Source organism: Castanea sativa, chromosome 1 (genome assembly GCF_040712315.1).
Source record: "Castanea sativa cultivar Marrone di Chiusa Pesio chromosome 1, ASM4071231v1".
NCBI classification, from domain to species: Eukaryota; Viridiplantae; Streptophyta; class Magnoliopsida; order Fagales; family Fagaceae; genus Castanea; species Castanea sativa.
Window position 1 is genome coordinate 65,860,062 of NC_134013.1, and position 72,089 is coordinate 65,932,150.

Genomic DNA, 72,089 nt, shown 5'->3' on the forward strand with positions numbered 1-72,089 from the left:
AATGGGGGCACTTTCGAGTTTAAGGGTCCTTGGTTCACTGGCATGAACACTGTGCTCACTAGCGATCCCATGAACATCCACCACATTTGCAGCAAAAACTTTTCTAACTACCCAAAAGGGTCGGAGTTTCAAGAGATTTTTGATGTTTTGGGAGATGGGATTTTCACTTCTGATCATGACTCGTGGAGATATCAAAGGAAGCTACTTCAGACATTGTTAAAGGACAACAAGTTCAAGTTGTTCTTTGAGGAAGGTGTAAAGGGAAAGGTGGAAAAGGGCCTCATTCCAATTCTTGATTACGTCTCAAGTCTGGGAATTGAGGTTGATTTACAAGACATTTTTCAACGGTTCACCTTTGATAGTGTTTGCTTAACGGTTTTAGGTCACGATCCAAATTGCCTCTCCATTGAATTCCCTAAAGTTGCACATTCAAAAGCGTTTGATGAACTGGAGAAAAGTCTGTTATATCGACACTTTGTACCAGAAAGATGGTGGAAGTTACAAAAAAAGCTTCAGATTGGATCAGAGAAGAAGCTATCAGATGCTTGGAAAGTTTTGGATGAATTTGTAAACGAATGCATCTCAACCAAGCGAGATGAACTGACCCTGAAGAAGGAGGAACTAAAATTCAACTTGTTTACAGCGATAGTTATGGAGGAAAAGGAAGAAGAAATGAACGGTAATATTACAAAATCCAACAAGTTTCTAAGGGACACTGCAACTAATCTCTTGGCAGCAGGGAGAGACACCGTAAGTGCCGGACTCACGTGGCTTTTTGGGCTTCTTGCAGCACACCCATTAGTGGAAGCCAAGATTTTAGAAGAGATCAAGGAGCATTTGTTGGACAACGGAAAGTCCAAGGACTTGAACATAGACGAGCTAAGTAAGCTAGTCTATCTCCATGGAGCGATATGTGAATCCTTACGCCTTTTTCCACCTGTACCTTTCAATCTAAAATATTCAGTTCAATCTGATATTCTTCCTAGCGGTCACTCTATCAGACCAAATACAAGAATGGGTTACTCTTTATACTCAATGGGAAGGATGGAGAGCATATGGGGTCAAGATTGCTTGGACTTCAAGCCAGAGAGATGGATTTCAGAGCGTGGAGGAATAGTGCATGTACCGTCTTTCAAGTTCATAGCATTTAATTCAGGGCCGAGGACTTGTTTAGGTAAGGATATAACCTTCATTCAAATGAAAATAATTGCAAGCACCATTATTTGGAACTATCGTGTTCACACGGTTGAAAGTCATCCTGTTTTGCCGCGTTTCTCCATTATACTTCACATGAAACATGGTTTGAAGGTGAGAATAAGCAAAAGATTTGTTTGACAAAGAAAGGGAACACCTTGTTACGCACACATTTGCATACACCCAAAAATTGCACTAAATTCATGACTTTAAGTCACGATTTCCAACTTGGAAAGAGTGACTTCAAGTCATGTTTTCAGTGCAATATTTATGATGTGTGCGCAAATGTATGTACAAATGTATGTATAACAAGTAGTGTGTAATAAACTACTCAAAAAAAAAAAAAAAGTACTTGCTAAAGTACGTCGGTGGCAAAGTAGTTCTCATTGTCATCCAATAAATATTATTTCCTAATTATTATAGTTGTGTGAGATACTTGGATTGTTTACTTGCAATACTTCGTGTAAGCACTTTGTGTAGGAGCCACACGTTTTGGGCTGGATAGAAATTTCAATAAACTCTTTCACAACATTTCTACATTCTGTCATATAATATGTAAATTGTAGATACTTGGTGTGAAAGTATGACCATTCTAAGAAATGTTCTACCTCCAAGAGGGAGAAACAATAATTACCCAAATGAAAATACTTGCAAGATTAATTACTTAAGACTATCATGTTCAAGTGGTTGAAGTCAAACAACATCCTTTATATTTCATTAGAATTGAAGAGAGTATATTTTAAAATTAAAATTTATTTCATGTAGAAGTCCATACACTTTTTAAATTGTAATATTTAATTTGAAATTATGAAAGATCCCTTTCAAATGGAGTTGATTGATTCCTTTTCAGTAGAAGCAATGCTGTTAATACAATATCGAAGTTGGTTTTGAGTTGATAACTGAAAAAAAATATTTTGATATCGGTGAGTATTAGTATATTGCCAATAATTTAATAAGTATTTGTGATTAGTTTAAAGTTGTTAAGGTCTAAAAGTGATCAATTAATTTTAAGAACTAAAATAGCTCATAAACTATAACTTTGGAATGAACAATGGATTTTGACCTTCAAAATTTTGAAAAGTGAGAATTCAATTTTTTATTTAAATTCATATTAAAATTAATTCTAGCTCAAAATTAGGAAATAATTATTCTTTTACCAAAGTTTAGTACCCTTTCTCTCTCACTCAAATAATTCTGCCTTTAAAAGTGAACCTCACCATGAATATGAGAAAATTGAACACTATTTTCTGCGTTTTGAGAATATCTAAGAATTACTCTATTTCAAGGATCAACGCCCAAGAAATTCAACTCACTATGTCAGAATATTCCTTTTCCAACCAAAACTTTTGTTCTAAAGGAAATATTGACTTCACCAGCAGTGTGAGTAGACAATAATATTGGTGTGATTGAAGCCCTTAGTGACAACACTTTTATAAGTATCAGAAGGGATATGGTTTGTGGGAGCTTAGAGTCTAATAAGATTTATCTAGGGTTGTCAATGAACTAAGCTATTGATGAATAGTTTGATCTTATTTTTTAAAAAATGTTTATTAATATTTTTTTATGGATAAAATTTAACTACAAAATTGGTTATAGCCAATGTTACAACTTTCTTTAATAAAATTAACATTATTACATATTTTGAAAATCTAACTGTTGAATTACAAATTTTTTAAGCTCTTAATACACATCAAATTTTGTGTCAGTCAGATAATATTTACTGTATGATTTATAAGCTTATATTTTATGTATAATTTCAATTACAAAAACTTGCAATTTTTCAAAATTCAACTCGAATAAAAAGAGCATAAAGAAAATTCAACTTCAATAAAAATAAATTGAGTAAGGTTATAACCTTAAGCTACAACCCATTTTGTAATTAAAATTTGTCTTTTATTTATTTATTTAGTAGATATGCAAGCTCAAGCATTGGATTAGAATCGACTATTAGATAAGTCAAGCTCAAACATTTATATATTTATTTATTTTAATGAACAAGCTCTCAAATATGAAGTTTGATGGTGAGTTTTTGAAAAGAAAAAAAAAGAAGAAGATTGCTAGTGTGTGAAAGAGAATTTTAAAATTGGCCTTTCTCCAATGAAATTTAATTTCTCCCAAAGACACTTTGCTTTTCATGGTTCTTCATCTATAAAGCCAAAGACATGTGTTATGTGAGTGAGAAAAAAAAAAATCTGAAGTTAGTGTTATTCACATCGTCCCTGATTTAATTCTCTCATTTATTTTAGGAAATTTGTGATTTTTTTTTTTTGGGTTTGGTTTATTTTTAGTTTGTTTTGATTATTCAAATATTTAAAAACATTGAAAATTTTCGAAAAGACAAATATATATATATATATATATATATATATATATTATTTTCACCTCATGAGTTCAGAAGTAAATTTTGGACTACTAAAAAGCAAAATATTTAGTAAAAAAAATGGTGTGGTTGAAATGAGAATGTTAAAACAGATAAGTGAAAATGCACGGAAAGATTTAATTTAAAATGAGGAAATTCCATAAAGATAGGAGTACTATTTCTTATTGATGGAAGTATGAGAGAGAGTCACTTGAAATGGTTTAGTCATGTTTGGATGAGAGCAATGAATACATCGATGAGAAAAAAATGAGCTGATTCACGTTGAGGGAAGGGAGAAATGATGAGGAAGATAAAAAATAACATTAGTAGAGAATATGGGGTGAAGCATGGAGAGCATATAGGGTCACTCAATCAAGCCAAATACAACAATGATATACTCTTTATACTCAATGGAAAGCATGGAGAGCATATGGGGTGAAGATTGCTTGGACTTCAAGCTAGAGTGATGGGTTTTAGAGCGTGGAGGAATAGTGCATGTACAATCTTTCAAGTTCATTACATTTGACGCAAGACTGAGGACCTGTATAGGTAAGGATATGACTTTCATTCAAATGAAAATAATTGTAAGCGCCATCATTTGGAATTACTATGTTCATGTGGTTGAAGTGTTGGGGTTTATGCCCTAAAATCCAATTTATTGGCATGTCATTAATAATTAAATTGTTTAATTATATGAGACTATTTATAAATGAACTAATGAGACATTATCTTACTCCATGAGATGCATTGTATGTGATTTATGTGATTTAGTCACAGAAGATGTAAATCACAAGTTCCTTGTAAACTCAAAATGTAGTTCGTAGTCGGTAATGACATTGGGCGTTTCATCTGCGAAGACTATAACATATCAACTAAGATTATTTGTCTTGATCATAGAAATAGAGATTTCTAGTTGGTATGTTGATATATTTTAAGAGTTAAGACATATTGAATTGGACCACTGTGAGATTTATTATTCTCCTAATGACTGTCAAATGAATAATAAATCTCACAACTTTTATTTACATGAACTCTTAATCCTGAGAGATAATGGACATGATAATGAGATATAGGTTGATTTGATATATCAGGAGTGAGATCTATTAGTCACGGTCAAAACCTCAGCATGTTGGGCAGCCACATTTAGTGTTGATGGAACATGTATTCTCAAGATCGAATTCATAGTTTCTTAACGGAAATACAAAATGTTCTCTTCAGATAAGTTTAATGGGTTTGGTTATTCAGAGAGTTGGGCTCAACCACTTTAGTAAGGAGTTACTAAAGTATATATTTATGGAATTGGATTTCATAAATATATAATGAATAACTTAAAGGATTAAACCGGATATTCAAGGATTAAGATATAGTAATCTTCAAAGTGGCAGTCTATATTCATGACTTTGTATTACTACAAATATTTTATAAAGGGGTTGCATGTATAATAAAGTCTTGAGATATAATTTATAGATAAGGCCTAGAGTGCAATTATATTTATATAGTGGTATTAAATATAGTTAATGGTAACTTTGGACTTGTCAAGAGTTGACAGAAAAGCCCAAGACCCATTGGAGCTAATGTCTTATTGATCCCTCTTGGTCTAACTCCAAGCCACACACAAGAGCCCAATTGGAATGGCCCGAAAGGTTATCCCAATTAGATAATCATTTATATATAAGAAGAGAAACATATAGAATTTTGGGGGTGGTGTGAGACATCATTCTGAAATGGTGAGTATGTGAGTGTTGGACACTCTCCTATTCTCTCCTTGAAAACTGATTGAGAGACCACACATCTTGGGCATTAAGTGGAATTGGAGTGAAAATTAAAAGTATTCCCAAGTGCTTCTGATCTTCGGTTTTGAATTTCACCGTACCAAGGTACGCTTTCTTGTTCTCTAATTTTGAAACTTACATAGTACATGTTATCAATTGCGAATGAAGTAGATCTATTAATTTTTCTGCTGCGCATGTTTGCATGAGATACAAACAAGTATTTTCCATGCATTTTTCTAACATGAAGGTCATCCTATTTCACCAAGTATCTCGGTTGTACTTCACATGAAGCATGGTTTGAAGGTGAGACTGTGAGAATCTGCAAAAGGTGTCTTTGACATTGGTGGCAAGGAATCTTTCCCCGGCACCCAATAAATATAGTTGAAAGTATTGTTTTAGAATAAATATAGTTATGTGATATGCTTGGATTGTGCACTTGCAATACTAAAGGGCTTTGATTGTTTTAAATTACTTTTTCACAGCATTTTCACATTCTTTTATATTATGTATATATTGTAGGCACTTAGTGTGAAAGTATGAACATTGTGCAAAACGTTTTTCCTACAAAATGGTTAAACAATAATTACCCAAATGAAAATAATTACAAAGCGCAATCACTTAAGATTATCATGTTCAAGTGGTTGAAGTTGAACAAGATCCTCTCTATTTAATTAGAATTGAAGAAAGTATATTTCAGAATTAAGATTTGTTTGATGTAGAAGTTCATACACTTTTAAAATTGTATTATTTAATTTGAAATTATGAAATAAATCCATTCTAATGGATTTGATTATTTTTTCAGTTGAAGCAATGTTGTTAATACCATATCAAAGTTCGTTCTGAATTGATCACTGAAATAAAATATTTGGATATTGGTGAATACAATCGGCATATTACCATTAATTTAGTAAGTATTTCTCCAAGCCAATATAATTTGTTAATAGTGCTTAAAATTGGAAGTCTATGCCTCAACCAAAATGGCAACCTTTAGCCTAAGATACCTATCAATTAACATAGGCTAGAAAAAGGGGAAAAAATAAAATTTAAAGGAGATAAAATTGTGGAAAATTAAGAATATCACACTTAGCCGATTTCCTTTGGAAGATATAATATTTTGGCCTAATATGAATAAAGGCGTTTATACCATTAAGGGTCTGTTTGGATAGAACTTTTTTTGCTGAAACTGAAAACTGAAAACTGAAAACACTGTAACAAAATAATTTTTAAATGTGTGAATAGTATTGTGGGACCCATTTTTAATGAAAAAGTTGATGAAAAGTGAAATTTGTGGGACCCATTTTTAATGAAAAAGTTGATAAAAAGTGAAATTTGTGGGACCCATGAACAGTAATTTTGTGTACTGTTCATAGCTAAAAGTCAATATGTGCGGCTGCTTTAAAAAAAAAAAAAAAAAAAAAAGTCTCCAAAACGTGGACGTGGGCTGGACGTGAATCCAAACGCCCTCTAAGTCCAGCTATTGTTTCCTCACTATGGTAGAAGAGTAGCAACAATCGGGTACAGCAGTAACTAATCCAAATTAAAGCCTGTGAAAAAAAGTTAAACCAAAACCTGTCTCAGAACGTCGCTTTTCCACATTCAGTTGCAGAAATTGAAGCTATGGCAGAAGTTAAAGCTCTTGAGTTCCCTTTAGAGATAGGAATTACTAAGGCTATTATGGAGGGAGATTAATAGTCAATTGTGAATTCTTTGAAAGCAAAGGAGGCCTCCCAGGCCTTGTTTGATCACTTGATTTCGGATGCTATGTTGTTTGCGGATTCAGATCCTCTAGAGTTTTTAGGGTACTCTACCAGTAGAGTTTATTAAATCCTAACCACTCTTTAATGATTTAATGGTTTAGATTCTGCCATGTCAGCATTTCATTAATAATATTCTTGAAATAATAAAATAATGTTGTAAACAAAACAATTAAGATGATTGTTAATAAAATGCTGACATGGCAAAATCTAGACCATTAAACCATTAAATCATTAAAAAGTGGTTAGGATTTAATGAACTCTACTTGGTAGAGTACCCTAGGAACTCTACTTGGTAGAGTACCCTAGGAACTCTAGAGGATCTGAATCCGTTGTTTGCAAATTCCTTTATGATCAGTTTGGATCCCTTAGATTTGGATTTATATTTGGATTTGAGGGGGCTTAAATCCAAATCCTTTGTTTGGGAAGTTTAAAAAATGTCAAGATTTGGATTTGACAAATCCACCAAGAATTTTAAATATTTAAAATGCTTGAATTTGAAATAATTCCTAAAATCAATGGATTTAATTTCAAATCTAAATCCAAGCTCCCAAATGTAACCTTAGGCATATATTCATGTTCAAGGAAATTCTATTGCGAATATCTTGCTAGATATGCTAAACATGTCCTAGGTTTTTCAGTGTTAATGGAAAATGTTTACATCATATCTTAATGCTGTAATCCAAGCCTATATAACATTTCTTTAATTAAATTTTCAGTCTTCTTCTAAACAAAAAACAAAAAACAGAAAAAAATAAATTCAATTAAATAAACGTAATGAAAAATCAAAATCTTTTTCATCCCGGCCTTCATTTTTCTATCATTCCCTAATTTACTAATTTTCTCATATTTTAATCCAATTAAGTACACGTAATGAAGCAAATTCTTTGTCTAAGAATTCTTTTATTATTTTTTTAAAGAATAAGAAAATCAATTCTTTTTCCTAAGTACTATTTTATAGCCAAAAGCCTATGAGCATCTACAGATAAATGTGGGATGAAGTTTTTTAACTATTCCGTTCTCCACTCAGAATTTTTGCCCCAGACAGATACATTTCGCTGAGATCACTATCCTAACCGGTAATCTTACAACGAAATGTCTTCTAGCTAATTATTATCTGATACTAACGTATCTGGAACCTTATCTTGAACTGGATAACAATCAATCTTTTCTATCCTAATTGATAATGGACTTCAAGTTAATGGTACACCATTCTTCCTGGTCCTGCCTTGAGATCAAAACTTCATATAACTTTGAGGAACTAAGAAAACATCATACAACTCCAATGGCCACACTACTTTTGTACCCAGAGATACTTATAGCAATATTTTTATGCTTCCTTTTTCGTTGTCATTTGAGATGGAACAAAAGCCAAACCATCACAGATTTGCCTATTGTCGGAATATCAAGACAATGTACATCAACAGAGTTCATATGCAAAGCTAGCTGATCAGTCAGAACAGAGTGAGCAAGCTTTAGTAGATGCACTTGCAGTTGAAGATCAATCAGACTTGCTAAGAAGAAAGAGCAAGACCAGAAACGGTTGTAGTTTAGTCTTACTGTTGTATTAGTTCTTACAGAAAACGACATGTAGTTTGCTTTATTTCAGTCTTTCTGTTTTTTGTGTTCCCACGTGTCACATGTGCGTGAGGTTGTTAGGAATTTTGTTAGTCGATTTTTTTTTTTTTTTTTTTCCATTTAACTATATTATCAGAAGAATTTTGTTAGTTGACAAGCTGCGAAAGAAATTGGAAAATTAGCATCTCGAGTTTTAAAAACTCGAGTTCCAGAATTCTGAGTCAACTGATGTGGATAAAAATTCCACGTGAAATCCACGTGGAACTCAAGTCTCTAAGACTCGAGTTCTAGTGCGTACTAACTTTGCAAGAACTTTGAGCCAAGAGACCGTTCAAGAAGAGGAAGAGAAGAAGAAGAAGACCTAAACAAAACTATCTGTAACCTCTCAAATCTCATTCAATTTCATCTCTCTTCCATTGCTTTTTCTTTCAAATGATTCACATCTTTATGAGTTGTGTGTAATTTGTTTAGATCGTTTGCTCGGTGATGGAGATCGTGAACTGTACCGTAGATCGACGATTGGGATGTGCTTGATAGAGACTGGGTTTGTGTGTGTCATGGGTCTTCTTCTTTGCTGTGGATCTTCTTCTTTTTTCTTTCTTTCTTCTGGGTTTCCTTCTTTCTTCAAGGTTCTTTCTTCTTTTTCTGGGTTTTCTTTTTCTGAGGTTTGTACTTCTTTCTTTTGGGATCTTTCTTCTTTTTTTGGGTTTGTATTCATCTGTGTTTTTTGAAATCGAGTGTAAAAAACTTGAGATCTATGTGGCATAAATGTGTCTACCTTAGCAAGTAGGAAGCGAGTCTCTAAGGCTTGAGTTTTATATGGAACTCGAGTTTCTAAAACTCGAGATGCGAGTTGGCAAATATCTTTCAAACCCATGTTAACTTACTATATTCTATCCCCTCACTATGCTAGTCTCCAAATATCCCCTCTGTTAGTCTGTTAGTTAGGTTGTTTTGCATTTCTTCTTTTTTGGGTTGAGCCCAATCCTATATATAAAGCCTTGCGCTAATTAATTAATGAAGTAATTTAGTTTCTCTCCCAAATTCTATTTTCTCACACAGAATGCTCCTAGGCCTTCTATGAAATGCGCCCAATGTGCACGAGTATGTTACTTGGGTTCGGAAAAAAAAAACGGAGGCACCTTCGAGTTTGAGGGTCCTTGGTTCACTAACACAAACTTCATGATCACGAGTGATCCCATGAACATCCACCACATGTTGAGCAAAAACTTTTCTAACTACAAAAAAAGGAGGAAGTTCCATGAAATTTTTGATGTTTTGGGAGATGAGATTTTCAATTCCGATCATGACTCGAGGAGATATCAGAGGAAGCTGCTTCAGTTATTGTTAAAGGACAAGTTCAAGTTGTTCTTTGAGGAAGTTGTCAAGGGAAAGGTGGAGAAAGGGCCTCAGTCCAATTCTTGATCACGTCTCAAGTCTTGGAATTGAGGTTGATTTACAAGACGTTTTTCAACGGTTCACCTTTGATAGTGCTTGCTTAACGGTTTTAGGTCAAGATCCAAATTGCCTCTCCATTAAATCCCCTAAAGATGCACATTCAAAGCACTTGATGAAGTCGATGAAAGTATGCTATATCAGCACCTTATGCCAGAAAGATGATGGAAGTTACAAAGAAGGCTTTAAATCATGGTTTTAAAATCCGGACCGGATTGGCCGGTCAGACTACAATAACAGAAAGCCAGTCATCAGTACGGTTCTTTAAAAGTATAAAACCGAAAATTTTAATTTGCAGCGAACCACTTGGACCACAGTCAGACCTCCTGGTTTGCAAGACCGGACACGGTTTACTGGTTGGGTAACAAATACTTTAAACAAAAAATTTGCGGTGGTCTATCTCATTTTTCTTTACCAGAAGCCAGAGCCTGATATCTTGTTTAGCCAAAATACTTCACCGTCACAAGATCTTGCTCTATTATCACTGGTTCTTGCCGTTTATTTTCTATTGAAGGGAGAATAAATCTGTGTTTGTAAAGAGAGACTATGAGGATAGAGAGAATCTAGGGGAGTGAAAGAGAAAAGAAGACGAAAAGGGAAGAGGAGAGAGTGGTAAGTGGGGGTAGGTTGGGTTTGATGTTGTATTAAAGAGAGGGTGATATGACATATGAGTGAGTTGCTTTGGAAATAGTAAATTGTTTTTAATTAAATAAGACAGAGTACATAAGTGGTTGTTGTAGATTTTTTTGTTTGTTTCTCGCTTTGTTTGAAATTTAAAATTTGAATTTGAAGGGGTTATAAAAAGTGACAGTAAGTTCCTGATTTGGGGTAAAGTGTTTTTTCTTTATTAAAAAAAAATAAATAAATAAGACAAGAGATTTGTTGGCTCATGGCATTGTGGCAGTAGGTTTTTCGTTTTTTTCATTCGGTTTGTTACAGTTTTGGGCCTAAAAGTATTAAAATATAAAAGTTGTGAAAACATATTTGAAAGAGATTTACTATTCTATATTTTTTTGAACAAATATTCTATATTTTTAGATCAATATTGTTTATTTTTATAAATTTGTTACATTTTTTATTTTATTTTATTATTAAATTATTTATGACGTCATCAAGGTTCAATTTCGGTTGAACCTTGGTTTGACCTTTAAAACCTTGAACCTCTCTCTTTTATGGTTCATTGAATGGTTCGGGTTTCAAAACCATGCTTCAAATTGGATCGGCGAAGAAGCTATTAGGTGCTCGGAAAGTTTTTAATGAATTTGTATGTGAATGCATCTCAACCAAGCGAGAAGAATTGACCCTGAAGAATGAGGAACTAAAATTCAACTTATTTACAACTGTTACGTATATTAACAACGCGATATGTTATATCATATTGTATATGCTAGAGTAGATGTGGAAGGGAAAGCAACTGAGAACACAAGAATTACGTGGTTTAGTCTTGTCAGCTTACGTACACGGAGGAAACCCTTTAAGCTACATATTTATTATGTAAGAGTGTAGTACAATAACTTGTGTTGTAATGAACTATAACATGAGAATATATAAACGACTAAACGCTAGACTATTAATACAAGTAGGAGTGGATTTGGGCTTATTATATTGGACTAATATGTCTAATATATCTCTAACAATAGCTATAGTCATAGAGGAACAACAAGGAGAAATGAGTAGTAATATTACAAAATCCAGCAAGTTTCTAAGGGACATTTTAACTAATCTCTTAGCAGTAGGGAGAGACACCATAAACGTCAGACTCACATGGCTATTTTGGCTTGTTGCAACACACCCATCAGTGGTAGCTAAGATTTTAGAAGAAACCAAGGAGTATTTGTTGGACAACGGAAAGTCAAAGGATTTGAACATAGATAAGCTAAGTAAGCTAGTTTATCTTCATGGAGCGATATGCGAATCCTTACGCCTTTTTCCACCCTTAACTTTTGAGCACAAATATTCAGTTTAAAATGATATTCTTCCTAGTTGTCACTCTATATGAGGCCAAATACAACAATGTTATACTCTTTATACTCAATGGGAAGGATGGAAAGCATATAGGATGGAGATTGCTTGGACTTTAAGCTAGAGAGATAGATTACAGAGCGTAGAGGAATAGTAGTGCATGTACTATCTTTCAAGTTCATAGCATTTAATGTGGGACTGAGGACTTGTTTTGGTAAGGATATAGCTTTCATTCAAATGAAAATAATTGCAAGTGTCATGCATCATTTGGAAATACCATGTTCATGTGGTTGAAGGTCATCCTGTGTCACCAAGTATTTCCATTATTCTTCATATGAAACATTGTTTGAAGGTGAAGATTAGCAAGAGATATGTTTGAAAAAGAAATTTCAGTACCGGCTAAAGTTGAATTTAGTGATATAATCACTCATGATCCTTCAAATAAACTACAGCTATATATGTATTTCCTTATTTAGTTTTGTTTTTCGTTGTAATTTTTGTAAGTCGAGGTGGTGTAGTAGTCCTAAATTAATGCCAATGCTCATGAGTCGTGACCCTTTCACAATCACAACAATAAAGAATTTTCCAAGAAATTGAATAAAAAAATTGAGATGAAAAAAGGGATTAAATTTAATATGATCCGGTGTTAATGTCTTTATTTTTACATTATTCATTCGGTACTGGTGTGCAATATTAGAGGTTTACAACTCAACTATAGGAAGTATGTATAATCTATTTTTGCTTAAGTGTTCATATCCAATATGTATCCGTAACAGATACTTCTGGGATACCTTCTCATCTGTCCCAACTTCTATTTTTTTTTTTTCTTTTTTCATTTTAAAAGACGATACATCCAAGATATGCTCATGTTATGGCATGAATACAATTGTAACCTAAAGCTCTGATTGCGAGAGATAACTGAAAATTATAATGAGGATTTTTATTTGTATTTTTTTACATATTGGTTTTAATCTTTATTTATTTATTTTTAATACAAAATAGAATTTCTACTATAGCTTAATTTAAGTGTATATGTGTGTGAAACTCCCTCTTGGAGACTTGAACTCCAACCCTTGCCCCCTACACCCCACAAACACTTATACTTGTAGAGTGACGATCGCACCAAAGATGTGTGGTAGTTGGTTTTAATCTTAGACACTTATCTAGTTATCTTTTATTTACTCTTTTGAATCTTAATTTATATTCATTAATGGTAAGGGATTCAATTTATTATTTGTTATAGCTCTTAAATTGATATATGCTTAACAATGTATTAAAAATTAAATGCTAATCACTGTGCACCTTTGGCGTGATGATTACTAACTCTGCAAGTACAAGTTCTTGTGGGATGAGAAGGGCAATGGCCAGGGATCAAGTCTACAGGAAGAAGTTTCTTATATGTACACTTAAATTATGTTAGAGTAAGATTTTTATATCAATAAAAGTTTAACAAAAAAAAAAATTAATAATTAATTTTATACATATTCAAACTATTTTTAAAAAAAATTTCAGTATCATTGTATCTCATACGGTACTGTACACATACCCATGTGTCTTAGTTATTTAATCAATTAAATTCATCAATGAAATTGTTTCTAATTAATTTAACTCAACTAGTAAAGTCTCTTATTGTCGAATAAGAGATTTGAGATTCGAATCCCGCCTATATAATAAACTGATTGGTATATATTTTAGCCTGATGATAAAGAGCAATCATTATGGATATGTCATAGGTTAAAATTCTATCATATATAAAAATTAAAAAAAAACATATATGTTCATAAAAGTCCCTACTAGAAATTCTAATGCACACGAACTAGCTGTGTTTAGATACCTACACTAATCTATGTTTTTATCCATTCAATATCCTATGCTAATTATTTAATCATTTGGAATTTTTTTTAGAAATAGTATCAACTTATGGTATTCACTCCTAGTGATAGTTATTTATTATCAGACTAAGATACCAATTTATTTTTGTTTTTGTTTTTGTTTTTTGTTTTTTGTTTTTTGTTTTATGTGTAGGCAGAGATCGAACCTTAGATATCTATTTAATAACAAAAGACTTTATTAGTTGAGTTAATTAGAACCTACATTTAGGAATTTAAAGAGAAATGAGAAACTTAACTTGGACCAAAAGCACATGTGAATAACGTTTATTTAAAGGAAATAATGAAATAGAGGCAAACTAGAGTTTTATGTAGTTTTAAGGCAGGTGTGATGTAGGAACAGGCTGCATACGTACCTTGGAGGTAGAAACCCTAAATGCCTACTGCCTAAGTATGTTATTACTCTTACTTGAACAATAGCAAGGAAACAAAAGTAAACTATAGGGCAGAACCTAAATTTGAAGTGCTGATAATTCAAGCCAAACTTTTTAACTGAAAAAAAAAAATCTAAATTAGAAATTAGGTGCACATCATTGTAATAAAATTTCTATTGCTGGCTTACCTTCTTTAATTATTCTGAAAATGTCACCAAACTAGGGTTGTTTTAGATTGTCTAGGGGATTCGCTCCAATACTCCAGAGAACCATGGGACTTCAGCTTTGTCCTACATAGCTTCTTACAGTTCCGACTTTGCTTAACCAATATCTCACGGTGATGGTGTACACTACGAGAGTGATACACATGATTTTTATAAACTAAGAACCTCACTCGCTTAAAGAATACACTCAGAGAGAGATATTTTTGCTTCAAGGTAATTATTTACCTTTCTGTTTCTCATACCATTCATTATAGTGAAGTAAAAAAAAATGATATGTCAATCAAGAAAGAAATCAAGAGTATAGCATCAAATTGAATAGAAGGGAGAAAAAGAATACATGCATGTGACAAACCCTAACTAATATGTTGTAGTTTCATAGTCAACTGCAAAATTTTGGTTATAATTAAGGAGGGTATTGTGAAAAAAGGTTGACTTCAAACTTCAAAGGTTTACTTTGAGGGTATAAATGTTTCAGTTTTTAAACTAGGTTTTATACATGGTGTAGGCTATGTATACTCGGTCTTTCACATCCATCCCTATCATGTCTTATTCTATTCTATCATGGCTATCTTCCCTACTTGCCATAAATTAAAAAGAGAGAACTACCTCCCTTGGGAGTATAAATTGTATAATTCTTATGCCATTTATGAGTTCAAATCTGAAACTAAGCCGCAATGACCTTGACTCTATCATCTGATTGATCACCATCACTTCGACCATGCTTTATGGGTTTGTGAAATTCTTTGCTATTTTACCTATTCTTTAGTTTTCTTCTCTGTTTTGGAGACCCGTTTATTGCAATTTAGTTTAGGACTTTGATCAAACTTTTTTTTTCTTTTATCAGAAATACTTTCCCAACCTATGGGTTAGTGCATGTTCGTGTTTACAAAAAAATGAAATAATTGAAATGCCAATTTAATAAGCAGGTTCGGAAAAAGGGAGAGCTGACCGATGGCACTTTCTTCTGAATTGTCGGGGGCAATTCAATAAACAAACCAAAGTAACAAGAATGATCAAAGACATCATCAACTAGAATTTTATTACATTTTGACATGCTATATTGTAACTTTAAAAAAAAAACAAATTGACATTTCTAATTATTTTTATGAATTTGATGAGTTTACAGTGTCTGTTATAAGTTGACATTTAATATTATAAGTCATGCGTTTCTAGTGATCTTCCCTCAAGAAATTTCGGATGTATTCCTCACAAAAGGGATGTATGAACTAGTGACAGAAAGTCAGCAACGCATGCCACCTACCACCATTGTTATATTGTTTCTTTCCAAAACAAACATTAAGATTGCGTCTGGCATTGGCTTAAAAAGCCAATTTTTTTTAAAATTTTTTTTATTACTATTTAACTTATTTTTGCCATTATTCATAGGCCTTATTACACTTTTTAGTACTATTTATGGGTTCTACTGTACTATTTCAACTACCTTTTAGTTTTATCTACAATACTTTCAGCTAAAAATTTTCAGTTTCAGCTAAATATGTTGTTCCCAAATGAACTCTAAATTTGAATTTGATATCTTAGCTTACGTGAATTTAAATCTTCCATCACATTTTTAGTATTTCATTTTATGTTTCTCAATCACAACTAATCATGTCTTCAATTTTTTTTTTTTAATTTCTATTATTTTGGTTATTTTAAAAGAAAAAAAAAATAATGTAGCAAGTTGTGATTAGTAGAGTACAAAACAAACATGGGTTAGAAGATGATTTTTTTTTTTTTGGGTACAAAGGAACAAATGAAAGTACTAGAATTGGACTTCTGATTCATGGTCATTATATTTTTCTAGGGGTATTCAAAATGCTGACCAAACTAATTGAATTGCCCAAAACCAACCCCATGGATTGTGGTGAGTTTGTATGTGACCTGGGCTTAAGGAATATGATCTTTGAAGGTGTTAAATATTAGTATGAATTTACCATGATAAATATGTTGGAATAGATGCGGAAGTGGAAGTATAAAATATAAAACACGAGGATTATGGAGGAAACCCTTATATGCTACATCTTTATTATACAAGAGTATAGCACAAATCTTGTGCTACAATAAACATAACATTAGTATATATAGGAAGTTAAACCCTAAATTTACTAGTACAAGTAAGAGACTTGTCTTGCACAAAAAAAAAAAAAAAGGTTTGGACCTATACTAATGGGCCAATATATCCAATAAAAGGATACCCCAGTTGGCTTACTAACGAACTATGTGCTCAAGGTCTCTCTCTTTCGGCATAGGACCATGTCATTGAGGATATTAAAAAGGACCTTGGCCCATTATGCCTGTACTCGTTGCAGATATTTGGAGAGCCCACCATTTCTGAATTCATGTCAAGTGGCAGATGCGAATAGATTGTAATCCTATAGTTTTCTTGACTTGATTACTTTTACCCGTATTTTTTGGATAAACGTATTCGCATTAAAAAGCTAAAGAGCTAAAAGGGGTTCAGGATAAATTTCGAGGATGTACGTCCACAGGAAGACTATCATAATATGAGAGAGAAAGAGAGGCGATAACTGATAATAACTGAAAAAATAAAAAATTGATAATGCACTTCTTTCATGACCATGGGGACATTTCTATGAATTGATCTTTAATATATGAATTGAAATTCTTTGGTTAAAAAAAAAAAGAAAAAAAAAAGAATTGAAATTCTTGAATGGCCGAAAACCAAAACAACATAAGCCAATGGGCTTGCAGTGGGCCTTTAACACTGGATTCAACCCAACACCCCGAAGGCACCGACTTGAGTTGTTCAACGTCGGAATCATTAAAAGAATCTCTATATAGATATATTTTTTTTACCACTAATAAGGGACCCTACATTAATTTCTCATAGATAGGATTGTAAATGGAATCGGACTTAGCTCGAGTTTGACTCATTAGATGCTCCAATGAGATCTTTTATTAATTGAAAAAAAATCAAAATCGAGCAAAAATTAAAAGCTCTGTTATTTAACGAACCATGCTTAAAAAAAAAAAAAAAAAATCCAAGCTTGGCTTCATTTGTTCTTGGACATTAATGTTGGGTAATATGTTGTAGTTTGAAGAAAACATTTACAATAAAAAAGAATGCACTTTTGCTTAATTTTTAATAAAATTTATTACTATTAAGGTGAAAAATTAATTCATAGTAGATTGAGAGATAGTTTAGCGGCCAATACACATTAACAAATGTCAAAGCATAAGTTTCATAAGTAAAATTTGAATTAGGCTTATGACTTGAATTATACACGAATTATAATTATACACGAATTATGCTTCTACCACACCATGAGATGGTCGCATGTGACATCTCTCTCACAATATGTGAGACTTACATGTGTGGAACTCACACATATTGCAAGGTAGATGTCTTACAAGATAGTCTCATAAGATAACTTTTTTCATATTACTCAAAGTGAAGATATGATACAAATAACTGTGTTGTTGTTAAAGAAGACTAAAAATGCATATTAATAATTTTCAAGAGCTATTTCTGAGATTGTTGTTCCCTCTTGATTTGGGCAACTAATTAGCTCGATAGTTGGTTCTAATTGAGATGCCTGGTCATTTGGACTGGGATCACCATATTCTCTAGGAGGCATTTCTAAAGCTCCCAGGCAAGCGAGGGGGGGGGGTGGGGTCATTGTGGGTTGAATAGCTTGATGGAATTTGTGGGCAGTTAGTATTTGGTAAGGCTTCACTTTCACCAATAACATGAACACTATCAATGCCATTTTCGTCTTGCAATGATCTCTTTTTAAAAGTATGAAAACTGGAGTCTATTCCACCAAAGATTCTTAAGATGTTAGGAATTTTTCTCCATGTTAAGCCTTTTGAATGAAATTCGATCAAGATTTGTTGCCTCTCCTTGTAAAGGAACATAGACATGGAGACAATAAGAGCTAATAAGGAAGCAACCCCAGAAATGAGGAATAGGCCCCAAAAGCTAGCAAGGCTAAGACTCGCAGGAGAAACTTGGTTGTTGGAGTTTGTACAATTGTTTTGATTCCCTAGCCACGCATTCTCAATCTCTTTCATTTTCTTTCCTTCTGTTACATTTAAGACTGCTCTTGACACATCAGATACTAGGGGGGAAACTATTGGGAAGACCTGCAAGTCATAAAAAAAAAAATCAATTTGAGAGAGAGAGAGAGAGAGAGAGAGAGATCTTACAAAGCCAAACCCATTAGTTTTGTATATTGATTCAACCATGGTATACTTGGAGCAATATTGTTCGAGAAAAAGTTTCATGTAAGGAATTTCAAAAATAGCAACAGCTATACCACCATAAAGTTCATCACATTGTTCTGCAGAATCATATGCCCTAAGTTTAGTTTCATCAAACTTCATTTCTTGTAATATTCCCAAAACAAATGATCCTCCTTTGTAGCCGACATACTCTCCATTCTTAATAAGTTGCATTGGTTGATACCAGTAACAGTCGGTAATAGTTGTTGAATTATTCAGAGTGATGTCAAACTTGCAGTGTAACTTTGAGTGAGTATAAGCACCACAAAAACCCATATGATCACCACAAACCTTGCCAAGTTGCTTACCACTGTCTCCCCTGTAAATTAAATTAAAGAGATTTCTAAAAAATAATTTATTTGCATCATAAATAACAAGCTTTTGTAATATTTGAGATATGCAAATCATTCAAATATAATATTTCCTTTTTAAATCATGATGATAGAGATTTCAAGGAATCTTCAGTTTTCCTTTAAATTGGATTGAAAATTCAAACACTACAAAAAACGCGCGCTATAGCCGCGTTTAAAAGAAACGCGGCTTCAGACCCAACCTATAGCTGCGTTTTGTTAAACGCGGCCATAAGTTAGGTCTAAAGCCACGTTTCTAGTGTCTTGAGCTGCGTTTTACGTCCGGACTATAGCCGCGTTTATCAAAACGTGGCTATAGGTCCAGTCAAATAATATATATATTTTAAAAAGATGACTTGTGTATCCAAATAATTTTTTTTTTTTTTTTTTTTTTTTTTTTTTTTTTTATATAAGGGGGGGCTATAGCCGCGTTGAAACGCGGCTATAGGTCCAGTCAAATAATATATATATTTTAAAAAGATTACCTGTGCATCCGAATAAATTTTTTTTTTATAAGGGAGGGGCTATAGCCGCGTTTTAAAAACGCGGCTATAGGTCCAGTGAAATAATATATGTATTTTTTAAAAGGATGAGTTGTACGTGCATCCGAATAAATTGATATTTTAACATAAGGGAGGGGCTATAGCCGCGTTTTCAAAAACGCAGCTATAGATCACACCATTAAAAAGACCCAGAACCCCACTTTCCCACCTACCCCCACTCTTATCTTTTCTTTCTTGGTCATTGTTGTTTGCTTTCTTCAGTTCTTTCTTTCTTTCTTCTCTGCAAGTCACACCCAGCTCTCCTTTCTTTCTCTTTTTTTTTTTTTCTTTTTTTTTTCCTTCTTCACTCCAACACTGCTCTTTTTTTTTTCTTTGTTTCTTTACTGCTGCTTCTTCTTTCTTTTTTTCTCTCGTTCCTTCTTTTTTTCTTTCAACATAACGCACACACCGGTACACTCCACACCACCATATACTTCATTTTTCAAGCAAGGGTCACTGGAAAACTTCATAAGAAAAGCTAAAGGCTCACTCATCTCTATTATTTGAGGTAAAAATTCTCTAATTTTTTTTTATGGGTATTATACTTTTGCTAGAAGTTATTTTTGCTATTGTATTGTTGATATTGTGCTTATGTTTAAATAAGTTTGTGTTCTTGAGCTTTTGTGTTCTTTGAATGGATTTAGTGTTAAATTTGGGTTGGTTTTGTTGAATGAGAGGAGATTCATGGTTTGTATTGTTATATTTTGGAGCATGTTGCATTTGTATTGTCAGTATATTGTGTTTGATTTTGAATTTTATGGGTGTGTTTGATTTTAAAATTTTTGGGTTTGTGTTTGATTTTGAATTTTTTGGGTTTGTGTTTAATTTAAAAATTTTTTTTGTTTGAATTTTGAATTTTTTGGGGAAAAAAAAACCCAGAAATTTTTTTTTGTTTTAAAAAAAAGCTGAATTTTTTGGGGGAAAAAAAACCCCGATAATTTTTTTTTTGTTTTTAAAAAGACCTATAGACGCGGTTTAAACGCAGCTCAAAGCAGGTTTGTAGCCGCGTTTTTTAAAAATGCGGCTATAGGTCGCTGACTATAGCCGCGTTTTCAAAAAACGTGGCTATAGACCTGAAGCCTATAGCCGTGGTTCAAAAACGCGGCTTCAGGTCTGGACTGTAGCCGCGGTTTTAAAAACGCGGCTACAGACCCGCAGGGTCTGTTGCTGCGCCACTTAGGCCGGGGTTGTAAACGCGGCCATAGAAAATGCGGCTTCAGGTCTATAGCCGCGTTTTCGGGGTCTATAGCCGCGTTTTTGAAACGCGGCTATAGACCCCGTATTTTGTAGTGAAATGACCATACAAGATTACTTTAGTAGATAATTTATTAAACTATTTTAACAACTCATATGATTTTTAAATAAATTGTGTAACTCTATGTACACATTTGAGCAGTTTTGTTGGAGTAGCCCTTCTCCTAGTTTGATGGAAAATTCAGACCGTAGTAATATAATTTAGAAGTCGTAATATAACTCCAGTCCATGATACAAAAACTTTGAGGGTTTCTCCATTGGTTTTGGAACTTTACATTAATTAGAAGTGTTAGGTTCTGAAGGTTTAAGATTAAATATATAGAATCATATTTTATTTGTGTTAGCAAACTGAGAACAAAACATGTCTAGTCTATGTATTAGGCAATGTTTAAAGGTGTAGGTTTCAACCTTCAAATTTGAGTAGACTACAAAAAAAGGGAGTCACTTTCTGCCAAGCTCAACCGATCAAGAAATTAGACTCGACTGATCAAGAATCATAGAAATCATATTCTACAGAATGTTTAAACAAGGCTCAAGACTGTGAAAACGTTTAGGGTCTCATTCTAACTTGTTCACATATAAAAGAGAAACCTTAACTATGTTTTTCAGACTTTTGGAAGACTTGTGTGTTACTCTTTGTGAGATCTGAGAGGTTTTGTACCTTCTAACTGCACAAGAATCTATGGTAACAAGATCTACAATCAAACAATGGTAAAATCTAGTTGCTGCTACAAGATCATTACTGATGATAATCTGAAACCTTTGAGTGGGATCTCAAAGTCACAATTAAGGGTGCTTGTGTTGCTGTAAATCCAAGAAGAGAAGGAGCCTGTGGATTCGGAACTTGCATGTGGTCGTGTTATTAAGTTACTACATGAGGTAGCAAAAGATTTAGGGTTAAATCTGATTGTAAAAACTTCAATTTTCTTATAGTGGATTTACTCTACCTTGAGAATAGTTAGGTCAAATCCTCCCCGGGTTTATAACTTGAAACGGTTCATTTCATCGGTTTTCCTGGGTCGTCATATGCTTGTTTAACCTAGATTTGAATAATAAACTTAGTAATCAACTTGGTTAATTAATTAGGTTAAGAGTCCGTTTGGATAGAACTTATTTTGCTGAGACTGAAAACTGAAAACTGAAAACACTGTAGCAAAATAATTTTTAAATGTGTGAATAGTGCTGTGGGACCCATTTTTAATGAAAAAGTTACTGAAAAGTAAAATTTGTGGGACCCATGAACAGTGCATTTGTGCACTGTTCATGGCTGAAAAGTCCAAACTTGCGGCTGGGTTAAAAAAAGAAAAAGAAAAAAAAGAAGCAAAACGCGGACGCAAGAAACTTGGACGCGCTATCCAAACTCCACCTAAACAATCTGGTTTAAGGGGTTTAAACGAACAAACAAGAAGAATAACAAAGAGGTGGAAAATTATTGTTTTTTGTAGTAATATAGATTACATGCTATTGAGTCCAATGCATGATGAGAAAATTTGAAGAGTTTCTCTATTGGTTTGGAATCATATCAATCAGAAGAGCTGCAAAGAAGTGCATTAATATTCCTACAAAAATTTTAGCTAAGCTTTGTGTGTATTGCGATGGTGTTTGTTTATGGGAAATAAGTTTCTAGAGTTATAACAAAAACTTACGTTTTGCAAACACCATGGTTGAGAAAGAGAACCATAAGCTTGTCCCAATTTGATGTAAGGGAGGCCCGCAGAAATCTTCATTTATTCGGTGTTCAAGAACCTAGACTATAAAGCCGATAAAGACGAAGAAACACCCGCTTGTCACCCAAAGGTCCCAACTTAAAGGCTTCAGAAACACCCATGCATTTTTGTTCCCACAATCCTTGATTGGCACTACCAAGGATACTCCAAATTCTGTGTATGACAATGTGAAGTCGACAAAGTTAGACCTATTTGCTATAATGGTTGTATCTCCTACCACAGCATCGAAAATCTATCATGTAAAATATTGATTACTTAGATCATTTTCATTAGTATGATAGCTTTAGTAATAAAGTAAGAGAATTTTCAGTTATTTTCTTATTGAATAGTATAAGCAATCCTACAAATATCAAATGCAATCATAGTTGTTAAAAAATAGCAAGATGAAGGTTTCTATCAACCCCAAGGTAAACTTAGTAGACCAAATCATTATAACTACTAGCGCTTTCACCACTTGAATTTGCAAAGGGAATGAACTCGTAGCTAACAACATATATGGTAATGTTTTTATGACAACTTTGAAGATGTCTATGCAGTATCCTGTTACCTCTGTTCTGTTGGTGCTAGGATCATATGTTACCTTAACAAATTCAGTGAAACCGTCCTTCACTGGAACTCATATTTTCAACCTTTTCCCGTTTGTTGGAATCTCCCAACCTTTGGGAATGGAACTTGAATCACCTGGCCATATAATATCTCCTACATTTGTCTTGGAAGAAAAATATGTGCTTCTGTTCTCAAAATTCAATTTCCTTGTGAGTCCATTTTCTGGAGTCCAAAATGCAACCAATCTTTCTCCATTACCATTCACATTAATTATTTTAAAAGTTGATGATTGTGATTGAAAACAGTATCACAGAAGTTGAACCAAAGGTTGAAGCACGAAAACAGAGTTAACGGTTAGTTCTCCAACGGCTAGTTTTTAAAAGGTTTGAGGAGCGCCCAAAACGACTAAGTTTAGTTAAATAAGATGTGACGTCGTTTTGGGTCTCATTCACGTGTGCTTCAAAACCTGTGCTAAGTGATGTCGTTTTGAGTCAGTCTTCTCCATCCTCGAGCTCTGGACTTACTCTGCTCCACAGCTCCTCTTACTGTAGATATTTAGCTTAGATATTTATAATATATAGCTGTCAATTTCAGTTAGGTGGTTAGAGTTTGTTAGAGTGGAATCTTCTAGAGCAGTTACCAATTTTGTATTGTATATATAGAGTGTGTACAGATGTATTTCAGTTATGCAAGCTTGAATAGAAAATTCTTCTTTGAATCTCTCTCTCTCTTTTTTCTCTCTGTATTCGTAATCCACCATTGTAAAACCTTCAAGCTTGTTTTTCTTTATGGTATCAGAGCCATAATCCATGGCTCCCTCTACTCCTACACTCCTACTCCTACAAGCACTACTCCTACATCATCATCACCACAGTCAATTCCTCAAACACCTTCACCGTTACTACTACTCTCTAACATGTCAAACTTGATGTCAATCAAGCTTGATTATACAAACTACATTCCCTGGAGACACCAGTTAATCACAATACTAGAGGCTTACTCTCTAGTTGAACATATTGATTGGTCAACTTTACAACTTGGTCAGTTTCTTCTTGATACTCAAGGACGTGTGACCATAGATGTGAATCCATAGTTTCGATCTTGAAAAATCAAAGACAAAGCACTTCTTTCTTTGATCAATTCCACTCTCACACCACAAGTTTTCTCTCTCGTTGTTGGAATTACTAATTCTAGAGAGGTGTGGAATACTTTGGAACAGAGGTTCACCTCAACCTCAAGGGCTAACATTCTCAATCTAAAATTGGAGCTTCAGAGCCTCAAGAAAGGATCAGATTTAGTGAATGCCTTCTTGCAAAAGATCAAGATAGCCCATGATAAACTCCTTGCTGTTAGAGTAGTTGTTGACAATGGAGAACTCATCTGTATTGTTCTTCGAGGTTTGCCAAAGGATTTTGCTCATTTTTGCTCAGCAATTCATACTAGGAGTGAACCAATCACCTATGAACAACTTTCAATCATGCTGCAAAGTGAAGAACAGGCCATGACTGAGAATTTTGATAGTCCTTCACATTCTCTGGCTATGTCTGCTTCTGGAAATAAGATTTCCAGTAGTTCTCAACCTCAGTCACACAATCATGGTGGCTCTAATAGAGGTAGGGGAAAGAACAATGGAAACAGAGGCAGTGGTGGAGCAAGGTTCAATACCAATGGTGGCGGAAGTCAACACCAATTCTTCACTCCTTAACCTCAACAAAATTACAATTCTTCTTAGAGTGCTTAATTTGGTTTTGGAGGTCAACACTTCATGAATGATAGGCCTAGCTGTCAGATATGTGGAAAACCAGGTCACTAAGCACTTGACTGTTATCACAAGATGGATTTTGCCTATCAAGGCAAGAATCCACCAACAAAACTAGCTGCAATGGCTTCAGCTTCAAATGCAGCACTGGCTAATTGTCAAGATCCATGGCTGGCTGATTTAGGCACTTCAGACCATCTCACTGCTAATATGAACAATCTTTCTGTTCAGTCACAGTACAAGGGCTCAAAACAGGTCACAGTTGGCAATGGACAATCTCTTCCAATTAATCACATTGGCAATGCTTCCCTTCCTACCAAATATGATAAATTCATACTTAAAGATGTTCTTCATGTTCCTAGAATAGCTATGAACCTTCTATCTATCCAAAAATTTTGCTTACATAAGAACTGCTCTTGCCACTTTGATGCTAACACACTTACCATTCAGGATGTTCCGACGAGAAGAATCCTTTACAAGGGCTTGAGTGAAAAAGGGGTTTACCCAATCTACCCAAAGTTGTTCAACAGATCACCTCCACCTTCTATTGACAAATCACTTCCACCTTCTGTTGCCTCTTCCTCACCACAGTACAATACTACTTCTTCACAGCTGCACAATTCTTCTTCTGTTTCATATCATGTACAGAATTCACATAAGTGGTTGCTATGGCATCACAAACTTGGTCACCCTAGTGATAATGTACTTAGGACTGCTTTATCTTCTGCACGTATTCCTGTTGATTGTAATAAACCTAATTCAGCATCTGCTATTCATTGTAAGCATTGCCTTAGTGGTAAAATGCATCAGTTGCCTTAGTGGTAAAATGCATCAGTTGCCATTCAATAAATCTGATTTTGTAGCTTCTAAACCTCTTGAACTTGTCCACAGTGATGTTTGGGGACCAGCTCCTATCACTTCCATAAATGATTTTAGATATTACCTTGTTTTCATTGATGACTTCTCTAAGTTTACTTGGCTATATCTTCTTAAGAATAAGTCTGATGTGTATGATGTTTTTAAGTATTTCAAAGCATATGTTAAGAATCAGTTTCACACCTCTCTCAAAATCTTAAGAACTGATAGAGGGGGTGAATTTACCTCTTCTGCTTTTCATCAATTCTGTTCTAACCTTGGTATTATACATCAAACCACCTGCCCACATACACCACAGCAAAATGGCACGGTTGAAAGGAAACATAGACATCTTGTGGAATGTTCCCTTACCATGCTCTCTCACTCCAATCTTCCCTTCTCCTACTGGTCCTATGCAGTGTCCACAGCCACACACATAATTAATAGGCTTCCCACACCTCTACTTCACCACAGATCTCCATGGGAAGTTTTATTTCTTTCAAAACCATATCTGTTACACCTTAGAACTTTTGTTTGCACTTGTTTCCCACTACTTAGACCTTATAACAAACACGAACTTCAACCTCGTTCCAAACCTTGCATTTTCCTTGGCTATCCTTCTCATTCTAAAGGATATATCTGTCTTGATCCTAGCTCTCATAGAATTTACATTTCCAGACATGTCTAGTTCAATGAGACTGAATTTCTACCTTTATCATCTTCCAATTCTACATCTATTTCTTGCACTTCACCCTCTTCATCTTCCAACACTTTTTCCATAGCTCAATGGTTATCTTTTCTCACTCACTTGATATCTACATCTCCTGCCCAACCTGTTGATTCTGCTCCTCTTCCCACATCTACTTCCTCTTCCTCATCTGCATCTCCATCTATACAACCTATCTCACCCTCTACCCTACCATCATTTCCTACTTCTCATCCAATCCAATTTGACCATTCTTTCTCTCTTCCCACTGGTTCTATTCCAGCTATTAATGGATCCTTGCCTACTACTGTGCCTGCTCAAAATGTTCATCCTACGACCACTCGGTCTAAGGCAGGCATTTTCAAGCCTAAGGCCTTTGGCACCACCAAGTCTAAGGTTACTCAGATTGACTATACCATTACTGAGCCTCTATCCTATAAAGTTGCTGCTCAACATCAGTAATGGTGCACTGCTATGGATGAAGAGTTTGACGCCTTGATTAAGCAAGGAACTTGGGTTTTAGTGCCCCCTTCACCAACTCCAGAATGTTGTGGGGTGTAAATGGGTCTTCAAGTTAAAACACAATAGTGATGGCAACATCAACAGGTACAAGGCCAGGCTTGTGGCCAAAGGTTTTCATCAACAATATGACATTGCTTTTGGTGAAACCTTTAGCCATGTGATAAAGCCTCTCACTGTCAGAATTATTCTCTCTCTTATTGTCGAATTCAACTGGCCCCTTAGGCAATTAGATGTTTGAAATGATTTTCTTCATGGTATATTGAAAGAAGAGGTCTATATGGTTCAGCCTCAAGGTTATGTGGATCCCAAGTTTCCCAATCATGTTTGTTGTTTGAAGAAATCTCTTTATTGTCTCAAACAAGCACCAAGGGCTTGGTTTGAGAGACTTTCTTCTCATCTTCTTCATTTGGGGTTTCAAGCTTCTTACTCTTCTCTTTTCATCTTGAGACATGGCAAGTTCTTAATCAACCTTCTAGTCTATGTGGATGACATTTTCCTCATTGGGAACTGTCCTACCTTCTTGCAGTCACTTATTCTTCAATTAAGCACTGAATTTGAGCTTAAGGATCTTGGGAACTTACATTATTTTCTTGGATTGCACATTACAAGATCTGCTAAGGGCCTCTTTCTTAATCAGTCCAAGTATGCCTGTGATTTGCTCCAGAAGCACAATATGCTCTCTGCTAAGCCTGCTAAAACTCCATGTGCTCCCACTCTCAAATTGGTTCTTGCTACTGGGTCCTTGCTTGCTAATCTCATGAATATTAAAGCATTGTTGGTTCCCTTCACTATTTGACATTCACCAGACCTGACCTCAATTTTGTTGTGCATTAGGTCTATCAGTTTATGTTTGCCCCATGTGAGGCTCATTTCGTTGTAGCCAAGCATATTTTGAGGTATGTCAATGGCACCCTCAATTTGGGTATCTTCTTCCACCTAGGTCCCTTATCCCTTTCTGCCTTCTCAGATTCTAATTAGGCTAGTGACCCTTTTGATTTGTTGCTCCACCACAGGTTTCTTGGTATATCTTGGCTCTAATCCAATACTTGGAGTGCTAAGAAACAAGACACGGTTTCTCATTCCTCCACAGAATCTAAGTATTGGGGTCTTGCCAACATTGCCATGGAGTTGTGTTGGATTCATCAAGTTTTGAAGGATCTGGGCATCTTCCTATCTTTTGCTCCCAAACTTTGGTGTGACAATGTCTCTGCCCTTGCCATTGCCTCTAATCTTGTTTTCCACGCTCGCACCAAACATGTGGAAGTTTATTACCACTTTGTGCGTGAGAAAGTGCTTCGTAAGGACCTTCAAATTCGTTATGTGGCTACTGGTGATCAGCTTGCTAACATTTTTACAAAGAGCCTCTCCTTCTCTCGTTTTCTTTTTCTGCGTTCCAAAACCATGGTGTCTCTTGACCCCTTGGTTTTGAGGGGGGATGAAAACAGTATCAAAGAAGTTGAACCAGAGGTTAAAGCATAGAAACAGAGTTAACGGCTAGTTCTCCAACGGCTAGTTTTTAAAAGGTTTGAGGAGTGCCCAAAACGACTGCGTTTAGTTAAATGAGATGCGACGTAATTTTGGGTCTCATTCACGTGTGCTTCAATACCTGCGCTAAGTGATGTCGTTTTGGGTCAGTTTTCTCCATCCACGAGCTCTAGACTTACTCTGCTCCACAGCTCCTCTTAGTGTAGATATTTAGCTTAGATATTTATAATATACAGCTGTCAATTTCAGTTAGGTGGTTAGAGTTTGTTAGAGTGGAATCTTCTAGAGCAGTTACCAATTTTGTATTGTATATATAGAGTGTGTACAGATGTATTTCAGTTATGCAAGCTTGAATAGAAAATTCTTCTTTGAATCTCTCTCTCTCCTTTTCTCTCTTTGTATTCGCAATCCACCATTGTTAAACCTTCAAGCTTGTTTTTCTTTAGTGATTGCCCATTAACAAGATTGAAAGTTCCTACCATGCCTTTAAATTTGATACCCAATAATGCTTCACGAAGTTTTGGACTATTTTAAGAGACCCCAATAGCTTCAAGTTCAGTTAAATTTCTTGAAGCGTTTGTCTTTTCAAAGTAAAATTTTGTCGTCCCAACCTTCTCTCCTTCCATGGCTAGTGCTGAGGCAACATCATATGCCAATAGTCCTCTAACAGTCAATTCAACATTCAAAATGGCTGGATTTTCTTCTTGGAATTTCCTTTTCCATCGAGCTATATAATTTTCAAGTTCTTTTGTTTATGGAAAATAAGTCTTGACACCCAATACCTCTTGCATTGAGTCAAGGATTGATCGTTCTATCAAACTTAATGAGTTGGTTATCCCAATGGTTGTAATCCAAACATGCCCTTCACTTATCATTCCAATCTCTTTTGCCTTGTTGAAAAGCCGAGACCCAAGATTGGTTGACATGTGCACAATGAAGACTCTAGTTTGCATTTTCATCAACTTATAAAGTTCTTCACCAATTTGGTCATCTGAGACCAATAGAGGAATGGCACTTTGATAAGGGACTCACACATCAACATTTTCAAGGCATCAACCAGGAAGGGTATTGTACCTTCCCCGAATGCATTGTCTACATTGATTGGCACTACCCCTCTCCATCCAAAGAGCCTTGAACAATTGCACTTATAGCTTGCACTTGAGATGAGTCATTTTGAGCAACTTGAAAAAAATATGGATTTTGAAGGGAAGTAAGAGAAGGGCTTATTGCTGAGAATGATACAATGGGCACCTGAGCTTTCTCACCGAGACCAATCACAAAGTTAGCTTGCATTGAGTTTTGTGGCCCTATGAATAGACATGACAAAACGGGTTAGAATTTTTTGACCCGGCCTAACTCGAAATATACTCTACTCGAACTCGATTTTTTGACCCGAAGCAAAAACGGGTTGACCCGTGACCCAGTCCATGTTTTTTAAAATTAAGACAATATTGGTTTAATTGTTTATTGTGAGCTTTAAGAAAACAATTGATACATTTACATAACTGCATGCAAATTAATTGAAAGATAAATGGTTGAGCATTCTATAATGAGTAAAAAATTTAGATATTAAATAGTAAAGTACATGCCAAGATAATCTGGTTATAGTAGAACTAAAAATATAGATTTAAAATTGTAGACATGTGCGAGAAACATTTACAAATGTCAAAATAGTGAAGCCAAATTATCAAATTAGCATAAATTATGAATGCTTAGACCTATTTTTTAACAATTTATGTCCAAAATAAACGGCTTTTCAAAATAAATTATGATATTTCTTAGAGTGTGTGTTGCTTAACAATGATATGATATTCATAAAAGAGACCATGTATAAATAAGTAAACAATCAAACTTTAATGTATATCTCAAATTGAAATAAAGTGCCAACCACAATTGATAATAGATTATAAAATTAATTTTCAAAATTGTAAAATTTCTTATATGTTTTTATTCTTTATCAAATGAGTTATCCAATAAGTCATTTGTAATTTTGTTTTATATATGGAAATGTCGATATTGTGTAGAAATAAAACTTGTGTATTTGCTTAACTTATTTTTGTGTTATTTTGTTTTAGATAGCAAAGTTAGGATTTGTATAATTTTAAAATTATTGAATAAGTATTAATAAGTTTAACTGAGTTCATTCTTAATATAAATGGTGAATTCAAAATAATGCATTTTACATCAAGTAATTTGTTGCATAACTTTCCAAGTGTCAAATACATGTTGTTGTCTTTATAAAAATAAAAAAGAAAAAAAAATCATGTGAAAACTACGGGTCAACTCGACCTGCAACCTAATTGACCCAAACCCGTCTGTAACCTGCTTAAAATGACTTATTTTTGACCCGTGACCCGACCCACTCATTTTGCCATGTCTACTATGATGACTTGCACTTCTACATTTTGCAATTAGGTCTAGAGCTGTGTTCCAAAAACAAAGATAAATTTGTTTAGTGTTCCTTAACCCTTAAAATTATCAGAGGTTGAAAAAGAGATAAATTTTAGTAATAAAAAATGGAAAAATTTAGCAATTAAAATGTGATAGTATGATTACAGTGACCTTCAAAAACATTAAAAAAAAAAAAGTATGACTGTATTTTTTTTTTTTTAATTTGGTCTTGTGCTGATATAGTAAATTTTAAATTTCTAGATGGATGATTCAATTAGTCAATTTTCTTTAATAAAAATTTTCAGCTGATTTTGTTGGCTATTTAACATTTTCTTGCAAATTTAATTCAATAAAAATGCTAATAAAAAAACTGATGTAGGATGAACATAAATCATAACCTTTCATATAAAAAACAAGAAATAAAGTAAAAAGGAAACAAATGCAATTGAAAATAAAACTTATAGCACACTCAAAAGATTCTCCAGAGTTTTTTAAAGGCTATAATCTTTATTGTGAACTCTTCATGCTACTTCTAATCTATAGTTCGAAAGATAGAATTCAAATTCCAAGGAAACATAAAAAGAAATTTTATAATTCAAAATTAAAAAAGAAGCTAATAAAGCAAAAAATTTAGAAAAGCAAAAGATTTTAAATAGTTCGTTTTGGCTCAAGTTATAACTGTAGTTTTCCGCATTTATGGTATTGGACACTTGAAGTATCAATACAAAAACACAAAAAATGCATTAGTTAAAGGATTTGACTTACTTGCAATACTTTTTAAATTTGGCATCTCCTTTTGTTTTAAATATATAATAACAAGTAGTAGTGAGTTTTAATCTTCGCATTTTATTTAATTAGTGAATTATGTGATAATTTCTCATTAAAAAAAATTCTATTTAAAAAGTATAAAAAATAAGTTAAACCCATAACTAAAAACCTTTGAAACTCTTTCCCGATAAATGAATAAATAAAATTAATAAATCCTTGAAACTTTTTGCCTCCTCCTTAGATTTCCTCCACTTTTTCTTCTAGAGAAACCCAAATTTACCCTCACAACTCTTCCTCAACCTTTGTTAGAAACTTAGAAATCTCATTGTCTGCTCAAGTTCCCTCTGTATTTTTGTCAATGGCCTTTCAACTTTCAAGCATAGATTTCCTCGTAACTGGCCCGTCCCCTTTCAACCTTCACACCTGTTTCGTCGCCGATCTACCAACAGGGTCCATCTCCGCAGATCTACCACTGAACGCCAGGTTCTATCATAATAGATTCAGAAAGATTTCTCAAAAAAATTTCAGAGAGAAAGAGGTGTTGGAGGCTTTGGCGTTACGGAGAGAGAAGGGTTGGTTTTGGGTGAAGAAGAAAGAAGAAGAAGACGACTTGTTGGTGGAGGAAAATAAAGAAAAGGAAAAGAGAAGATATTTTATAGGAATTGGGAAGAAATGAGTGAAACAGAACAAGGAGAAGGGGAAAAAAAGAAAAAGAAAAAAGGTTTTGGTGGGATACATGTCTCATGTAAGGGAGTTCACAAAAATAAAAATTACAATTTTGTTATATCACCACAAATTATCACAATAGGTAAGGTTTCAATCTTTCATACGTGAAAATAAAATTAAATAAATTAATAAAATACTATTAGACTAGGATTGACCACAACTAAAAATAAAGAATATTATAAAAATGTTATGACATTTTGTTATGCCTTTAGACTTTTTAAATTAATGCTAATTTTCATTAGAAAAAAAATTAGTGCTATTGATGTAATATTTTTATAACAATTTTATAATAAAGTTTATGTAGTTATAATCAATGAGTATAATAATTACAAAAAAAAGAAAAAGAAAAAGAAAGATAAGTCTCAATAAAAACTTATTGCAATTTAAGATAATCATTGTGTATTCCATTATAAGAAAATTTAAAAGAGTATTGAGAAGTCATTAAATAATAATAATAATAATACCCCATTAAATCACAAATGGTGTTATAAAGAGGTATTCAAGCCACCATGGAATGTCCCCAAACGGCTAGGAGGGTAAAACCTTATAAAAACTACACCACTTTCCAGGCAAAGGTATACACATATATTCAGATACCTAAAGACCTGCATACTATTATTATTTTTTGCTCATTCTATTCTATCATCATCTAACTTTATCATCGGAGGTTCAGTGGCTGACATCACACCGGTGATCAATCGAGCAAAGTCTCCTCTTTTGATCTTGTGTAGGTTTCCCAACGTACTAACAATGTATTTCATCTAGACGAACCTAGTAGCTTACAATTTTGATATCATCATAACTCACAACTAAAATCTTTTTCTAAAAAGTGAAAATACATTTATGTAATAATTGTGAGATCTTATTTTTTAAAACACGATTTTACTATTTTACAATTATTACTAAAATTGTATTTTTTAAACATGTTTTCTCAACCTCAATATATACATAGTATGTATCACATTGTATGCAACAATAATTAAAGGAAAAATATATATCAAAAGACACATGGGAAATAATGCCGACATGGCTGACACATATAGGGATTTTATTTTTTATCTTTTGGGAAAAACTACAAATAGTGATTGTCTTGGAGGTAGCCAAACATCATTTCGTGATGATAGCACCGGATTTTTTTATGACGGGAGTTCGATTGAAATTTGGGCCGACCCGACGTGGGTGCCAGAATTGAAAATATTCAAGCCTACTATATGACAAATAGCCATGTAGAAATGTGAGGGAGCTAATCCATTCAAATCACCATGCTTGGTTGGGATGACCAAACACATAAAATGTTGTTTGATGCAAGGTCGGTTGAAGGCTTGAAGCTATATAAAAAATATTCAAATTCCTTTATTCCTAAAAATAGATGAGATAATTTGGACAGGTAGCCGGCTGGGAGCATTTTCAGTCAAATTAGCTTACTAGTTAAGCCAATCGCACAAATTCAACCAACACTTAGTAGCAAGATGGAAGTCCATCTGGAAGACCAAGTTACACAAAAAGGGCCTGATCTTCCTATGGAGAGTTTCCCATGACATGCTAGTAATACTATTACTACGGACAAGAGTCAAGCTGAAAGCTGGATAGCTAGAATAATTAAATGGCAATTGCCCTCCGTTTCTATGCAAACTGGTTGTAGAAATCATGAAACTACTTAGATAGTCTTGGAGTACTGCTCTGGGCTCTTACAAAGGGGTGAGCCCCACACGCTCACCCTCTTTCTGAGAGTCTGGAGTAGTGCTCCGGGACTATCATAGTATTGTCCATAAAATTATCATACTGTTGTATATATAGGTATATATATATATAGATAAGTTGTAATAATGATGTTTGAGTTTGTATCCTTGTTTTTCTGGTTAATTTGTGCCTTTTTTTTTTTTGTCCATGCAGACATTGTGATTTGAATATTGAGTAATTAACTACCGGTAATGAGTAATTTTTTTTTTTTATACAAGATGAAAATTCTATTCTAACATAATCTAATCTAAGTGTATATGTGTGTGAAGCTCTCTCTTGGAGACTTGAACTCTATCTCTTGCTCTTACACTCTACAAGTATTTATACTTGTGGAGTGACCATTACACTAAAGGTGTGCGGTGGTGGTATTGAGTAGTTAATAGTGATTAAGCCGATTAGGACTCTAAATGTAAATTTCAATTTGCACACTATTATTATTGTTACCTTAAAAAGGAGTACTATATAACTCTAAATGGATTTCCCACTTTCCCCCCACTATTTACCAATATCCACCCCCCCCTCCCCCCAAAAAAAAAAAAAAAAAAAAACTTCGAAGGGATTGCAGGTTAATATTGACCAACACCATACTTAGATTGCAAATGCCATTTGGTCAAAGACTATTTCTTTTATTTTCTTTTATTTTTTCTTTGACTTCAAACTTCAAAGGTTTACTATGACTTTTAGGGTAAATGTTTCAGTTTTTAACTCCAGGTTTTATATACATGGTGGAGGCTATATATCCTTGGTCTCTCATTTTCATGATCCCTATCATACATGTCTTATTCGGTTCTATCATGACTCTCTTCCCTACTTAACCAAAAAAGAACAAGAGAGAACCACCTCCCTTACATAGTATGGGAGTATAATTTTATAATTTTCATGTCATTTATGTGTTTAAATCTAAGCTGAGCTGCAATGCCCTTGACTCTTTCATCACCGCCACTTTGACCCTAGGAAGCAACTGCACGAATATGGACATGAATATAGGTACGAATACAGTACTGTGATACAACAATTTTGGAAAAAGTAGGACATGTGTACGATAGGAATACATATATTAATTCATTATTAATTTTTTTTATATGTGGTTAAGTATTTATTTTACATATAATATTAAACATATATCAATTAAGAGAAATAATGAACACTTTATTTCTATATATTATTAATCATTTATTTTTTATCAAATCTATAGATATCTAAAAGTTGAAGCGTAGCGACCATCGCATACCTTTGGTGCGATGGTCACTCCACAAGTATAAGTGCTTAGGGATGTGGGGGGCAAGGTTTAGGGTTCAAGTCTCAGGAGAGAGCTTTACACACATATACACTTAGATTAGGCTAGAGTAGAATTCTATTTTGTATCAAAAAAAGTTGAAGCTTAGCGTTTAATGTTGCTGTGCTCCTGTTGAGCCACATCAGCGCCACATCATCAACCTATTTTCAATATTTTCTCTCACCTTTTTAATTATTTTTCTCCTTATTAATTTCCTATTTTACAATTACACATTCTCCAACATTTACTTACTTTTACCTTTTTATCTCCCCACTACTCTATACTTTAACCTTACAATTTCTCCACTCCTTCATCTTCCTTTTATTTTGACTCTTCTTCTCCCCTTTTTTTTTACTAAAAAAGTTTGTTATTTTCTCTTCCATTCAATCCATATTTTCTCACACAAAAAGGTGAATAATCTCTCTCTCTCTCTCTCTCTCTCTATATATATATATATATATATATATATATATATTCTTTCTTTTGGTGGATTTTTGATTTAGATTGATGAATTTTTATGTTTAAATCTACTTTAGGTTGATATGATTTGGTTATATTCTTTTTTTTTAAAAATATTTTATTTGTTTGTTATAGGTTATCCTATGAAATTATTAAATCATTTAATGTGATTCTATTACATGACATGACTTGGATAATTTGATGTATACAACTATACATTTTCTTTTATATAATTTTGTTATTTGTCTCACATTCTCTTCCAAAAAATAGGTGATTATTCTCTCTCTCTCTCATAATTTTCTTAAGAGAATGAGAAATTCAAATAATTAATTTTGGAACTTAAAAATTTTAGTTGTAGAAAAAATAAACCAGAACACACTATACAAAAATTTGAATAATATAGATTACTTGAAAAAAAAAATAGTATTTCTGTTTTTTGTCACGATAAAAAATGGAATAATATTAATCAAATGCACCTAAATTTTTTAACAAAAAAAAAAAAAAACTCAAAATAATAGAATGATATATTTGTAAAGATAGAGAGATGAAAAATAATTTTAGAAATAATATCTTCAGTATGTTTTGGAGAATAAATCATACATTATATCACGTTATAAAATAGCTTTGTAAGGACACAATTCAAATTCCCAAACCACGACTAGGAGGAAAATGGGCTTGAAAGGCCTTTCTTCACAATGAATTTGTAGAGGATGGGTTTCTAATTTAGATTTTAAGGATGGCTTTCGACAATCACAAAAAGAACGGGCTTTGGGCCCAATGGAACAAAACAAAGAATCGTTTGCAAAGAGTAATATTGAGAATTCCTCCTCGGACTATTTCCGAGGACAGTTTCTAATAGTATTTCTCAAGTGTGGATACAAATAATGTTTATCATACACTTTTTCTTTCTCAGAAGGCCTCCCCCCTTCTTCGTATGCCTTCCCTCCTATTTATACCCCTCCTCTTCTCTTCATCATCTTCCACTTTATGGCCGCGACCCTCATTTTTTGGATACTTGTCCCATCCATTCTTCCCTAAAGCCCGCTGGGACTTGGGACCAAGTTCCAAGCTCTATGCTCAGTCCCATCCTTCCATCTCTATTGTCGGCGTATCAATTACAGGTCTTTAATATATGGGCGGTGGTAGCAGCCTTACTTTAGACATTCCACCGCTCTTCTCGCTGTCCTCCACGTATACTGTGCATCCTCGGCTTAACATTCCGAGGACAAATCTACTCCTCGGACGGTATGGGACACTTAAACACTCCACGATCATTTTGATGTTTTCGGATTTGGGTTTCTAGCCCAAAAGACCTTGTTGGGCCGTCCATTATAAATTACTGGGCCCAATACCCCTACAAGCTTTATATTCCCACACATTGTGTGGGTCTGCGACTAGTTAAGAGTAATAATGGATAATAAAACAAATTCATTACTATTAAAGGATCTTCAGAAATTAGAATACAAATCACAGATAAATATATTTATTAATTTTCAAATGCAATATTATTATTCAAAGCATGAATGTTCTCTTTGTTTTGTGAAAGGATATTTGATTCTTCTTGTTCTCGTGTCTCAGCTATGTCCTGTAATTTTTTTTTTTAATTTTAAAAAAATGACACAGCTAGGATACGTACCCAAAAGTGTTCAAAGAGTGTCAAACTTTATATTGCAATTTAGTTTCAAACTTTTTTTTTTCTTTTTATCAGAAATACTTTCCCAACCTACGGTTTAGTACATGTTCGTATTTACAAGAAATGAAACAATTGAAATGCCAATTTAATTAACAGGTTCAGCAAGAGGAAGAGCTGACCAGCTGACGGCACTTTCTTCTAAATTGTACGGGCAATTCAGTTAACAACCTAAAGGAACAAGAATGATCAAAGACATCATCAACTAGAAATTATTATCTTTTATAATTATTTTTATGAATCTGATGATTTTTATGAATCTGATGAGTTTACAATGTCATTTGTGAAGTTGACATTTAATAAAATAAGTCATCATTTTCTAGTAATCTTCCCTCAAGAAATTTCAGATGTATTCCTCACCGAAACAGAAAAAGTATGAGAGCATTCCCATCAAAGATTCTAAAAATTTTCGTATTTACCATCTCAAAAACCAACTTTATAATATATAACACATCACTTTACAATATTCCTTACATCGAACCTTCTATTGTTTATAAAACTTCATTTAAATATTCTTTCTTTATTATTTTTTATTCATTCTTTATTCTTCCTCTCTCTCTCTCCTCTGTCTCAATCTTTCTCAACCCATTGCCACCACTAGCAAACCCACCAAGCAAAAAACACACACAGAGCAAACCCACCAAGCAAAAAACACACACATAGCAAACCAACATCCCAATCCACCATTGCCAATCAAACCACCAAGCAAGACACACACACAAATACACAGACAAGAAACCCACAAAACTCCATAACCACCATGAACCTGACCCACAATGAACATCCACGGCAAAAACACACACCCACAAAAACACACAAATAGCAACCGTCCACTGCCACCATGAACCTAACCCACAATGAAAATCCACGTCAACAAAAGCAAACCCACCACGAAAAACCTCCACAAAAGCAACTCATCACGCCAATCTACTGCACCACGACCCACCACGCCCTAGACCCATTATGACCCAAACCCACAACCCACCATCCCGCCGCCACCAGTAGATCAGTGAAGACCCAAACCGAAACCCACAATTCCATTAAAAACACCGCACTGTGACCCACGACCCATGCCCATTGGACCACAATCGCCAACTATCAGACCATCGCTACCACCACCCATGACCATCGGACCATCAGACCACGACCCACGACGGCCCACAATCGCCAGGCCACAACCATCGATGGTCCACAATCGCAAAATCAGAGTCATCAACGAACCACAATTATTGAACCACGGGAGAGAGAAGAGAGAAGTGAGAAGTGAGGGAGGAAAGAGAAAGAGTCGTTGGGGTGAATAAAAAACTTTTTTTTTTTTTTACAATCCAACTACAGTGAGCAATTATTGATAACAGTTCACTATAGCTCAATACTAAATTTTTTTAAATATAGCATATTCAATGTAGGTGTGTTTTTATCATTTGAGGTGCTAAAAATGCTAAACAATAGCATTTCGCATTTTTAGCACATTTGATAAGAATGCTTTGAACTAGCTAGTGACAGTAACAAATGCCACGAACCACCATTGACCATTGCCCTATAGATTCTTTCAAAACAAACATTAAATTTAAATTCAAAAGCTACCATTGACCATTGCCCTATAGATTCTTTCAAAACAAACATTAAATTTAAATTCAAAAGCTACCATTGACCATTGTCCTATAGATTCTTTCAAGAAAAACATTAAATTTGAATTCAATAGCTGTTCTTAAGTGAATTTATAAATCTTCTATCTCACTTTCTTTACTTTTTATGTTTCATTTATGTTTTCAATAACAACTTACTATGTGTTTGATTTAATTTTCTTTTATTTCTATTACTTTAATCATTTTATAAGGAAATAAAAAATAATGTTGCAAATTATGATTAGTAAAATAAAATATAAAATAAAACACATAAAATGGGTCAAATGAATTTTTTCCATCCCAAGCTTGTGGTGGCTCCACATTGTGTCTAGGTGGTCACAAGACCACCTTAACTTGGAAAAAAAAAAATAATTATTATATATAAATTTTAATAATTTTATGACTTTTTTATCCTTAAAATTTTTTTTGTGCCCATCCTCTATTTTTTTTGGTGCAACATAATAAAACTTTGGACAAAGTTTAGCAACAAACTTGAAGACTTGTAATATTGTAGACTAAGGTCACAACTCCACTCAATATATTTTTATTGGATGCAAATTTTGACAAATCCAATATTGGATTACATTTTTTTTCTTATATCTTCTATACTTGCAAAATAAGATAAAAAATCAATAATTATGTCATCAATCAGATGTTTAAATTTCAAGTTTTTGAGCCTAAAATTAGACATAAAAAATAAGTTTATGGTTCAAATAGTAAATAACATCTGATTTATTGGCATGAAAGAATATAAAGAATATGCAATTCAATGATTATATTTTCAAAATATGTAGCCATATTAATTTGTTAAGTAAGAGTTGTAGCCTTAGGCTACAACTAAGTTTGTAACCAAACTTTGGTTCCTTTAACAATATATTAAGTCTTGACAAAAAAAAAAGGCACAAGAAAAATGTTATTTTAACTAAAAGTTTAAAAGAGACGTAGCTTGCAGCATTAATAATGAGACTATCATGCAACGATTTCAAAATAAGAAAATTTGTAGAAGGGAATTGTAAGATTTTATGTATTTGCATTTTTTTTTTTGGTCAATATATGAAGTTCTCTTTTTTATGGTAGTTTAAAAAACCGGTTCTCAGTTACCACGGGTTGACCGGTTGGTTCGATTTGAATTTCAAAATCGAGAACTACCCAAATACTAAAGTGCATTTTATCAAAGAATATGCCGACACATAAAAAATATGACCCTAACACTGATAGCGATCTATTAATTAAGAATTTAGGATAAATATAACCTACACTGAGCGACTCTACTAATCCTAAAGGATACATATGACAACTTTGGTGAAAGTCAGTGTAAAAGCCAATGGGGTCTTTAAGGCTGAAATGCTTTGTCGGTTTATGGGCTGCTTGACCTTGACTCTTGAGTCAACAATTTTCTCTGAAAGTTTACTACTAAAAATTAAATAATGTAACGTACATACAAAACAAAACAAAATTTGATAATATTTTTTATACAGGCTGATATGATAAGTTTGTATTGATTTTCATCTGAACTCATTTTTGATATCAGTTTTTTTTTACTACACTAATTATTTGCTGTGTCGAACAACATTAATTGAAACTCTCTCAAAATTTTTTTTTTTTAATTTTCTGTGTCAAATTTTTGTGTCTAAAAACTTTCTCAAGGTTTCAGCTTCACCTAGCATTGATTACTGAACTTTGGCTTTTTTTTGGCTATCCCAAAACAAGGAAAAACCTATGAATGGTTGGCCACACAAGGATGTACAAATTCTTGGCTCGGAAAAAGGTATGTTGGTTGGAATGCTGCTATTACTCTTCCATCCTTCCCCTTTTTTCTTAGTTTTGAGTAGGCGTTTGGTACGTGCTAGGCATTGAAAAATCAATGGAAGGGACAAATTACCATGGTCAGCTTAATGGTTTGTACACAGATGAAGTGGTAAGTTACCATAAATGTGTGACAATTCCTCTCTCTATTATATCAATGAGTAAGCAGAAAGAAAAAGTGAATAGATGTATGAATTTGGCGTTCCATTCTCTCTATCATATAACTTAACTTCTTCATGGGAATGTAAGCCCAAATTAGGTTCGTTGAGAAAGTAAGCATTCGATTTGGCTTGTGGACCCAATCAAAGAATTTCTAATCTGGTAATCAACTCGTACATTATAGTTTGCATGGCATTAATTAAGTACTATCTCTATCTTGTGGATGGTTCATTTTGATCATTACAAACCAAAGAACTTATGATTCATGCATAGAAACTTCAAACATGGCATGAACGGATAGTTAAGGCTTTTTATACCTGTGTTAGCAAAAGATTGGTAACAATGTTAAATGCAATAATTGTAAAAGAGATAGGCAGAATCACCATTTGATTATCAGATAGTGGTAATAGCTCACAAGTTTTTATTAAAAGTTTCTTCTACTTTGGCGTCTGGTAGGGAAGAATTTGTCACATGTGTCAACTAATTCAAAGGATCTTTGATATCCCTTAGACCTAACTATTTAGGACCTCGTTATTGGTGCGAATGGCTTAATGGGTGAGTGGTCGATAGTTCATCTCTTCAATTAGATGATCTAGACAACTTGGTGCTGCGAGGTTAAGGACGAAGGGTGACTTGGAAGGCGAAGTGAAATCTAAAGTTACATGAAACTCAATGCCTAGCTCTTTTTTATTGAAGTAAGGGGCGAGGGTAAGGGTGAAGGATTAGAGGCTATGACTTTTGAGAAAGAAATTCTGGGGAAGTCGTTCAGATCCAAATCCATAGCCTGTTGGATATCTTTCCCAGTACAATCCAGTGGACTGGAGTATAAGTACTCTTTTTTAAAGGAAGGGGGGGTGGTTGATCATAAAAAAGCATAGATGCGAAGGCATAAGTAAAGGTGGAAGGTTGGTGTGGCACGTAAGGCCCAGTTTCTGTTGAAGTATCACCCAAAATAGTATCTGATTGACAAATTGAGTTTAGGTAGCAGAGGTGGAGATAGTAAAACCAGAGCCTGTTGATTGAGATCAATATCGAGATTCCGCGAGGATAGAAGCAGGCATAGCAAGAGCGGGAGTCAATTGGTCGGGTCACGAAATAGACAGTCATAAAGAGTCCACAAGCGGAACTCAGAAAAGCCAATAGAACCACTCATTCTAAACTAGCAAACTCTCTATGTTTGTACAAAGGGCATACTCATCCAGATAGGCAGTATGATAAACATAAAAGATTGGAGAGAAATGGAGACATTTGGAACGAACAGAGGTAGAGGCGGGGATTCAATCATTGATATACTTCCTATCTTTCTTTCACTTGGGCAAGACGTTGCTAATGCTTGACTTCACTATGCGAGCAAAGAAAAAAAATGACTCAACAGAAGCAAGGTTTTAAAAACCGAACCAAACTGGACCAACCAGTTCAACTGGGAACTGGACTTTAATCTAGTCTGGTTATTAGTTAAAACCGAAAATGAAGGAAAAACCTAGAAAACAGTGCAAACTGCCAATTCAACCAGCATAACCAAAAATTGGTGCGGTTAAACCGATTTTAGCACTTCTTCATAAATACTTCAGCTGTTATGTTTTTTAATCCAAAAAAAAATTAAAAATTAAAAATTAAAAATTAAAAATTAAAAAGAGAGATCTTGTTTTAGATTTAAGAAGAGAGGTTTTGATTTTGAAAATGCTCTCTCAAGTATGAAATGGTGAAGCCTAAGACACCCACAATGACCCAAAAACATCAAATTTACCAATGTTATGAAGCAAAGCCTCGGTGAAGAGATAATAAATAAATAAATAAAGAAGAAGACAAAGAAGAGGAGGAGATGACGATGAGAACCAAGATTAGAGGAGAAGATTATTGTTTTTGTTGTAGAGGAGATTCCTTGCTGGTTGTTGATGGCAACAATGCGATTGTAAAAATCAGAAAAATATGAGGTTTGAAATTTTGAACTAGCCTGACTCTAGGTGTTTCAACTTTCAAGAGAGAAAGGTGAGATTTGAGAAGATTGTGATGTTTGAAACTTTGAATGATGAGAGAGGAGATAAAAATTAATAAATGTGAGATTTGAAAGATCATTCAGGTGGGTACCTGTGAAGGGAACATGTGGTTGTGAACTTTTTTTGGTTTTGTTTTTTTATTTCTTAATCATAATTTGCTTAAAACTTGCACGCCACACAATTATTTTTTGAGAGGTGTTACGTTCACAACATTTTTACAACAAAACATAAATGGTTAGTTATTATTGGTTCAAATTTGAACCTAACACTAAGATTACTTTTTTGCCCCAACAATAACAACCAGTAACAATCTACCGCTTAGGATTTGTTGTAAAAATGTTGTGGTCATATCATTTCTCTTATTTTTATAATTATTAATTAAATTATTTATGACATCATTGGTTCGACTAGAAAACCGGTATTCAGTCCCTTTTCCAGTTTTTTCACCGTACCAAGCATGGCAACGTTACAAGAATCTTTTATGATGAATGAAGAACATGAAGGACTAGGCCCAAGTAGTTAGCAAAACCCTGGTGGACCAAAATTCAAAAAAATATGTTCAATATTCTAATACGACTTTAGGAGAAAATGTCAAAGATAGAATGAAAGGAAAAAAAAAAAAAACCCTCCAAAATCTGCGTGTTAAACTCATTGAATAAGATTACACTAGTGTTTGTAAAACAGAGCTTGAGTAAGTTTTAAAAAATAATAAAATAATCGCTAACCCTATATAAAATAATAATAATCATAATCATAATCGCTAAAAGTAACAGTACCTCTTTTTTTGGGCCAAGCAAAAACCTTGCATTGGGCTAAAAAAATACAAACAATTATTGGGTATAAAGATTAAAGCACACAAATAAGTATTAGCTAATTTATTTTTCTTCATAGGTTATTGGGCTCTAGATCTATAATTACTTCACCACACAAATTGGATTTTTGGCCCATATTCTCTTTTCTACATGGATTGGACTGCAAGGCTGCAAATACTAGTGATTCAGAGCTTGTTTGGATCACCATGATTTTGAGTGATATTACTTAGTTTTTATCATTGAGTTTTCAAAACGCGTGGGTCCCACTGAAAAAATCTTGTTTGGCTTGGTTTTTGGGTAATGTTTCCATCACTCAACTCAAAAATTTGAGTGATGGATAATGGAAGCTGAAAACAAAATTTTGGTGTTTTCAGTTTCTAAAATATGAGTTATAGTGACAAAATGTGAGTTATGTGACCAAACAAGAATTTTGGAGTTTTTGAGATAAAGTGAAGTTTGGGTTATGAGTTATGGGTTTTGAGTTTGAGTTATGAGTATTGAGTATTGAGTTATGAAAACTGAGTCATGGCCAAACCAAACAAGCCCTCATTGACTCACCACCAAGGAAGTGATCTTAGTAACACACACAATCAATCCTTGTAAAGTCTTTTTGTTCGTTTAGAAGAGTTGGGAAAGTCTTTGCAAATAAATTGTGACTTTTGTAAATTGTGTAATTACTTTTTATTTTAAAATACACTTTTCAAGAGGTTTTTTTTTTAATCTTATTTAAATTTTATTTTAGTTTTTTATTATTATTTTTTCGAAATACATTTTTATCAACAACTCTTCTTGTTCTTCTTTTTCTCAAAATCTTTTTTGCATTTTCATCAACACTCAATTCTTAAAACCCAAATTTTATCATTTAATAACACTGAAATCAACAAAACCCAAATCTTGAAACCTTGATTTTATTATTCAACAACACTCAAATTAGATTTTTAACATCCAACAATACCCAAATCTTAACACCCATATTTTATCATTCAAGAACACCAAAAATGTTTTATTTGAAAAAAAAAAAAAGCCAAATCTTAAGCTAGAGAGAGAAAAAGAGGATTTGGAGATGTGAGATATCGTCCATTGCTGGCTTTGATTCAACATTGATTGTTCTCTTCTCCACGGATCCTAACTGTGACTGGGTTTTGTGTTGTTGAATTCAATCAGATGGTGCTAGGTTTTGTGATATTGGGCAGTGAATGATGGCTGTAAGAGAAGACGAGAGAGATGTTGGAGCTAATTTTTGTGGGTTTTGAAAGAGACAATGTTGCGTTTTGAGAGTGCTTTTATCTAGGGGTGTAATTGGTTCTGTTCGGTCGGTTTGAAGTATGATTTTTCCACTGAACCGAAATTTTGGTTTTACCAAATTTGGCACTGACACCGAACCGAAAGGGAGGAACACTGACACCGAACTGACTAGATTTCAATCGGTTCGGTTCAGTCGGTTTTAGATTGCTTCCAATTTCTTAGAACCAAACAGATCAGAGACAAAAAAAAGCCTATTTCTCTTTACTTTCCCACATTTTCTCAGCACCCAAACACCAAGCAAAAAACAAAAAATCAAAATTATGTATATAATAAAAAAACATGCCAAAATAAGAAAATATATATATTTCCTTTGCTTTCCCATGTTTTCTCACCACCCAAACATGAAGCACCAAGCAAGTAGCAAACAAAAAAAAAAGAAAAAAGAAAAAGAGAACGGAGAAGAAGCACTAAAGCAGCGTGAGACACATGTGTTTTTTTGGATAAATTTTCTAACCATCCAAACAAGAGGGACTGTGGGGAGGCCGGCGTAGGGAGGCGGTGGTAGAGGCAGAGACCATGAGAGAGAGGGACTGGAGAGTGGAGTGTGCTACCGTTTGTGAGAGGGAGTACCGGTTGGCGCATTGGAAGGGGTTGGGGCCGGAGGCAAGGTTGACGACTGGAAAAAACATGGGTTTTAAACAACAATGTTTAAGATGAGAAAAAATGGTGAGAGAGAAAAAAAAATGGTAGGGGCGGCTGGAAAGAAAAGGGTAGGAGGGTCTGAAAGAATTTATAAATATAAGAGGCTAGGGTTTTAACTTTTAATGGTTTTAAAAAATTAAAAAACTCAAAAATGTTTGGGCGAAGGCTTGAACAAGAGAACACTTAGTCATTAAAGCCACAACATACCAATAAGCTACAAAGTTCAATGTGACTTAGTGTTACATAAATATATATATATATATATATATTTACATCAAAAAAAAAATATATCAGTTTGGTGCATTAAAATTTGCCACCGAAAACCGAACCGAAATTTTTGATTTTATTATATAAAAAATCGAAACCGAATCGAACCGAAATTTTTGCATCGGTTCAGTCGGTTTGAAGCGGTTTTTTTGGTTCCTTGATTTTTTGCATACCCCTAGCTCTATCACTAAGAGAGAGAGAGAGAGAGAGAGAGAGAGAGAGAGAGTATGGGGGAGAGAGCTGGAGAATAAATAGTAGCTCTCTTGGTGTAGCAACTCAAAAATTTTCATTTAATTTTTTGCATTTTAAAGAGGCTATTGGAGTTGATTTTTGTGGGTTTGCTCACCAAAATGGAGAGTAAAAAGACTTTAAAGGGCTTGTTGGAGATGCTTATCAAACACTAGAGTGTAGGACTCAATTTTTCTTTTTTCTTTTTATAGAAACAAACACACACCATGGAAATGGAAAAGAGTTCTAACACAAAAGACCCAATGAGTATGGTCTAATAATTTCATTTTATAGATTTCTTTGCTACATTATGAACTGGATCGACGGCTTACTTAAGCAAATATTAATTTTATATAAAGGAGGTGCAATCAACTAGTGTTGGGTCAAGTGCACTTGTACCCTCATTTAGATGAATTAACCCTACGAAGGTTTGCGGACCTAATTACGTAGGACAAGAAGAACAAAGCAAAATCAGGTTTGGCAAATCTGAGTTAGGTCTGGACAACTTGGGTTTTGGAAGATTTAGGATTAGGTTTTGGTGGGGGAAATAGGGTCTCTAATGGAGAAATAGGATAGTAGATTGCAATCAATCATAGCAGGTGTGCGGGTTAGGATACTTCCCCTAGCAGCTGACCACACAAAAAACGCTACCTTAGTTGGAATCTTTGCCTTCCGTGTCGCCTTCCAACAGAAAAATTGGGATTCCATACAAGATAAAATTTTATAAAATGACTTTACCTCAAGAGAAATGATATGTCCACAATATTTTTACAACATTTTCACAACAAAGCCTAAGTGGCAGGTAAGTGGCAGGTTGTTACTGATTGTTATTGTTGAGGCAAAAAAGTAATCTTAGTATTATGTTCAAATTTAAACCAATAACAACTAACCACCTATGATTTGTTGCGAAAATGTTGTAAAATTGTTGTGGACGTAGCACCCCTCTTACCTCAAAATCTCCACTGGCTATTAGCTATTCTTACCTTGGCAATCTATGACTGCTGCATGAAATTTTGCACAAGCTCCATCAGTTCCTAATATTGACAAGTTATGGGGTAAGCACCACATTCCAAAAAAAAAAGCCATTCTCCGTAGACATATAATCTGCCATTGCTGAGTTCTTGTCTCATATGTCTATATCTGAGATGAATTATTCTTCACGTTAGATTCTCCTATTCTCTTGGGGATAAAGACTTTGTTCAAATGTTCTTTAAACTATGAAATTGATGCAGAACCTACATAACATCATCTTTAACGATCTCCCAGCTAGCTTGGAAAAAAGTAATGGTAATGCCATTGGGACCTAGTGCTTTGTCACCACTCATGCTTTATCACTTTCACAGCAGCCCAAACCTCCTCTTCATTATACTGCCTTTCCAGCCCCTCTGCCTCACTTTTTGTCTGTGGTTTCAACTGAACATCATCCAACAATGGGTATTTTGCATATAGCCCTTAAACACTATATATATATATATATATTATAAGTTAATAAAGGGAATGATAAGTCCATAATACATCCCCTAAATACCATAAAAAAAAAGTAACTTTTTCTCTTTAGGTATGGGTTCAGAGGGCAAGTCTCGGTGAGGTTTCATGTTGTTAAGAAAAAAAAAATCCTATGTTTTCCTTCTTCCTTACAACCTTGATTTTAAGCCCTTTTTCATAAGCGGAACTCAACTCCATATAATATTTTTCAATCAAAGTTATGCTTTGTAAAGGAAATAAAAAAATTATATTGGAACTCAAGTTCCATTATATATATATATATTGCAAGGAATTTAATTTAATAACATATCATATTATGTACATTGTTTTAGAATCAATACCTTATCATGTATTATATATTAGAAGTTGGGATTATAAGTTGTTGTTGTGCTAAGTGGCTACATCAAATTGCAAGTTATGCCTATAAGCTATGGTTTAACACCAAATGGCAGCACCAAATTGCAACTTTTTTTAAGATAAAAACAATAGCTTCTTTGTTCTTATCAAGTTTTCTTCTATTACTTTATCAGTTCTTCTGATAAAGTAACAATTAGTTTTAATGCATGTTATGTTTTATTCATATCAACTACTACTTCTTTTTTTTCTTTTCTTTTCTTTTTTCTTTTTTTATAATATTTTTATTCAGGAATGAAATATTGTAACACCCCGACCCAATTTTATAATTAACCTATGTGTTCAAGTGGTTAATTATTATTTGAATCCCTTACTTTCTAAAATTAATAGAAGAGTATTTAATAAACATATTATTTTATAATGCCATTGAATAAGAATTGTAAAGATTATAAATAATTAATGGCTATTTGTATTATGTATATATACTAAGTATGTACAAAACTATATTAAGCGGTTAAATTATTAGATATATAGTTATTATTGTTTAATTAAGTGTTTAAGGTAAGGGGTTTATGTGCCAAGTTATTTTATAGTTGGGTCTTTATAGAATATAAGCTTATAAGGGGGTGGAGGTAAGTAATTTTTAAAAGTTACAAGTGTGAGTCATCATCCCTTTTTCCTTTATGCATACACATGCCCCCCCAAAAATCTTCTCCCTTATCTTTTCTTGGCTGCCATCAGAAACTTCCTTGGTCTTCTTTCTTTGCTATTTTGTTCTTTTCTTTCTTTGTTCTTATTGGCTGCACCTTATGGTCCTTATCTCTTCTTTGATTTTCTCAAAGAAACTAGAAGACTCAAGGAACTCTCTCCCTCTTTCATACCCATGGTTCAACACCAAAAGAAAGAAAAAAATAACTCTCAACTCCTCTCCCTTTCACACCTACGGATCCAACAGAAAGAAGGAAGCTTCTTTACATTCTCCCAAGCTCTTGTTCCCAACATTGAAGCTAGAGTGATTCTAGCCCTTATCACTTCAAGAATCCATGTCTAGGGTAAGGGGAAAACCTAATTCTTTTAGTCTATTATATAATTTAAACTTATGTGATGGTTATATGAATTTGTATATGGGTGTGTAGGATTCTAGAGATTGTTAATTGCCCAAGTATGATTTGAATCATTGTTATGCTTGCATGTGCTTTAGATGATAGACTAATATAAAATTTGTTATAGCTAAGTGTTAAAATGAGCAAAATAGCTAGATAAACTTTATGGAAGTGCTATTTGAGGTGCTGAATGTGTAGTTGATTCAGTAATTGAAGTTTGTTGAGAGTTAGTTCATGAACTTGTTAAGAATTGCACTCACTGGTTAATCTGTTTGGTTATTATAAATCCTGTATTTTTCTAGGATAGCTATGGGTAAAAGGTTTATTGGAGATTATTATATGATATGTCTAGTATGTGTGTATTAAATTTTATAGGAAAATACCATCGTCTAATAATTGTTTGTGAATTTACAAGAAAATGTTGTAAAGCTGTCACTGTGATAGATTCTGTGTTTACACATGGTAAATTATGTATTAAATTGTATATAGTGAATTTGGATGCTAGGGATATTTCTTATGAAACCTAAGACACATATGGTTCTAATGGAAGTGGTCTCACAATCATTGGATCAATATAAAAATAATGTTGTATTGTATGATTTTTAGTAAATTATTTTTTTATGCTTTGACTCCGAAATTGATATGATATTTACTAGACATCCAGGGGAGTTTCTCTGTAACGTTTCATGAGGTTTGGATGTGTTAATATAGCCCATTTGTATTTTACAAATGAGGCATATAATGCTAGAATGAGCAGTAAATAGTAAATGATAACTCTGACTTTGAGGATTTAATTCTAAAGTTAGGGTGAATGTTTTGAGCTATAATTTAATATGCTTGTCTTTTGGTATGTCTAGATCATAGATTAATTTTGTGTAACTTGGTTCAAAGTTTGGTACTCAAAGGAGGGGTTCTAAACCATCCGATTGTTATTTTTATGTAGCTGTCTTGTTCAATGGGTTGTATATTGCCATGTGAGTGTATATGGTTATATGACCATGCTTAAAAGAGTTTATGTTTATGCATGCATTATTGCCCTAATTTCAAAGCACCTTTTGAAATGAAGTTGGTTCTTCTAGAGATATGAGATTAATGTGAGAGTGTTGGTTTCTCTACGATTTTGAACATCATGTCGTTTGATCAATTTATCTTGTGTTTAGGGAACCTCTTTGAGGTGTGATTAGGACTTCCTTGATTTTTAGGATATAGGTTTTGAGATAAATCTGTAAGTTTATTCTAAGGTATAATTGATGGTAATAAGCTTTAATATTTGGTTTCGGTGTTACCAATACCCAAGTCTGAACTCCTTCGACTTTAGGCTCTTGGTTCCTCTGCTTTCAGGTAAGGGATAAGTTATATGAGTATTTGGTAAGTCATGAGGTTATTTCAAAGTATATTATGCATTAAAAGGTTTTTGATTGGAGATATGACATATAATCATGTTTCAGAAAAAGATATGTTCGTGAGTACTCGAAACTTTATGGATATGATTTAAGCATATTGATACTGTTACTAATTCCACGAACATGATGTTTAAAGAAAACAAAGGAAATACTTTTATTATGAAATGTTATCCAAACTATGAATTTTCATATGATGTATAAGTAAGAAATGTTTTCGAGTTATGTTCTCTGATGATCTGAACTCTGCCAGTAGGGGTTTAATTATTGGCTTTCCATGGAAAATGTTATCTGATTGGCCATTAATGTGGGACTGGCTTTGCTGTACCTGCCCTTGTTGGTTACGACCAACTTATGGAGGAAGTCAACCTACCCCCATGGTTGAAAGATATGTATTATGATGTGATCCCGAGAATACTTGACATTGTGGGGAATGCTAGATGCCTAGCACAGTGGTGCTAGAAGCCTCCCAAATAAGTACAGACTTATTAGATATGAACTAACCAATATGTTATGAATAGCTATATTATTTTATTGATCATGAGAGAATGAATTGTTTAAATGCATTATGAAAAGTTAAAAGCTCTCATGAAAGGAAGTTTATGATGAAAAGAAAAGTTGTTCTTTAAAGATAAAAGTTTCCGAAGTTTTGTTATGCTTTAAAGATAAAGAATCTGATGAAAAGGTTTTAGCGTTCTGTAAAAATAAAACTTCTGATGAAAGTAAAAGTTTACGTTAAAAAAATTATCAGATATCTGCTCTTTATGAAACGTTAAGTTTTATGACTATGAAAGTTATAATATTTTACGAGAAGAAGTTTATAAAGAAAAGTCTTCTTATTAGAATATATATATATATATATATATATATATATGTATGTATGTATGTATGTATGTATGTATGTATGTATGTATGTATGTATGTATGTATGTATGTATGTATGTATGTATGTATGTATGTATAAGGAATAATCAATATTATAGTTGTGACTTTGTAAGAAATGAAAGAAATTCAATCCGAAAGATTTTGGTAATATTAATTTGATAAGAAAAAGAAGAAAAATTATTTTCCTACGAAGAGCGTATAAGTTATTATTATAAAAAGTATAAAATACTATGCATGAAAAGATGTTCTCCTATTTGAACATTTATAAAATGAAATGATTTGATTTACATGCATTCTTACTAAATTATTATATATCTTACCCTTACTGAGCTGTGTAGCTCACCCCTTCCACTCTTACAGTTAACAGGTTTTATTTTGGAGCAGAGGGAGCTTTAGTCGAGTTTTGGAATGAGCTGATTTTAGTTTTAAAAGCATAGATCCCAAATTAGCAATTTGATGTTTAGCTTTGTAGTATGGTGTATTTTAGGATCTAGTGAAAGTTGTGTACCTTAAAGTTTTGAGAAATGTATTATGTGAAATTTAGAATTTGAGTAACTGGTGGATTATGTTATTCTTTGAGTACAGTGTAGATGCTCTGAATATCAAGTGAAAAGTTATATCATTTAAGTAAAGAAACAAGAATGAAAAAAAAGCGGGAAGCTTTTGTAAAAGCTTTTGTTAAAAGTTAAGTTGGTTCTTGTTAATATCAGGTTTAAGCTTGATATTAGCATGCCGGTCATGGTCACAAATCCTGGTATTGGGTTTGGGTCATGACAAATATTCTCTAGAAGGTGTTCCTGAATCTTCTGAGAAAGTAAATTCAGGTTCCATGTGGACAAAGCAACTTATTGGACTTGTCGAGCAACAAGTGTTTGGTGAGGCATCACATGTGCCTATATGTTGAACATTGTCAATGTCACCACTATCTTTCAATGGTTTATTTCTAAAAGTATTTGAGCTAAGGTCTTTGTTGTCAAAGATTCTTAAGGCATGAAAAATTCTTCTCCATATTGAGTTTTTTGAATCAAAGCTAGTCCAGATTTGCCGCCTCTCCTTGTAGAGGAACATGGAGAAGGAGATGATGAGAGCTGATAGGGAAGCAATGCCAGCAATGAGGAATAGGCCCCAAAAGCTTTCTAGGCTAAGACTGCCAGAAGAAACCTGAGTGTTGGAGCTTGAACAATTTCTATGGTCCCCAAACCATGCCTTTTCAATTTCTTTCATTTTCTCTCCTTCGGTCACATTTAATACTGCCCATGAAACATCAGATACGAAAGGGGAACCTTTTGGAAAGACCTGAGAGACGTTAAAAAAGAAAAGAAAAAAGAAATCAACATGAAAAACTACAAACCAACACAAACACATACACATCAGAGAGAGAGAGAGAGAGAGCTTACAAAACCTAACCCATCTGTCTTATATATGGATCGAACCATGGTATACTTGGAGCAATATTGTGATAGTAAAATCGTCATACAAGGGACTTCATCAAAAGCAGCAGCTATACCTCCATTTGCACTTCCTTTAGATAAAAGTTCATCACATTCTTCTATAGATTTATATGTCCTAAGCTTAGCTGGATCAAAATTCATTTCTTCTAGTATTCCCAAAACAAAAGAGCCTTCTTGGTAGCCCACATACTCCCCATTCTTAATAAGTTGGTTAACATCAGTAACAGTTGGTTGCAACTGTTGAATAGTTAAGAGTGATGTCAAACTCGCAGTGTAACTTTGAGTGAGAATGAGCACCACAAAAACCCATATGATGACAACAAACCTTGCTAAATTGCTGAACAAGGTCTCCTCTGTAAATTAAATTCAAATGGGCTTTAGAAAATTACATAGTTACATCATAAATGTCAAGTTAATACAATATTTGAGATATCATCTAGGTATAGTACTATTAGTATGTTACTTGTTTTAACGCATGAGAAAGTTGAATTCAAGGAATCTTAGGCTATAAAATTAGTATATGTCACAAGCAATTTTCATATTATAGGCTAGTAAGCAAGTTATCAAATAGTTTATTACTTGATTATTTCTTAAGGATGGAAATTCCAAGTTTCTAAAGCTGTTAGAAGCCTCCAAGTAGTGCACAAGCTGTTATAGATTGTGCATTTTGCATATGCCTTTTATTGAGTATTTGAATCATTTATTTCTACAATGATAAATGAGAAAATGATGAAAGGAACTTACTTTGTGCAAAAACCATGGTTGAGAAGGAGTACCACAAGCTTGTTCCAATCTCATGTGATGGAGGCCCACGGAATTCTTCATTTATTCGATGTTCAAGAACCCATACCACAAAGCCAATGAAGACAAAGAAAATCCCACTTGTTATCCAAAGGTCCCAAGTTAATGGTTTCAAGAACACCCATGCGTTTTTCCTGTCATTGTCTTTGATTGGCACTACCATTGTTACTCCAGACTCTGTGTATGGCAACGTGAAGTCTACATAGTTACTCCTATTTGCAATGATAGTTGTATCTGCAGCCAGAGCATCGAAGTTCTGTCAAAGTACAATATTTACTTCCATCATTTCCAGTACTATATGTGTGCCCTTGTTTAGATAGATAACAAAATATAGAAGGAAAATGATAAACTAAGAAATATATAGGCTCAAAATGTAATCTTAATTGTTAAAATTAGTAAGCTAAGGATTTTTACTAACCCCAAGATATACTTGATACACCATATCATTATATGTACCAGCGCTTTCACCATTAGGCTTTGCAAAAGGAATCAACTCATAGTCAACATTATACGGTAAAGCTTTTATAACAGCCTTGAAGATATCTATGCTGTATCCTGTGACCTTCGTTGTGTTAGTGCTAGCATCATGTTCCACCTTAACAAATTCAAAAAAGCCATCCTTCACTGGAACTCCTACTCTCAACTTCTTCCCATTTGTTGGAATCTCCCAACCTTTGGGGATAGAGCTTGAATCACCTGGCCATATAATTGGTCCTAGGTTTCTTCTTGAAGTGGAATACGTGCTTGTGTTTGTAGAATTCAACTCCCTTATGAGTCCATTTTTTGGAGTCCAAAATGCAACCCCTCTTTCCCCATTACCATTCACATTAATTATTTGAAATGTTGATGATTGTAGTTGCCCATTTTGGAGACTAAACTCTCCAGCAAGGCCAGTAAATCTAGTGTCTAATAATGCTTGGCGAAGTTTTGGACCATTTAGAGAGACCCCCATAGTTGCAAGATCAGTTAAGTTGCTTGAACTAGTTGTATATTCAAAGCCAAAATTTGTAGTGCCAGCCTTCTCAACTGCCCTGGCTAGCGCTGAAGCAGCATCATATGCCCATAGTCCCTTAACATTCAATTCAACATCCAAAATGTTTGGATTGTCTTGATGGAATTTTGTTTTCCATCGAAGTGTAAAATTTTCAAGCTCAATTGTTTTTGGAACATAAGTCTTTAAACCCAATACCCCTTGTATTGAATCATGTACTGAAGATTCTATTGAGTGAATGGAATTGGTCATCCTACTAGTCATGATCCAAACATAACCTTCACTTATCATTCCAATCTCTCTTGCCTTGGTGAAAAGCCGAGAACCAAGATCGATTGGCATGTGCATAATGAAGACTCTAGTTTGCATTGTCATTAACTTATAAAGTTCTTCACCAATTTGGTCATCTGAGGCCAATGGAGGAATGACACTTCGATAAGGGACACGAGCATCAACTTCTTGCAAGGCATCAATCAAGAAGGGTATCATACCTTGTCCATACTCATTATCAATGTAGATTGGCACGACTTCCCTCCATCCATAGGCTTGAATAATCGCACTTATAGCTTTCACTTGAGATGAGCTATTTTGAGAGGCTTGAAAAAAATATAGACTTTGAAGTGAAGTAAGAGAAGGGCTTGTTGCTGAAAATGCTACAATGGGCACTTGGGCTTTCTTCCCAAGATTGATGATAAACTTGGCTTGCATGGAACTCTCTGGCCCTATGATGGCTTGCACTTCTACATTTTTTATCAGGTCTACAGCTGTTGTTGGAAAAAGAAAAAGAAAAAGTGAAATTGAGAAAAAAATCCAATTTAATGCCCAATCAAACTCTAATCAATGTGGAGCTTTAGAAACAAATGAGAAATAAATGAAAATTTTGGTAATCATTAATTTATGCATAGTTAACAAAGAATAGACACTATGACCCACCCTACCGCACTTTTCCCCATGCGAATTTTATTTAATATATATTTAACTTTTTTTAATGAAATATATGTTTAACTTTTTATACATGTGATTTGTTTATGCATATATGAGTTATAATGCATATATAATTTTAATGCTACTGTCAGTTTCTTTAAAACTTTCTCCCCTCTTCTTTTGTGTGTGTGTGTTAAAATATTTACTTAGTATTCTCAAAAGAAAAAACAGTAGGTTAATCCCACATCAAAAAAATGTGTGTGAGTTAAAGAGGTTAAAAGCCTATGCTATATATCAAAGAGTTAGGTCATTTTAAATATATACCATTGTCAGTTTCTTTAAAAACTTTTTCATTGTGTGTGTTAAAATACTTACTTAGTATTCTAAAAAAAAAAGTTATACATGTTCTATTAATATTCTCAAAAACTTGTCTCAATTTCTTTCTTAGTACTCTCATAGCAATCATTTCCCTGTATTTTCCATCTTTATCTCATCAATATCTAAATTTCCTCACTACTCCTCACATGGGTTTTTCCCAACCAAGAAAAAAAAAAGATGGGATGGAGATGGGACATCCATGATCCCACCCTACCCCACCTCTTTACCATTCCTAGGGCTATAGAGGTCTTAGTACCCAATTGAAAAGTTTAACTGTTTAATGGAATAATATATGAAGCTAGTTAGAAAAATTCGTAAAAATACCATAAATTTCACATCCTAGAGCATATAATTCATTGTTAAGAAGAGAGTAAAGTGCTGACAACAATAGTCAACACTCATTAGGAGTACAACAAACAAATGTGGTTGGAGTGTATTGTCAAATAAAAGTTTGAAATGTGTTAGGTAAGGGTGTACTTTCGACCCATCAATCGTATCAATATGTTGACATCTTGGGTTGGTTTTGCAATGGTTGATGGGTTGAGTTTTTAAATTTTCATTTAACTTTTAGATTACTTTGTTTATGTAGAGCTTTTTAAAATGCTACATCTTCAAATATAAGTATTCTTTAGCCAACTTTTAGCAAACATAAATGGGCAAAAAGCTAAATAAGTTGATGCCAAAAAGAATGGTTGAAATTAAACTAATTTTTTTATTAGATTTGAAAAATTGACTCCTAACTCAAAACAATCTGATCCCTACACTACATGATTGGTTGGTTTTTAGAACTACTATGAATTGGGTTGAATTAAAGATGTTCCAACTTGTGGGGGCCCAGTCGGGTTAAAAAATACTCCAAACCCAGCCTAATCAGAGCCATAACGCTTAATCATAGGAAATTGTCCATAGCTGCTCGTAACAAAAGAATTGAAGTTGAAAAAAAAAAAGTAAAATATTTTGGCCGTGGAGTTAGCGTAATGATTAGAATAAGAGAGGTGCCACGTTGACAACGCTTTCACAACAAATTTTAGATGATATGATTAGGTCTACTTGGAACCACCACTAAAATACTTTCACAATAATTTTCAAGTTCACACTAAGGACCCATGGGTAGAACTCACCCTTGAAAGTGGACTTGTAAGGGTAGAATACCCAAGAGCTTATAAATATATGGTTAAGTTTACACTTAATCCATGTCGAACAATAAGATCATAACTTACCACCACTTAATCCATGTGAGACACTAGGATCAGCCTACTCTATTGACATTGACCCAATGGTAGCCCATTCTCTTTTTTTGGCAACTCCACTCACCTATCAGTTATTCAATGACTTAGTAAGCTGTTTTAATATCCGATTACTCGACATGGTGGTTAGCTTTGATACCAAATGCTAAAAACCATGGGTAGAACTCGCTCTTGAAAACCGGCTTGCAAAGGGGGGTGTTCAAGAGCTTATAAACACATAGTTAAGCTTATACTTAATCCATGTGAGATACTAGGATCACACACACACACACACACACACACATATATATATATATAAGCTATGTTAACTTTAAACTATTTTACAACACTAAATATTTTTTAATTGGAAGTAAATTTTAACAAATCCACTGTTGGATTAGATCTTCATACTCCACATACTTGCAAATTTCAAGATAATATGAGATCAATAACTATACTATTGGTAAAATGTATAATTTTCAAGTTTTTGTATTTAAAATTGTACATAAAAGTTGGATTTCTAGATCGAATAGTAAATAACATCAGATTGGCATGAAACATGGGATACACGTTAAGAACATAGAGAACATGTAATCCAATTGCGAGATTTATGAATTATTAATAAAAAAAAAAAAAGGCTTTTTTTATTTATTTTTTTTTATAGAAAAAATCTAGTAAAAAGCTATTAGACAATATAACATAACTTTGAATTACACCTAATACAACTTCAACTACCTCTATATATATATATATATATATATATATATATATATATATATATATATATATATATATATATGAGTTGCAGCAAATTGCGAGATGGAGTTCAAACAAGGGATGGTGGATAGAGTTGAATGATGGCCGGAGTTGAAGATGGTGGTGACAAGAAATCATCACACCCTGACCACAATAAAAGATCACCACAGATCACTGCGTATGACTGCAAAAACTAGTGACGGAACTACGCGCGAATACAGTACGACTATTAAAATTTTTTATTAGTATACAATAATATAGATTATTTGAAAGTTTTGGTTAAAATATTTTTCGCTTGAACCCATAAAATTAAAAATCAGTTTCTCCAAAACCTAAAAGTGGCTACCTAGCTCAAATCTGTAGCCTGTGACCCCTTTCAAAACGAAATCAATATAAAATATTTTTTTTTTCATTAACAAAACAAAAAAAAAAAATCCATTATTAAAGAAAGAAAGGTTCTTTGCTAGAAAAAAGAATGCAAATAACTAAATATCATAACCATGTGTTTTGCATGACATTTTGGTGGTTGGATGAATCAAAATTAGAAGTTTGAATCCTACCATGTTGTCTAGCTCTACTTGAAGAATTATTTGGTTCTTTTTTTTCTTTTTTCTTTTTTCTTTTTGTCATCATAGATTTTTTTACATGGAAAAAGTTTACTTTTAAACTAATTTGGAAAAAATTCCTCTAACTCAATATGTGATAGTCGAAAATCAAATATATGGATAGTCTTATGAATGGTCGCGTAGTAGGTTTGAGAAAATTTCTCTAAACTTGTTTAAATAAAAACTTTGTCCTTGCGATACGAGTATATAAGATTTTACCATATTATTAATAATTTAAATGAATAGTTAAACTGAAAAAGACAGCTATCTCTATCTTAAAATCCCTTACACGAATAGTGAAACTCAGAAATGTTAACTTCAAGCCATTAAATAAGAATATTTAAAATACATTTTTTACTCTCCCCAACTTTAGTACCTCTATCATTGTGGTCTGTTAGTTTTAGAACTTGTAGTTGACATCCTAAGATTTTGAATTTTTGTTAATGTCATATAACCCTTCAATCTAGTTTCATTAAATGTTTACCACTAACCATCCTATACGTCATTTTGTAAAATGATCACATCAATTAAAAGTTAACCATCATGTATTTTCTTAGGAGGGTAGTTAAAATTTTTTATTTTTTATTATAATATTCGATATACACAATATGGAAGCATATGAATCCTTACTATTTAGATTGAAAATTCCATAAGATGCTAACAACTGAATTACAAAGCTCTTGACAAATTTAATAAAGCAAAATTACTGTCATACTAATCCCCCAATATTTAATAATCAATGAACAAGTGCATGCTTACAAAAATAAATAAATTAACAAGTGCATGTTCTAACTTAAAATATTAATATATAATGATAATAAAATAAAAAAGAAGGACGCCGTACGTTCTTCATAGATTCCAATTTTATAATTTCGGTCTAACCGCATCTTTGGCTTCCAAAAGCCTCCCCTAACCTAAAATCTGAGAATCCACAATGAACTCCTATGATGAATTGAACCATCATCTAGGAAATACTAGATACTACATGAATAACAAAAGGAATTATTAATTCAAATTTTTTGTAATGTCTTCGTTTAGTACCAGTGGAGAGAAAGTTTAACGTTGTAGATCACATTATTAATCACATAATCCCATTAATTTAATGCTGCAACTACGAAGGGTTCCAATCCAGTAAGAAGAAAATACTGCAGAGAGTGATTTAAAAAAAAAAAAAAAAAAAAAAAAAAAAAAAAAAAAAAAACCTAAAGCTATCTAACATGAGATTGAGATCTTACCTACAGTCTACAGTCTGCAGATGGGGATGAATAAGAGGGAGGGAGATTTACCTGCAGCAGCTGCTTCAACAACATCACTTTTGGCGTCTCTGGAGCTAAGAAGTAGCCTAGTTTTGTAGTAACTATTGGAGGCATAGAAGTCTGCAAGGGCCATGTTGATGCAACTCAGACCCATCTTCCCAGTCCATGTATCGAAGTCAAGAATCACACCCACGTTAACTGAGATTGTCGTGTTTTGTGCCTTGGCTAAGAAATTACTCTTAGAAAGAATAATGAAGAACAAGAATGGAAAAGCAATTCTGGTAGGGATCTTCATGATTATGTTTTGAATACCTTGTAAAATTCATCATCTTATTACTCTTATTTATAGGACAAGGTCAGATGGTCTTTTGTTTTTTGTTTTTTTGTTTTTGTTTTTTTTTTGCTATATAGGTCAGATAGCCAAACTCAGGACAAAACTATTAAATTATATATCTTTGAAAAGTAAAACACCTAAAAATGGCAAAATACCAACTTTGACTAAAATAATTAGTGTTTTACTATTATTTGAAAAATATTTAATAAATTATAACCTTTTTAAAAATTGAATTCGAGAAACTCAATTTTTACCCATAACTTGAATTTATGAAAACCGAGTTCCATAAATTTCTTTAGTAATTAAAAAGGTGACATGATAATTAAATTTTTATCCATACTCAAAGTTTTACAAACTCGAGTACTTTAGGGTATTTTGATGATAGCCTACAGCTTCCTATGAGTTTCTTGAGTGCCTTCAAAAAAATTTCTATGTCTAGGTTAGTTTTTTATTATGTTATATCAGCACTCTATTTACAAGTCAATTCAAGAAAAGCCCGCTTTCTCTCTTTCTCTCCCTCACACGCCAACACCGTCAGGCATCAGAAGTCAAAACTACAATAACCAACTAACACAAGTTTTTGACAAAAGCATGATTGGTGAGTTATGTATTTTGAAACTAAATATTACTTGAGTTTATATAAAACTCAAGTTATACATGAAATTTTACATTTTTTAATAGGAAATACAAACGGATGCTCTTAAAGTATTAGTTAATAATCCATTTAAAGAAAGTTTTTATGAGAAAAGAAGATAAAAAAAAGCAATTAATGTTATGACTGCTACCTTATCGGCACTTGTTAGTATTTCTAAAATGGATTGTTAACTGTTACCTTATCGGCACTTGTTAGCATAACCCCTTTTTAATTCCAGGTCAGCAGGACCACTATGGCAGATTTTTAAATAACTCAATTTTCATAAACACGAGTTATGAGTCAAACTTGAGTTTTGAAAAAGTGGTAAATTGCTAAATATTTCCTAAACAATAATAGATTACTAAATATTTTACCAAATAATACAATAATATTTAACCATTTTAACCTTAATAAATTATGAGTTATGATTATTACACACAAATTATCAAGTCAATATTTTAGGTTGAAAACAAGTCACATTCACGCATTAAAAAACCCATCAAGATTCGTGCAAAAATAGTTTTTCAATTATGTTTTTTCAACTGCATGCCTACGGTTTTGTCATTTCCAAGCCAAGGTATAAAAGCAATATTAAGGCACATATTTCAAGACTTTTGGTAGAAGTTCTTCCAACTTCCAAGCTCTCTTGAAACATCAACCGAAAATTCAAGTTCAATTTTCTAAAGATTAAGTGATCAAGACAAAGTTCGAACAATATTTTAACTGAATCAATGCAACTGGTGCTAATTCCACAACTAAGAAATGAATTTTGAATTACTTTTTGTGATTAGTGACACTTTAGTTTGTAATATTTATATAGTAAAATTTATAGTATCTCTTTTTTTAAAAGAAAAAAAATGTTTGTAGTATCTCTAACACTCTACTCTTTGACTTTTGCAACCATGAATTATGAGTTTTAGATAGAATCTTTAATTTTATACACTGAGAGGGAATTACAACAAAATTTATTACAAAATCAACCATTTATAATTTTTGGGATTCAAAATAATGTCATGTTTCATTTTAATAGGTGATTGAGTTAAAATGTGTATTTCTTTAATCTATCTTTTTGCTGATAATTTTATAGCTAGTTAGGAAATGAGAGAATTGACCTTGGATATCTTCATTTTAAACATTAAGAGGTATCAACCAATTGAGTTACAAGTCTCTTGACTTAAAATTTTGAATCATTGTAATATTTCTTATTCTTAAAAGGTGGAAATTTTCTGTCTTTGGCTCTTTTTCACTTGCTTGTGCCAAAGCAAAAGGTGGACTCCTTGCAATCTTTTTTAAGGTTTTAACTGGTTTAACTAATAAAATTTATTATCATTAAATAAGAAATTTGAGGTTTGAATATTGCCTATATTAAATTTAATGGGTGTTTTGGCTTAATAGTAAAAAATTATTATTATAATTTTGTTTTAAAGAGTTTTAACCTATAGCATCTGCTTCTAATGATACTCTTTATCATTAGAGCAAGACACTAATCAGTTTTTGATTTAGGTAAGGATTGAACTCCAATCTCATATTTAATTAGAGACTTTACTAGTTGAATTAACTAAAATCCACAATTATTATTATAAAATAGATGTTATATGTTAAAATTTTATTTTATTTAAAATATATATATATATATATATATATTTATATAACAATCTCCAAGCGGCAGCCAGAGCTCATCAAATGGGCCATGGGATAGCATGGAATATATATATATATATATATATATATATATATATATATTTTTTTTTTTTTTTTTTTTTTCTTTTTTCTTTTTTCTTTTTTTTCTTTTTTCTTTTTTCTTTTTTTTTTTGATAATCTGCATGGAATATTTGCTAACTCATGTGTTCTGCTCCTCATTTTGGACGTACCTGTTGACTGTTGAGAAAACTGCAAAGTTATAAGTTCTCTTCATGTTCTCGCCAAGTTCCCCTTATCTCCATGCCCATGGTATCTACCAAGTGCTGAACTAAAAAAAAAAAAAAAATTCTCTTCATATCTGTTTACCTTGACCAAACAAAATATTCACGGTCGTATGTGTTAGGCTTTGTTTGGATAGAATTTATTGCTAAAAATTGAAAACACTGTAGCAAAATAATTTTTAAATGTATGAATAGTATCGTGAGACCCATTTTTAATATTTTTTCTGAATAAAGTGTTTGTAAGTCTCATGAACAGTGCACAAACAGTATTGAACAGTGCATTTTGTCTACTGCACAATGAATCCATGTGCATGAACAGTGCGGTTACTGTTCATACGCGCTGGAGAAAAAAAAAAAGCTGAAAACTCGCAAAGAAGAAAAACGCAAACGCAAACGCGGATCCAAACAGTCGCTTTGTTAGCGTAAGAAACCTTGCATTGAATATCGTAAATATAGAATGGCATTTCTATATAAATAAATAAAATTTTAAAAAAATGTAAATATAGAATGGTGGAAAATAAACAGAGGGGCATAATGGTATTCCATGCAGCCAGGTCCCATCTTTTCTTGAGATATCTAGCTCTCATTTAGTATACTCATTTAAACACATATTTTTAATTTTTAGATAATATTACATGCATTTTTACATATTTTTTTACTAACATGTATTTTTACACATATTTTCAAATGATAATTTTCAATTTTTAAGTCTATGTATCAAATACCTTAATAATTTATAATATATATATATATATATATATATAAAAGACAGTTTGAGTGGTATTGTTTGGCACCTAGATTACGGTTTTGTCGAGTTATTCTGATTTTGTTATGCAGTCAATACCACTAAGGTTTTTTTTAATATTTTATGGAGAGGGAGATAGAGAGAGAGAGAGAGAGAGTTTGGTGATATTGTGACAGGAGGGAGAGAGAACGTGAAGAGTGGGTGGATTATATTATAGTGTAAAAAAAAAAAAAAAAAAAAGTGATTGGACGTGATTTGACAAGTAAATAGTTTAACTAATATGAATGTAATTACTTTATTTTGTTTGATTTTTTTTTTTTTTATTTGAAACCAAACACAACTTCTTCTAATTTTTTTTTTTAGAGCACCTCCAACGGTAAAGCTAAACCTTGAATTCTCTCTAAAATGGAGAATAAACCCATAAAGCATTGCACTAACAGTCTCTCCATATCTCAAAAAGTTTTTTGCGCATAAGCAGCACGTCTCCATGCCTGATGGGTTATTGTAGATTAGGAATATAATTTATGTCATTAAAAAATTTCTAAAGCTAATTATTATATTAATTTTTTCTCTTTCTTGTTCGTTTCTTTTTCTTCATTTCTTTTTACACATACTCTCATTTTCTTCATTTCTTTTTCTTCAACCAACAAAATAAAAAAACTTGAATAAAAAAAAGAATTTAGCATAGCATATAAAATTTCAGCCTTTTCTTAATGGGAAACAAAATCACAATCAGAATGGATGAAGGACGATTTCTTTTAATCAGCATGTTCCTTGTTAATACGATGGATAGCCTGAGATCCGTGTAAGAGAAAACACTAAATGGATAATGGCATTGGTTTAGGGCCTACCAAGGCCTCCGATGCTTAAGTTAGCTCAAGGTATTTAGGAATCTCAATTTTGTAGAGTAATTTATGTGTGCTCATGTTTTTTTACCTATCTTTCCTGGCTTTATATAGTCTTATGTTGAGTTAATGCTCAATATAACGTTACACTATATCTAGAGGATTTAATGCTTAATGATGGCAATTTAATCCCAATGTTTGCTCTCTGTAATGGACCTTTAACTACACATTATTGGATGGAGATAACGGTTCCGTGCTTATTTATCACTCGATCATTGAATGCTGTTCTGAATTATTGCACTTACGCTCATCTATACTCTTACTCATCATTATTATGGACAGTTTGCGAGCGACGGATGACCATTTATGCACAACTCGTCAGTTACCCCTTTTATTCAACGAGCAAAAGTATGGAAAGTTCTTCTTGGGCGGGCCAGTTTATTCGTGTCCCGAGATTCTCGTCTCATCACATTTATTATAGTGCGACGTTTTCGTTAGATGATTTCCATGTTCCCTTCCTGTGTTGGCCACACATGTGTTCTTTCCTTATGTTTCCCGCGCATTGATTTTGCTTCCTTTTTTAGCAAAAAACTCCTCATATCCTCCTTCTTCTTCATTATATGCTGCACTTGAAGTCTAAAACAAAAAGAAAGCTTCTGCACCCTCTATACAGTAAGACTCCTTTTCCTCTAGATTCTGTTAATGGTTTATTTTGCTTACATTAGGCAGGAAGCTCCCTTCATTTCGTTCTTCTTTGCTAGACTAGGGGTATTTCTTCAGTTCTCTGGTGGGCATCGTCCCCAAGTTGGTTTGTTTTTACCTTGAGATTTTGGGCCTTTAGACTTGTTTTGACTAGCCTTTTTCCCTTGATTCATCGTTCTTTGATTGCTCATCACCTAGAGATGATTGCTATAGAGTATAGGACACCGACGTTAGGTCTAGCGAGCTAGAAACTGGCCTGTCATCGAGTAGTGAGTCTACTGATAAAGATTTTGAAATTGTGATGTCGAAACACTTGTCGTCTTCAAAGCCTTCCTCTTCCTCAAAACCCTCCTCTTCCTCAAAACCCTCTTCTTCTTCGTCTTCAATCCCTTTCTGTTAATGACATATTTTATGTAATTGACTAATCTTTTGACAAAATGCACTTTACTTGTATTTGGGTAAATCTAGGATGTGTTTAATACTTCAAAGAACAAGAGTTCAAGTCTAGTATTGAAGCCATGCAAATCTGTCCAAAAAACATGTAAAGAAGTGCTAATTCATTAAAGCTCGACAGCTACTCAACAGATAGCTATTTATTGAGGTCTCAACAGCTAGCTCGACAGCTGTATCTATCGAGCTTTATGAAATTCAGATTTCTAGATCTGATTTTTGGCCCATGCTGACATGTATGTGTAGGGTTTCTTTTCTCATAACCCTAGACATATATAAGGCTTATTTTAGAGGCCGTTACATAAGAGAATACAAGGAGAACATATGCAAAAGGTGACCGTAGCCTTATTCTCTTTGAAAGAAGCTACTGCGTCTTTGCACCTTAGGGTTTTGTAACCAAGTGCTTCTTAATCTTTATTGTTGATGAAGTGAAGAACTTTGTAGCCAACATTCTTCTTCTTCAAGTTGGTGAGTGAGTCACGTATTGAGATTCATGCAAAGGAGTTAGTCATGTACTAAGATCTGTGCTTTAAAGGGTGACGTTCATATATTGAAGAGTTTAGATGTTCTGAAGTGGTAGAAAGTTTTTGCTGTAAGTTCATTTATGGGAATTGTAGATTCTAAGGACAAAGGTTTTGTACTAGATCTGAAACTTCTCTTTATTATAGTGAATTGCTTTTCGGGAAGGTTTCCCCCCCAGGTTTTTTACTGTGAAACTAGTTTGTTTCATTGGTCTTTCTGGGTAATCATATCTTGTCTTATTTACTTTTTCGCTGCACTTATATTTGACATGATATTGATGTTTGTTTGTTTTAACAAGTTTTATTCATAATAAATCTAATTAACAACTTGGATTTAAAACTTGTTAATTCTATCAACCGGGGTCTAAATTTCCCAACAAGTGGTATTAGAGCGGGTACACTCTGATTGGATCAATTTCCTGAGTGTGATCCTTGACCCCCGTTGTCATGGATCGTGGAAAATCTCTTTTGATTCCTCCTTTATTTGATGGAACTAATTATGCGTACTGGAAAGTCCATATGAAAGTTTTTTTGCAAGCTCTAGGTGAACAGGTATGGCAAGCTGTTGAAGTTGGCTGGATTAAGCCAAAGAAGTTGTCGGTGGATTGAGATGATGCAATTATCATAGCGGCAAGAAAATATCATCCACGGAAGTTGCCAAGGAAGCATGGACCATTCTTGAGACCACCTATAAAGGTACCAAGGCAGTAAAGACTGTGAAGCTTCAAAGACTCACTAGTAGTTTTGAAAAAATAAGGATGGAGGAGGATGTGACCTTTGATGAATTCTATGTTAAACTCAAGGATATTGTGAATTCTGCCTTTAACCTTGGAGAATCTATAGCAGAATCCAAAATTGTTAGGAAAATCCTTAGGTCCTTACTTGAAAGATTCCATGCCAAGATCACTGCCATTAAAGAAGTGAAGGACATTGATCAACTTCCTTTAACTAAGCTTGTAGGGAACCTTCAAACCTATGAGATAGGATTAGGCTCAATGGGAAAAGGTGGAAAGAGTAAAAGCTTGACTCTTAAGGGTATAAAGGAAGATATTGAGGACTCTGAAGATGAAGATGAAGATGAAGATGATGATGAGGATGAGGATGAGGATCTAACCTTCATAATTGATGAGATTATCAAGCTTCTTAAATTTAGGAAAAAGGATAAGGGCAAACCTCCTAGAAAATCTAAATCATCTAGGAAGGGTAAGATTGAGAAACCTCTCATCCAATGCCATGAGTGCAAGGGTTTTGGTCTTATGAGGATAGAGTGTCCAAACTACCTTATGAAGGAAAATGCCAAGAAGTCAAAAGATAAAGGGTTGGTTGCTACTTGGAGTGACACTGAGAATGACTCATCTGATGAGTATGTGGATGAATGTAGTCACGTTATGGCCTTTGCTGCCTTAACCGATAAAGTGATTATGGAGAGCGCTAGTAACAGTGAGGATTCTTCTGATGAGAAAGTACCCAAGATGTTGACCCTTTAGGAAGCCTTTGATAAGCTATGTACTAAATTCATAAAATCTGAAAAGACTTCTCATCTTTGTAAAAAAGAGCTTAATGAGGTAAAAACTGAAAAAGCTATCTGTTAGTCAAACTAGATGAGACTAGAAGGTTAGTTGAGACTCTTATTGTGGAAAACAGCTCATTAGAAGAGAAAGTCAAGAATCTTGAGGTTAAGCTTAGTCAAGCTAGAACTCAAATAGAGAGGATGTCTAGTGCAAAGCTTGATGAGGTCTTGAGTGCTCAAAAGCCTAGTTCTGATAAGACTGACTTAGGATATGCTGTCTCCTCCGGCCCCTACTCTTCCATGGCTTTTGGATTAAGGACTATTTTTGTGCCTCAATCTGAGAAAGGTGATAAAGGTATGAAATCCAAAACTATTTTGGTTAATTTTAAATCCTTTGTTAGACCTCATGTTTGTCACCATTGTGGTATTTCAGGACACATTTGTCCTAATTGCTTTAAGCTGTATCCTCAAAAGTAAGTGTCCAAACGGTCACAGGTTTCCTCTCAAGGACCTATACCTTTGTTCGGAGAGTTATTAAAAGCCTTGAGTTTTCTAACTTAATGTCAGGAGAATTTTAATCCTTCTATGTATTTTAGTAGACATACTAGGACACGTGCCTTTTCATCTTCACAGCCAAAGACTCTTGCTGTATGGGTGAGAAATGAGCCTAAGACTTAATTGTCTTTTCTGTTTTTCCTCTGCTTTAATTCTTTCTATCTAAAGTAGGACTCTCTTTGCTTGATTTCTTATCTACTTCTGTAATCATGTTTTCATGCTTCTGCACATTTCTTTCATGCTTGCATGTTGTTTGTCTGTTTTTGTTTAGTTGTTTAGTTTTTATTTTTTATTTTTTTTAGTTTTCAAAATTTTAAAAAATCAGAAAAATACAAAAACAGTGTGTGTATGTGTACATTGGTTATTGTGAACCTTAAAATGGTCATCGAAACAAAGTTCTCTAAACTTTGTATCTCTTGTAGCTTAGATGAGCATCTCTGTGCACAACTAAGCAAGTGAGTTTTGTGGCTCTTTGTTTGTGATGAGTAAGGATAAGTGATCTCTTGTACTTAACACTTGTATCATTCTTTTTAACGGGAAGGACTAGAAAATCCTAAGAGAAAGGCATAAATAACCATCTCACCACTGTTACCCGCCAATCATGAAATGACATCTGTATGCTTCAATATAGCAAAAGTGCAATGTCAATAACAACTGTATGCTTCTGCATAGCAAAAGTGCAATGTCAAAAAGCTTAACATAATTGGGTATTGCTTTTCTCTCTTTTATATACCCATGCATGATTAGCTTAATGAAAAGAAACATATGAAAAAAATTTAAGGGAAAAAAAATGCTTTAAAACATTATTACAAGCGTGTATTCTAGAAGATGTGGGAGTTATAGGATGTACCTCGAAGGTGATAGTCCCTATCAAACAGTTATGATCATGTGTGAGTTAAATTGATTTACTCATACCCCAAATCGTCATAACATAGATACACTTATGCAATCTTACGATATTTTCATACACAACACGCAAAACTCTTTGCTACTTTTGATACATGTGCAGGTACAATGTGATTTAGCCATCACAAGGTTTGCATGTGTTAATATATGTTCACTAAACTGTCTTGACTTGTTTTTGAAATATAAAATCGGCTAGACTTGTTTAGTGTGTGTGTGTGTGTGTGTGTGTGTGTGTGTGTGTGTTTTTGGGATCAATGTGCTTAAAATTGTTGTTGAGAGATGATTTTGAGAACTTAAAATGTTGGTTGGATCCTTGGTTGAGTTGCATGCTTGATTGCATTCATATCTATGTTTTTCTCTTCTTGAAAAACTGTTTTTAAGCAATCTTGACAGCTCCTCGACACCTCTCGATAGCTAGGTAGATCAATCGAGAAATCTCATGTCCCCTCGATAGCTCCTCGATCCATCGAGCTTATGTTGTGGACATCTCTCGATCCATCGAGATTCTCTTGCATGCATTTTTTTCACTTGTTTTGCATATTTCTTTGACCTTGTCATCCATAGCATTTTTTTTCATTACATTTAGCATTTTTATGGATTTTTTGTGCCCCCTTGATCATTTTTTATGTTTCTTGGGTGAAGTTTTATAGCTTCTTATACCCTTTGTCAATCATGACAAAAAATGGGAGAAATTGTGGTTTCTTTTTAAGATTCTACAAGTTAGGGGGAGAAATACATGCCTTTGTAAGGGGGAGATGTGTTTCATCTTGTTAGGGGGAGTGATTACTTCCTTGTTGTTGTAGGAGCTGCTTTTAGCTTCTTCTTCTTGTACACTGGTCTTATAACCATTTTTGACATACATTGTACTTACATTCTTTATATGTTGATCAGTTGATGTATGTTTTTCACCTACCCTTACATGTGTTGTTTCTTTTCTTTCTTTATACACATGTTTCTTATATATTGTATGCAGTCTTTTATTTTTGTTTCGCACAAAAATGCCTTGATGAGTTTTGTTTAAGTGTTTTAGAAATACAGGTTGTCAAAGTCTACTTGCCATGAACTCTCTTCTTGCAAAATTTTTCAAGAGTTTGTATTATGGTAGATTTTATTGTATTCAACAAGTGAGTATGAGTTGAGTGATTTATGACTTCTCTCATACGTTCATTTACTTGTTGTGGTTTTGTCACAGATTGCCAAAGGGGGAGATTGTTAAGGACATATTTTATGTAATTGGCTAATCCTTTGACAAACGCACTTTACTTGTATTTGGGTAGATCTAAGTTGTGTTTAATACTTCAAAGAACAAGAGTTCAAGTCTAGTCTTGAAGTCATGCAAATCTGTCCAAGAAACAAGTGAAAAAGTGCTGATTCATTAAAGCTCGACAGCTGCTCGACAAATATCTATTTATCGAGGTCTCGACAACTAGCTCGACAGCTGTATCTATCGAGCTTTACGAAATTCAGATTTCCAGATCTGATTTTTGGCCCATGCTGACATGTATGTGTAGGGTTTCTTTTCTCACAACCCTAGACATATATAAGGCTTATTTTAGAGGCCATCACATAAGAGAATACAAGGAGGACACATGCAAAAGGTGACCAAAGCCTTATTCTCTCTGAAAGAAGCTACTGCATCTTTGCGCCTTAGGGTTTTGTAACCAAGTGCTTCTTGATTTTCATTGTTGATGAAGTAAAGAACTTTGCAACCAACATTCTTCTTCTTCAAGTTGGTGAGTGAGTCACGTATTGGGATTCGTGCAAAGGAGTTAGTCACGTACTAGGATCCGTGCATCAAAGAGTAGCGTTCATATCTTGAACAATTTAGAAGTTCTGAAGCGGTTGAGGGTTTCTGCTATAAGTTCATCTACGGGAATTGTAGAGTCTAGGGACAAAGGTTTTGTACTAGATCTGAAATTTCTCTTTGCTATAATGAATTGCTTTTCGGGAAGGTTTTCTCCCAGGTTTTTTACTGTGAAACTAGTTTGTTTCATTGGTTTCCTTAGGTCACCATATCTTGTCTTATTTACTTTTCCACTGCACTTATATTTGACATGATATTGATGTTTGTCTGTTTTAACAAGTTTTATTCATAATAAATCTAATTAACAACTTGGGTTTAAAACTTGTTAATTCTATCAACCGGGGTCTAAATTTCCCAACACTTTCCATGCTCTCTTTGAGTCTTGCTTTTTAGAACAAGGGCACCTGAAATCTATACGAAAAGGTTCCAATTTTCTGGAGGGGTCGTTACAAGATTACCTCTTCCTAATGAAAAAGCCTGTTCCTTTGCTCATGGTGAGGTGAGTTTTTACGAAGCTACCTTTTCATGTGGCCTTCGTTTTCTTGTTCATCCTTTCATCATGCAACTTCTTTCTACTCTCAATGTTGCACCTGGCCAGCTCGTCCCTAACGTATGGAGGACAATTATTAGTTGTATGTCAATTTGGGTATTTGTCCATGATAAGGACATGATAATCTTAAATGAATTTCTTCACTTATAGTGTCTAAAACCTTCTACCCACTATAGGTATTTTGAAATCTTGCCTTGGAATAAGGAGTCTAGGATCGTCCGTAGTTTTCCTACTTCCTTTATTGACTGGAAGTCACAATACTTTTTCGTTTCTAGATTCGAATGGGAAACCATGACTGACGGCTAGTGGGGTGAGGTCCTGTGGTTGCTACAGAAATGGAAAATTCCCTCTCTAGGTGCGCCTCTCTACCTTTTTGTTAGACCAGCTATTTTAACTTATCATTCTTTGATCTTTCCGTGTTAACTTGTCTTGCGATTTCTAATCGTCTTGCATTGGAGGAGCGTTATCAAGGACAAGTTCAAGATGCTCTTGAGTTTGCCCTTACTATTGATGATTTTGATGACTTGGTAGATCCTTGTCATTTATACGAGTG

General features: G+C 33.6%; 2 protein-coding genes, 1 long non-coding RNA gene and 3 pseudogenes across 3 annotated transcripts in view; 4 read left to right on the top strand and 2 right to left on the bottom strand.

The window, feature by feature from the left end:
• LOC142638526 (alkane hydroxylase MAH1-like) overlaps positions 1-1,335 on the top strand; it is a 1,551-nt gene extending 216 nt beyond the window's left edge. The window contains exon 1 of the mRNA XM_075812555.1: positions 1-1,335. This exon is cut by the window's left edge and continues 216 nt beyond it. Within this exon, the coding sequence (XP_075668670.1) occupies positions 1-1,335 (1,335 nt within the window).
• Positions 1,336-9,737: 8,402 nt separating this feature from the next.
• On the top strand, positions 9,738-10,301 carry LOC142632426 (noroxomaritidine synthase 3-like; annotated as a pseudogene).
• A 1,426-nt stretch (positions 10,302-11,727) lies between these two features.
• Positions 11,728-12,453, top strand: LOC142632434 (alkane hydroxylase MAH1-like; annotated as a pseudogene).
• A 5,575-nt stretch (positions 12,454-18,028) lies between these two features.
• LOC142632441 (glutamate receptor 2.7-like) lies at positions 18,029-29,981 on the bottom strand (annotated as a pseudogene).
• Positions 29,982-49,001: 19,020 nt separating this feature from the next.
• Positions 49,002-52,241, top strand: LOC142640045 (uncharacterized). Its single transcript, XR_012845172.1, has 2 exons — positions 49,002-49,334; positions 52,031-52,241. It is a non-coding gene; the product is annotated as an uncharacterized LOC142640045 (long non-coding RNA).
• A 107-nt stretch (positions 52,242-52,348) lies between these two features.
• LOC142640038 (glutamate receptor 2.8-like) lies at positions 52,349-60,377 on the bottom strand. Its single transcript, XM_075814149.1, has 5 exons — positions 60,089-60,377; positions 54,341-55,677; positions 53,866-54,178; positions 53,068-53,474; positions 52,349-52,966 (listed from the first exon to the last, which is right to left on the bottom strand). The coding sequence occupies exons 1-5, from the start codon at positions 60,351-60,353 to the stop codon at positions 52,439-52,441; spliced, it is 2,850 nt and encodes a 949-aa protein (XP_075670264.1). The 5' UTR covers positions 60,354-60,377; the 3' UTR covers positions 52,349-52,438.
• Between the last annotated feature and the right edge of the window lie 11,712 nt (positions 60,378-72,089).

What these genes read in the sequence shown, in the direction of transcription:
- LOC142640038 (XM_075814149.1), bottom strand. Translation starts at nt 60,353, where the DNA reads ATGAAGATCCCTACCAGAATTGCTTTTCCATTCTTGTTCTTCATTATT. An exon ending in TGTTGAAGCAGCTGCTGCAG is followed by an intron (nt 55,678 to 60,088) that starts GTAAATCTCCCT and finishes TTCCAACAACAG; the next exon opens with CTGTAGACCTGATAAAAAAT. An exon ending in AGACAGATGGGTTAGGTTTT is followed by an intron (nt 52,967 to 53,067) that starts GTAAGCTCTCTC and finishes AACGTCTCTCAG; the next exon opens with GTCTTTCCAAAAGGTTCCCC.